Source organism: Arachis hypogaea, chromosome 4 (genome assembly GCF_003086295.3).
Source record: "Arachis hypogaea cultivar Tifrunner chromosome 4, arahy.Tifrunner.gnm2.J5K5, whole genome shotgun sequence".
In the NCBI taxonomy this organism is placed as follows: Eukaryota; Viridiplantae; Streptophyta; class Magnoliopsida; order Fabales; family Fabaceae; genus Arachis; species Arachis hypogaea.
Genome location: NC_092039.1, coordinates 105,765,265 through 105,837,353, shown reverse-complemented (window position 1 = coordinate 105,837,353; position 72,089 = coordinate 105,765,265). Strand labels below are relative to the sequence as shown.

At 36.9% G+C, this 72,089-nt stretch overlaps 3 protein-coding genes and 1 non-coding gene across 53 annotated transcripts; 3 read left to right on the top strand and 1 right to left on the bottom strand.

Annotated features, from left to right (window-relative positions):
• Nucleotides 1–8,453: 8,453 nt before the first annotated feature.
• LOC112799028 (small nucleolar RNA R71) lies at nt 8,454–8,561 on the bottom strand. The gene has a single exon (XR_003200617.1). It is a non-coding gene; the product is annotated as a small nucleolar RNA R71 (small nucleolar RNA).
• A 30,509-nt stretch (nt 8,562–39,070) lies between these two features.
• Nucleotides 39,071–44,785, top strand: LOC112797133 (uncharacterized). 50 transcript variants are annotated; one of them, XM_072235888.1, is made up of 15 exons: nt 39,071–39,310; nt 39,392–39,531; nt 39,770–39,859; nt 40,093–40,174; nt 40,367–40,470; nt 40,854–40,980; nt 41,151–41,245; nt 42,205–42,292; nt 42,439–42,503; nt 42,762–42,854; nt 42,985–43,082; nt 43,582–43,614; nt 43,691–43,816; nt 44,216–44,317; nt 44,438–44,785. In XM_072235888.1, exons 4-7 carry the CDS (start codon nt 40,136–40,138, stop codon nt 41,217–41,219), a joined length of 339 nt encoding a protein of 112 aa, XP_072091989.1. In that variant the 5' UTR covers nt 39,071–39,310; nt 39,392–39,531; nt 39,770–39,859; nt 40,093–40,135; the 3' UTR covers nt 41,220–41,245; nt 42,205–42,292; nt 42,439–42,503; nt 42,762–42,854; nt 42,985–43,082; nt 43,582–43,614; nt 43,691–43,816; nt 44,216–44,317; nt 44,438–44,785. The 50 variants fall into 50 exon arrangements, with proteins under 50 accessions (XP_072091989.1, XP_072091984.1, XP_072091970.1 ...); XM_072235883.1 differs by lacking the exon at nt 42,762–42,854 and adding exons at nt 41,615–41,751; nt 41,840–41,940 and having other exon boundaries at nt 39,770–40,174; XM_072235869.1 differs by adding exons at nt 41,615–41,751; nt 41,840–41,940 and having other exon boundaries at nt 39,770–40,174; nt 42,729–42,854; nt 44,216–44,785.
• A 4,797-nt stretch (nt 44,786–49,582) lies between these two features.
• LOC112794372 (protein LURP-one-related 15-like) lies at nt 49,583–51,637 on the top strand. The gene is made up of 3 exons (XM_025836418.3): nt 49,583–49,896; nt 50,453–50,674; nt 50,745–51,637. Exons 1-3 carry the CDS (start codon nt 49,648–49,650, stop codon nt 50,898–50,900), a joined length of 627 nt encoding a protein of 208 aa, XP_025692203.1. The 5' UTR covers nt 49,583–49,647; the 3' UTR covers nt 50,901–51,637.
• Nucleotides 51,638–56,365: 4,728 nt separating this feature from the next.
• Nucleotides 56,366–59,367, top strand: LOC112794371 (protein LURP-one-related 10-like). The gene is made up of 3 exons (XM_025836416.3): nt 56,366–56,690; nt 57,726–57,953; nt 59,233–59,367. The coding sequence occupies exons 1-3, from the start codon at nt 56,418–56,420 to the stop codon at nt 59,365–59,367; spliced, it is 636 nt and encodes a 211-aa protein (XP_025692201.3). The 5' UTR covers nt 56,366–56,417.
• Nucleotides 59,368–72,089: the final 12,722 nt, after the last annotated feature.

The window sequence follows — 72,089 nt, the reverse complement described above, 5'->3', positions numbered from 1 at the left end:
AGATGAATAAAAGAGGATAAAAAGAAATCAAGAAGCAATAATATCTCAGAGTTTTAAGTGAAGCTCAGATTCTAATTAGATGAGCGGGGCTAGTAGCTTTTTGCTTCCAAACAGTTTTGGCATCTCACTTTATCCTTTGAAATTCAGAATGATTGGCATCCATAGGAACTCAGAAGTCAGATAGTATTATTGATTTTCCTAGTTAAGTATGTTGATTCTTGAACACAGCTACTTTTATGAGTCTTGGCCGTGGCCCTAAGCACTTTGTTTTCCAGTATTACCACCGGATACACAAATGCCACAGACACATAACTGGGTGAACCTTTTCAGATTGTGACTCAGCTTTGCTAGAGTCCCCAGTTAGAGGTGTCCAGAGCTCTTAAGCACACTCTTTTTGCTTTGGATCACGACTTTAACCACTCAGTCTCAAGCTTTTCACTTGGACCTTCATGACACAAGCACATGGTTAGGGACAGCTTGATTTAGCCGCTTAGGCCTGGATTTTATTTCCTTGGGCCCTCCTATCCATTGATGCTCAAAGCCTTGGATCCTTTTTACCCTTGCCTTTTGGTTTTAAGGGCTATTGGCTTTTTCTGCTTGCTTTTTTCTTTTTCTTTCTATTTTTTTTCGCCACTTTTTTTTTCACAAGCTTTTGCTTTTTCACTGCTTTTTCTTGCTTCAAGAATCAATTTCATAATTTTTCAGATCATCAATAACATTTCTCTTTGTTCATCATTCTTTCAAGAACCAACAATTTTAACATTCATAAACAACAAGATCAAAAATATGCACTGTTCAAGCATTCATTCAGAAGACAAAAAGTATTGCCACCACATATAAATAATTAGAATTTTCCTTATTAAGAACTCGAAAAAAATTAAATTGCCTCTTTATTCTACAAATCTACTATTTTATTCATGTTTGATGATGATGGGAAAAATAAATTATAACTTAATTGGAAATAAAACCAAAATAGATATGCTAATTACTACTACTCCTATATAACTTCTAAGGTAAAATCCTATAATAATACTATCACAGAGTTAAAGCTAGAATTAGAACTTAACAACCTGTATTTTGGGAAGTGGGTGTTCCTTTAGTCTGTAGGGTGCCTTCAAGAGTTAATATCTGACGCTTCAGCTCCCTTAAGTTCACATCCTTGCTCTTCTTGTTCCCTTAGGTGCCATGATCTTGATGAGTTTTAGCTCAGTGATCATGGCAACTCACACCAAACTTAGAGGTTTGCTTGTCCTCAAGCAAAAGAAAGGACAGGAGAGGAATAGAGGGAGAGGCAATTTCGAAATCCAAAAGATATGATGAGTTGAAAAAGATTTGAAAAAGATTTGGATTGGAAAAAGATTTGGGTTTATGAATTAAGATATATTTGATATTTTTGAAAAAGGGATTTTAGAAATTAGTGTTTTTAGAAATTAGGATTAAAAATTTTGGAACATGTTTATGTGAGAAATCATGAATTGAAACATAAAAATTAAAAAATTTAGGATTAAAAACGAAATTGTACCTCCTCCCACCATCCTGGCGTTAAACGCCCACATGATGCATGTTTTGGGCGTTTAACGCCCAAATGTTGCTTCTCCTGGGCGTTCAACGCCCATCTGGTGCTTCTTTCTGGCGTTTAACGCCCAGAAGATGCTCCTTTCTGGCGTTTAACGCCCAGATGACTACCCTTACTGGCGTTAAACGCCCAGAGGGTGCTTCTTTTGGGCGTTCAACGCCCAAAGTATTTCTTACTGGCTTTTTCACGCTAGTAAGCTTCCAATTTTCCTTGTAACTTTGTGACTTCAACCAATTGCTATTTCACCTTTTGAAGATACTGTAGCATCTACCTGTAAAACTTGATCAATTAGAAAAAACAAATAAAATTAAATTTTGTGAATGGCTGGGTTGCCTCCCAGCAAGCGCTTCTTTAATGTCATTAGCTGGACTATTACTGAGCTTTTAATCAAGTCTCAGTTTTGAGCATTCTTGCTCAAGATTGCTTTCAAGATAATGTTTAACTCTCTGTCCATTAACAATGAACTTTTTGTTGGATTCATTATCCTGAAGCTCTACGTATCCATATGGTGATACACTTGTAATTACATATGGACCTCTCCACCGGGATTTTAATTTCCCGGGGAATAATTTGAGCCTAGAATTAAATAGCAGAACTTTCTGCCCCGGCTCAAAGACTCTGGATGACAATTTCCTATCATGCCATCTTTTTGCTTTCTCCTTGTAAATTTTTGCATTCTCGAAAGCATTGAGTCTAAATTCCTCTAGCTCATTTAACTGGAGCAATCGTTTTTCTCCAGCTAACTTGGCATCAAGGTTCAGGAATCTGGTTGCCCAGTAGGCCTTGTGTTCCAATTCTACTAGCAAGTGACATGCCTTTCCATACACAAGCTGGTATGGAGAGGTCCCTATAGGGGTCTTGAATGCTGTTCTGTATGCCCACAGAGCATCATCCAAGCTTCTTGCCCAATCCTTTCTACGGTTAATTACAGTCCGTTCCAGGATTCTTTTGAGTTCTCTATTTGAGACTTCAGCTTGCCCATTAGTTTATGGGTGATATGGAGTAGCTATCCTGTGGCTCACTCCATAACGTACCAGAGCAGAGTAAAGCTGTTTATTGCAGAAATGAGTGCCCTCATCACTGATTAACACTCTGGGGATACCAAATCTGCTGAAGATATGTTTCTGGAGGAATTTTAACACTGTTTTAGTGTCATTAGTGGGTGTTGCAATAGCCTCCACCCATTTGGATACGTAATCCACTGCCCCCAAAATATAAGTGTTTGAGTATGATGGTGGGAAAGGTCCCATGAAGTCAATGCCCCATACATCAAACAACTCAATCTCCAAGATTCCTTGTTGAGGCATGGCATAACTGTGAGGTAGGTTGCCTGATCTTTGGCAACTGTCACAATTAAGCACAAACGTTCGGGAATCTTTATAGAGAGTAGGCCAGTAGAAGCCACTTTGGAGGACTCTTGTGGCTGTTTGCTCACTTCCAAAATGTCCTCCATACTGTGATCCATGGCAATGCCAAAGGATCTTCTGTGCTTCCTCTTTAGGCACACATCTACGGATTAATCCGTCTGCACATCTCTTGAAGAGATATGGTTCATCCCAAAGATAGTATTTTGCATCTGTGATTAATTTCTTTGATTGCACCCTACTGTACTCTTTGGGTATGAATCTCACTGCCTTGTAGTTTGCAATGTCTGCAAACCATGGCACTTCCTGGACGGCAAACAGGTGCTCATCCGGAAAGGTTTCAGAGATCTCAGTGAGAGGGAGGAACGTCCCTTTTACTGGTTCTATTCGGGACAGGTGATCTGCCACTTGATTCTCTGTCCCTTTTCTGTCTCTTATTTCTATATCAAACTCTTGCAGAAGCAACACCCATCTGATGAGTCTGGGTTTTGAATCCTGCTTTGTGAGTAGATATTTAAGAGCAGCATGATCAGTGTACACAATCACTTTTGATCCTACTAAATAGGATCTGAATTTGTCAATGGCGTAAACCACGGCTAGTAGCTCTTTTTCTGTGGTTGTGTAATTCTTCTGTGCATCATTTAGAACATGGCTGGCATAGTAAATGACGTGCAGAAGCTTGTCATGCCTTTGTCCCAACACTGCACCAATTGCATGGTCACTGGCATCACACATCAATTCAAATGATAATGTCCAGTCTGGTGCAGAGATGATTGGTGCAGTAACCAATTTAGCTTTCAGAGTCTCAAATGCTTGCAGACACTCTTTATCAAAGATAAATGGCGTGTCAGCAGCTAGCAGGTTGCTCAGAGGTTTGGCGATTTTTGAAAAATCCTTTATGAACCTCCTATAGAATCCTGCATGCCCTAGAAAGCTTCTGATTGCCTTGACATTAGCAGGTGGTGGTAATTTTTCAATTACTTCTACCTTAGCTTGATCCACCTCTATTCCTTTGTTTGAAATTTTGTGCCCAAGGACAATTCCTTCGGTCACCATAAAGTGACATTTTTCCCAGTTTAAAACCAGGTTAGTCTCTTGGCATCTTTTCAGAACAAGTGCTAAATGGTTAAGGCAGGAGCTAAATGAGTCTCCAAATACTGAGAAGTCATCCATGAAGACTTCCAGGAATTTTTCCACCATATCAGAGAAAATTGAGAGCATGCACCTCTGAAAGGTTGCAGGTGCATTGCACAGGCCAAATGGCATCCTTCTGTATGCAAATACTCCAGATGGGCATGTGAATGCCATTTTCTCCTGATCCTGGGGATCTACTGCAATTTGATTATAACCTGAATATCCATCCAGGAAGCAGTAGTATTCATGACCTGCTAGTCTTTCTAGCATCTGGTCTATGAATGGTAAAGGAAAATGATCCTTTCTGGTGGCTGTATTGAGCCTTCTGTAATCAATGCACATACGCCACCCTGTAACTGTCCTTGTAGGAACCTGATGAGCGGATAATTTGTATACTTTTTGGCATTGTTTTTAGTATGTTTTTGGTATGATATAGTTAGTTTTTAGTATATTTTTATTAGTTTTTAGTTAAAATTCTCTTTTCTGGACTTTACTATGAGTTTGTGTGTTTTTCTGTGATTTCAGGTATTTTCTGGCTAAAATTGAGGGACCTGAGCAAAAATCTGATTTAGAGACCAAAAAGGACTGCAGATGCTGTTGGATTCTGACCTCCCTGCACTCGAAGTGGATTTTCTGGAGCTACAGAAGCCCAATTGGCGCGCTCTCAACGGCGTTGGAAAGTAGACATCCTGGGCTTTCCAGCAATATATGATAGTCCATACTTTGCCCAAGATTTGATGGCCCAAACCGGCGTTCAAAGTCACCTCAAGAAATCCCAGCGTTAAACGCTGGAACTGGCACCCAAATGGGAGTTAAACGCCCAAACTGGCACTAAAGCTGGCGTTTAACTCCAAGAAGAGTCTCTGCACGAAATTTGCTTCATTGCTCAGCCCAAGCACACACCAAGTGGGCCCGGAAGAGGATTTTTATGTCATTTACTCATTTCTGTACACCTTAGGCTACTAGTTCTTATAAGTAGGACCTTTTACTATTGTATTAGAAGACTTTGGTAGCTATCTTCATTTTGTATGCTATCTTAGATCCTTGGGAGGCTGGCCATTCGGCCATGCCTAGACCTTATGCTTATGTATTTTCAACAGTGGAGTTTCTACACACCATAGATTAAGGTGTGGAGCTCTGCTGTACCTCGAGTATTAATGCAATTACTATTGTTCTTCCATTCAATTCCGCTTGTTCTTTATCCAAGATATCACTTGTTCTTCAATCTGATGAAGGTGATGATTGACGCCCATCACCATTCTCACCCATGAACAAAGTGACTGACAACCACTCTTGTTCTACAAGCAACTAAGGCCATAGTGAATATCTCTTGGATTCCTGATTGCACGATGCATGGTTGATCGCCTGACAACCGAGTGCTCGCCTGACAACCGAGCCAACCATTCCGTGAGATCAGAGTCTTCGTGGTATAGGCGAGAACTGATGGCGGCATTCAAGAGAATCCGGAAGGTCTAACCTTGTCTGTGGTATTCTGAGTAGGATTCAATGACTGAATGACTGTGACGTGCTTCAAACTCCTGAGGGCGGGGCGTTAGTGACAGACGCAAAAGAATCACTGGATTCTATTCCGGCCTGATTGAGAACCGACAGATGAATTCCGCTATGCTATGACAGAGCATATGCAATCGCTTTCACTGAGAGAATGGGAGGTAGCCACTGACAACGGTGAAACCCTTGCTTAAGCTTGCCATGGAAAGGAGTAAGAAGGATTGGATGAAGGCAGTAGGAAAGCAGAGAGACGGAAGGGAAGGCATCTTCGTACGCTTATCTAAAGTTCCTACCAATGAATTACATAAGTATCTCTATCTTTATCCTTGTGTTATTTTCGTTCATCACCATTATCATTTGAGTTTGCCTGACTAAGATTTACAAGATGACCATAGCTTGCTTCAATACTAACAATCTCCGTGGGATCGACCCTTACTCACGTAAGGTTTATTACTTGGACGACCCAGTGCACTTGCTGGTTAGTTGTGCGAAGTTGTGTAATGCCATGGTACTGAGCTTCCACGTTCTTGGAGCCATTACCGGGGATTATGAGAGTTGTGAAAAAGTATTGTTCACAATTTCGCACACCAAGTTTTTGGCGCCGTTACCGGGGATTGTTCTAGTTTTGAGCAAGCCTTTGGTAACATCAGTGCCAAGATCCGGCAACAACATCAAGTTTTTGGTGTTATTGCCCGGGATTGTTCAGGCTGGACAACTGACGGTTCATCTTGTTGCTTAGATTAGGTGTTTATTTTTTTCGAAATTCTTGAAGATGAATTCTAGAGTTTCATGATGATTTGTTGAAATCTGGCTGGCTGAGAAGCCATGTCTAATTTCATTGGACCGAGGTTTCAGCTTATCACCACAAGAGCTTGTTGATTTCTTATCAATCTTGCTTTTGGAGCAGTGATCTGCTAAGGCTTGGCTGACCTTTGGTCATGTCTAGTGTTTTGGACCGAAGCTTTCTTTGAGAGCTTGGCTGGCTGTGAAGCCATGTCTAATTCCTGGACCGGAGTCTTAGACTAGCATTGCACTGATTCCTGGAATTCTCATTAAGAATTTTGATATCTTTTTTCACTTAATTTTCGAAAAACACAAAAAAAATTTACAAAATCATAAAATCCAAAAATATTTCTTGTTTGAGTCTAGTGTCTCATCTTAAGTTTGGTGTCAATTGCATGCATTCATTCATGTATCTTGGTGATCTTCAAGATGTTCTTGAGGATTTACTTGCTCTAATCTTTGAATTCTATTGACTTGATTATTTTGTGTGTCTCATATGCATTTTCATTTTGTTAGTGACAGTAGTATACAAACTGCTAAGTTTGGTGTCTTGCATGCATTGTTATTTGATTCTTGTTGCATTTTGATTTTTCCTTATTATTAAAAATCCAAAAAAAATTTTAATTTGTGTCTTTTCAAGTCAATAATACAGAGAATTGAAGATTCAGAACATACAGCAGAGGAATTGCACAGAAAAAGCTGGGCGTTCAAAACGCCCAGTGAAGAAGGACAGACTGGCGTTTAAACGCCAGCCAGGGTACCTGGTTGGGCGTTTAACGCCCAAAAGGGTAGCATTTTGGGCGTTAAACGCCAGAATGGATACCATTCTGGGCGTTTAACGCCAGGATGGCTAGAAGGGAAGATTTTGTTTTCAAATCAAATTTTTTTCTAAGTTTTCAAAGTTTTTCAAAATCAAATCTTTTTCAAATCATATCTTTTCAATCAAATGTTTTCAAAATCAATTTCTTTCCTTTTTCAAAGATACTTACTAACAATTAATGATTTGATTGAACATTTTTTGCCTTTTCTGTTGAGGAAGGTTTTATGTTTGAATCATATCTTTTCTTGTTAGGCAAGTCATTAATTTTTAAAATCATATCTTTTCAAATTATTTTCAAATCAAATCTTTTTAAAATGTTTTTCAAATCATATCTTCTCAATCACATTTTTTTAAAATCAATCATATCTTCTTAACCACATCTTTTTCAAAATAGTTTTCAATCAAATCCTTTTGATTTCTAATTTCAAAATCTTTTCCAAAAATCACTTGATTTCTTTTCCATTTTCATTTTCGAAAATTAAGTAATGTTTTTCAAAAATGTTTTCAAAATTTTTCACTTAATTTTCGAAAATTACTTCCCTCCTTCTCACATCCTTCTATTTATGGACTAACACTATTCCTTAATGCAAAATTCGAACTCCATCTTCTTTGATAAGTTCGAATTTTCTACCTCTGTCTTCCATTTTTCTTCCTCTGACACCTCAAGGAATCTCTATACTGTGACATAGAGGATTCCATATTTTCTTGTTCTCTTCTCTTTCTTATGAGCAGGAGCAAAGACAAAGGCATTCTTGTTGAGGCTGATCCTGAACCTGAAAGGACCTTAAAGAGAAAGCGAAGAGAAGCCAAGGCACAACTCTCTTTAGAGCACCTAACCAAATTCTTCAAAGAAGAAGGACAAATGGCAGCCGAAAACAACAACAATGCCAACAATGCAAGGAAGGTGCTGGGTGACTTTACTGCACCTACTCCCGACTTCTATGGGAGAAGCATCTCTATCCCTGCCATTGGAGCAAACAACTTTGAGCTTAAGCCTCAATTAGTTTCTCTAATGCAACAGAATTGCAAGTTCCATGGACTTCCATTGGAAGATCCTCATCAGTTTTTAGCTGAGTTCTTGCAAATCTGTGACACAGTCAAGACTAATGGGGTTGACCCTGAGGTCTACAGACTGATGCTATTCCCTTTTGCTGTAAGAGACAGAGCTAGAACATGGTTGGATTCTCAACCTAAAGAAAGCCTGGACTCTTGGGAAAAGCTAGTCAATGCCTTCTTGGCAAAGTTCTTTCTACCTCAAAAATTGAGTAAGCTTAGAGTGGAAGTCCAAACCTTCAGACAGAAGGAAGGAGAATCCCTCTATGAAGCTTGGGAAAGATACAAACAATTGATCAGAAAGTGTCCCACTGATATGCTTTCTGAATGGAGCATCATAGGTATTTTCTATGATGGTCTCTCTGAACTGTCCAAGATGTCTTTGGATAGCTCTTCTGGAGGATCTCTTCATCTGAAGAAGACGCCTACTGAAGCTCAAGAACTGATTGAAATGGTTGCAAATAACCAGTTCATGTACACTTCTGAAAGAAATCCTGTGAACAATGGGACTAGTCAGAAGAAAGGAGTTCTTGAGATTGACACTCTGAATGCCATATTGGCTCAGAACAAAATATTGACCCAACAAGTCAATATGATTTCTCAAAGTCTGTCTGGAATGCAAAATGCACCAAGCAGTACTAAGGAAGCTTCATCTGAGGAAGAAGCTTCTGATCCTGAGAACCCTTCAATGGAAGAGGTGAATTACATGGGAGAATCCCATGGAAACACCTACAATCCTTCATGGAGGAATCATCCAAATCTTTCATGGAAGGATTAACAGAGACCTCAACAAGGTTTCAATAACAATAATGGTGGAAGAAATAGGTTTAGCAATAGCAAGCCTTTTCCATCATCTTCTCAGCAACAGACAGAGAGTTCTAAGCAGAATAATTCTGACTTGGCAACCATGGTCTCTGATCTAATCAAAACCACTCAAAGTTTCATGACTGAAACTAGATCTTCCATTAGGAATTTGGAAGGACAAGTGGGTCAGCTGAGCAAGAAAATTACTGAACTTCCTCCAAGCACTCTCCCAAGCAATACTGAAGAAAATCCAAAATGAGAGTGCAAGGCCATCAATATGGCCGAATTCTGGGAGGAAGGAGAGGCAGTGAACGCCACTGAGGAAGGCCTCACTGGACGCCCACTGAACTCCAATGAGTTCCCCAATGAGGAACCATGGGAATCTGAGGCTCAAACTGAGACCATAGAGATTCCATTGGACTTACTTCTGCCATTCATGAGCTCTGATGAGTATTCTTCCTCTGAAGAGGATGAGTATGTCACTGAGAAGCAAGTTGCTAAATACCTTGGAGCAATCATGAAGCTAAATGACAAGTTATTTGGAAATGAGACTTGGGAGGATGAACCCCCTTTGCTCACCAAAGAACTGGATAACTTGTCTAGGCAGCATTTACCTCAAAAGAGGCAGGATCCTGGGAAGTTTTCTATACCTTGTACCATAGGCACCATGACCTTCAAGAAGGCCTTGTGTGACTTAGGGTCAAGTGTGAACCTCATGCCCCTCTCTGTAATGGAGAATTTAGGAATCTTTGAGGTGCAAGCTGCAAAAATCTCACTAGAGATGGCAGACAACTCAAGAAAACAAGCCTATGGACTTGTAGAGGATGTTCTGGTTAAAGTTGAAGACCATTACATCCCTACTGACTTCATAGTCCTAGAGACTGGGAAATGCATGGATGAATCCATCATCCTTGGCAGACCCTTCCTAGCCACAGCAAAGGCTGTGATTGATGTTGATAGAGGAGAGTTGATCATTCAAGTGAATGAAGAATCCTTGGTGTTTAAGGCCCAAGGATATCCCTCTGTCATCATGGAGAGGAAGCATGAAGAGCTTCTCTCAAAACAGAGCCAAACAGAGCCCCCACAGTCAAACTCTAAGTTTGGTGTTGGGAGGCCACAACCAAACTCTAAGTTTGGTGTTGAACCCCCACATTCAAACTCTAAGTTTGGTGTTGGGTGGTTCCAACACGGTTCTGAACATTTCTGAGGCTCCATGAGAGTCCTCTGTCAAGCTAATGACAATAAAGAAGCGCTTGTTGGGAGGCAACCCAATGTTTTATAATTAATTATTTTCTTTTGTTATTTTATCTTTTTTTGTAGGTTGATGATCATAAGAAGTCACAAAAACAATGAAAAAAGCAAAAACAAAATGAAAAACAGGAAGAAAAACAGCACACCCTGGAGGAAGATGCTGCTGGCGTTTAAACGCCAGTCAGCCTAGCAGTTGGGCGTTTAACGCCCAGTCTGGCACCATTCTGGGCGTTTAACGCCAGAAAGGGGCACCAGACTGGCGTTAAACGCCAGTAAAGGGCAAGAACCCGGCGTTAAACGCCAGGAATGGGCATCAGCCCGGCGTTTAACGCCAGAAATGGCTCAAAACGTGGATTTTGATGCCATTTGGTGCAAGGATGCCTTTTCCTTGACACCACAGGATCTGTGGACCCCACAGGACCCTACCATCACTCTCTCTCTTCTTCCCCCATTCACCAATCACCTCAACACCTCTTCCCCAAAAACCCTTCACCTATCAAATCCCATCTTTCTCTTCACCACTCACATCCATCCTTCATAAATCCCCACCAACCTCACCCTTCAAATGGCCGAACCTTTTACCCCCCTCGCCCCTATATATACCCTTCTTCAATCCCTTCATTTTCACACAACCTAAACACCACTTCTCCCCCTCTTTGGCCGAAAACACCACCATCTCCCTCTTCCTCATTTCTTCTTCTTCTACTCCCTTCTTTCTTCTTTTGCTCGAGGACGAGCAAACATTTTAAGTTTGGTGTGGTAAAAGCGTTGCTTTTTCGTTTTTCCATAACCATTATGGCATCCAAGGCCGGAGAAACCTCTAGAAAGAGGAAAGGGAAGGCAAAAGCTTCCACCTCCGAGTCATGGGAGATGGATAGATTCATCTCAAGGGTGCATCAAGACCACTTCTATGAAGTTGTGGCCTTGAAGAAGGTGATCCCCGAGGTCCCCTTTTCACTCAAAAAGGGTGAATACCCGGAAATCCGACATGAGATCCGAAGAAGAGGTTGGGAAGTTCTTGCCAACCCCATTCAACAAGTCAGAATCTTGATGGTTCAAGAGTTCTATGCCAATGCATGGATCACCAAGAACCATGACCAAAGTGTGAACCCGAATCCAAAGAATTATCTTACTATGGTTCGGGGGAAATACTTGGATTTTAGTCCGGAGAGTGTGAGGGTGGCGTTCAACTTGCCTATGATGCAAGGAGATGAGCATCCTTACACTAGAAGGGTCAACTTTGATCAAAGGTTGGACCAAGTCCTCACAGTCATATGTGAAGAGGGCGCACAATGGAAGCAAGATTCAAGAGGAAAGCCGGTTCAATTGAGAAGGCATGACCTCAAGCCCGTGGCTAGAGGATGATTAGAGTTCATACAACGCTCAATCATTCCCACTAGCAACCGGTCCGAAGTTACCATAGACCGGGCTATCATGATCCATAGCATCATGATTGGAGAAGAAATAGAGGTTCATGAGGTTATAGCCCAAGAACTCTATAAGGTGGCGGACAAGACCTCCACCTTGGCAAGGTTAGCCTTTCCTCATCTCATCTGTCACCTCTGTTATTCAGTTGGAGTTGACATAGAGGGAGACATCCCCATTGATGAGGACAAGCCCATCACCAAGAAAAGGATGGAGTACACAAGAGATCCCACTCATCATGAGATCCCTGAGATTCCTCAAGGGATGAATTTTCCTCCACAAAACTATTGGAAGCAACTAAACACCTCCCTAGGAGAGTTGAGTTCTAACATGGGACAATTAAGGGTGGAGCATCAAGAACACTCCATCATCCTTCATGAGATTAGAGAGGATCAAAGAATCATGAGGGAGGAGCAACAAAGACAAGGAAGAGACATTGAGGAGCTCAAGCATTCCATAGGATCTTCAAGAGCAAGAAAGAGCCGCCATCACTAAGGTGGACCCGTTCTTTGATTTCCTTGTTCTTTATTCTTCTGTTTTTCGAATTTTATGCTTATGTTTATCCATGTTTGTGTCTTGTGATCATTAGTGTCTTAGTGTCTATGCCTTAAAGTTATGAATGTCCTATGAATCCATCACCTTTCTTGAATAAAAATGTGTTTAATTGAAAAAGAAAAAGAAGTGCATGAATTTTGAATTTTATAACAGTTTAATTATTTTGATGTGGTGGCAATATTTTTGTTCTCTGAATGTATGCTTAAACAGTGCATATATATCTTGAATTTGTGGTTTATGAATGTTGGCTCTTGAAAGAATGATGAAAAAGGAGACATGTTACTGAGGATCTGAAAAATCATTAAAATGATTCTTGAAGCAAGAAAAAGCATTTATATTCGAAAAAAAAAACGAAAAAAAAATATATATATATAGAAATAAGAGTTGTGATCCAAGGCAAATAAGAGTGTGCTTAAGAACCCTGGACACCTCTAATTGGGGACTTTAGCAAAGCTGAGTCACAATCTGAAAAGGTTCACCCAATTATGTGTCTGTGGCATGTATGTATCCGGTGGTAATACTGGAAGACAGAGTGCTTTGGGCCACAGCCAAGACTCAATAAATAGCTATGTTCAAGAATCATCATACTTTACTAGGAGAATCATTAACACTATCTGGATTCTAAGTTCCTAAAGAAGCCAATCATTCTGAATTTCAAAGGATAGAGTGAGATGCCAAAACTATTCAGAGGCAAAAAGTTAAAAACCCCGCTCATCTAATTAATACTGATCTTCACAGATGTTTTTGAAATTCATTGCATATTCTCTTCTTTTTATCTTATTTGATTTTCAGTTGCTTGGGGACAAGCAACAATTTAAGTTTGGTGTTGTGATGAGCGGATAATTTGTATACTTTTTGGCATTGTTTTTAGTATGTTTTTGGTATGATATAGTTAGTTTTTAGTATATTTTTATTAGTTTTTAGTTAAAATTCTCTTTTCTGGACTTTACTATGAGTTTGTGTGTTTTTCTGTGATTTCAGGTATTTTCTGGCTGAAATTGAGGGACCTGAGCAAAAATCTGATTTAGAGACCAAAAAGGACTGCAGATGCTGTTGGATTCTGACCTCCCTGCACTCGAAGTGGATTTTCTGGAGCTACAGAAGCCCAATTGGCGCGCTCTCAACGGCGTTGGAAAGTAGACATCCTGGGCTTTCCAGCAATATATGATAGTCCATACTTTGCCCAAGATTTGATGGCCCAAACCGGCGTTCAAAGTCACCTCAAGAAATCCCAGCGTTAAACGCTGGAACTGGCACCCAAATGGGAGTTAAACGCCCAAACTGGCACTAAAGCTGGCGTTTAACTCCAAGAAGAGTCTCTGCACAAAATTTGCTTCATTGCTCAGCCCAAGCACACACCAAGTGGGTCCGGAAGAGGATTTTTATGTCATTTACTCATTTCTGTACACCTTAGGCTACTAGTTCTTATAAGTAGGACCTTTTACTATTGTATTAGAAGACTTTGGTAGCTATCTTCATTTTGTATGCTATCTTAGATCCTTGGGAGGCTGGCCATTCGGCCATGCCTAGACCTTATGCTTATGTATTTTCAACGGTGGAGTTTCTACACACCATAGATTAAGGTGTGGAGCTCTGCTGTACCTCGAGTATTAATGCAATTACTATTGTTCTTCCATTCAATTCCGCTTGTTCTTTATCCAAGATATCACTTGTTCTTCAATCTGATGAAGGTGATGATTGACGCCCATCACCATTCTCACCCATGAACAAAGTGACTGACAACCACTCTTGTTCTACAAGCAACTAAGGCCATAGTGAATATCTCTTGGATTCCTGATTGCACGATGCATGGTTGATCGCCTGACAACCGAGTGCTCGCCTGACAACCGAGCCAACCATTCCGTGAGATCAGAGTCTTCGTGGTATAGGTGAGAACTGATGGCGGCATTCAAGAGAATCCGGAAGGTCTAACCTTGTCTGTGGTATTCTGAGTAGGATTCAATGACTGAATGACTGTGACGTGCTTCAAACTCCTGAGGGCGGGGCGTTAGTGACAGACGCAAAAGAATCACTGGATTCTATTCCGGCCTGATTGAGAACCGACAGATGAATTCCGCTATGCTGTGACAGAGCATATGCAATCGCTTTCACTGAGAGGATGGGATGTAGCCACTGACAACGGTGAAACCCTTGCTTAAGCTTGCCATGGAAAGGAGTAAGAAGGATTGGATGAAGGCAGTAGGAAAGCAGAGAGACGGAAGGGAAGGCATCTTCGTACGCTTATCTGAAGTTCCTACCAATGAATTACATAAGTATCTCTATCTTTATCCTTGTGTTATTTTCGTTCATCACCATTATCATTTGAGTTTGCCTGACTAAGATTTACAAGATGACCATAGCTTGCTTCAATACTAACAATCTCCGTGGGATCGACCCTTACTCACGTAAGGTTTATTACTTGGACGACCCAGTGCACTTGCTGGTTAGTTGTGCGAAGTTGTGTAATGCCATGGTACTGAGCTTCCACGTTCTTGGAGCCATTATCGGGGATTATGAGAGTTGTGAAAAAGTATTGTTCACAATTTCGCGCACCAGAACCAGTTCATTTTTTTCATTATGAACCACTGTCATGCCACCTTTCTTAGGGACAACTTGGACAGGGCTCACCCAGGGGCCGTCAGAAATAGGATAAATGATCCCAGCCTCTAGTAATTTAGTGACCTCTTTCTGCACCACTTCTTTCATAGCTGGATTCAGCCGCCTTTGTGGTTGAACCACTGGCTTGGCGTCATCCTCCAGCAAGATTTTGTGCATGCATCTGGCTGGGCTAATGCCCTTAAGATCACTAATGGACCACCCAAGGGCTGTCTTGTGCGTCCTTAGCACTTGAATTAGTGCTTCCTCTTCCTGTGGCTCTAAGGTAGAGCTTATAATTACAGGAAAGGTTTCACCTTCTCCCATAAATGCATATTTCAGGGATGGTGGTAATGGTTTGAGTTCGGGTTTTGGAGGTTTCTCCTCTTCTTGAGGGATTTTCAGAGGTTCTATTATTCTCTCTGATTCCTCCAGATCAGGCTGAACATCTTTAAAGATGTCCTCTAGCTCTGATTCGAGACTCTCAGCCATATTGACCTCTCTTACCAGAGAGTCAATAATATCAACACTCATGCAGTCATTTGGGGTGTCTGGATGTTGCATGGCTTTAACAACATTCAACTTGAACTCCTCCTCATTGACTCTCAAGGTTACTTCCCCTTTTTGGACATCAATGAGGGTTCGGCCAGTTGCTAGGAAAGGTCTTCCTAGAATGAGAGTTGCACTCTTGTGCTCCTCCATTTCCAGCACTACAAAGTCAGTAGGAAAGGCAAATGGCCCAACCTTGACAATCATGTCTTCAATCACTCCTGATGGGTATTTAATTGAGCCATCAGCAAGTTGAAGGCATATCCTGGTTGGTTTGATTTCTTCAGCTAAACCAAGCTTTCGGATAGTAGATGCAGGTATTAGGTTGATACTTGCCCCAAGATCACATAAAGCTTGCTTGGTACAAACACCTTCTAATGTGCATGGTATCATAAAGCTCCCAGGATCTTTAAGCTTCTCAGGTAAGCTTTTCAGAATGACTGCACTGCATTCTTCAGTGAGGTAAACTTTTTCAGTTTCCCTCCAATCCTTCTTATGACTTAAGATCTCTTTCATGAACTTAGCATAAGAGGGTATTTGCTCAAGTGCTTCTGCAAACGGAATCTTTATTTCAAGAGTCCTGAGATAGTCTGCAAAGCGGGCAAATTGCTTATCCTGTTCCGCTTGGCGGAGTTTTTGAGGATAAGGCATTTTGGCTTTGTATTCCTCAACCTTAGTTGCTGCAGGTTTATTACCTACGGAAGTGGGTTGGGAAGCCTTTTTAGAAGGGTTGTTATCATCACTTGTATGTGACTGATCCCCCACTGGCATTTGAATACCAGGGGTGGAAGCTGGGGTGGCGTTAAACGCCACCTCCTTGCTTGTTACTGGCGTTTGAACGCCAGAACCATGTTCCCTTTGGGTGTTCAACGCCAGATCCATGCTTGTTTCTGGCGTTGAACGCCAGGAATGAGCATGGGCTGGGCGTTCAGCGCCAGCATTATTCCTCTCTGGGCTCTGATTGTCCTCAGAGGGATTTTGATTGGCCATCTGTTCATTTCTTAGCTTCCTGTTGCTTTGAAGTGAGGTATTTAATGTTTTCCCACTTCTTAATTGAACTGCTTGGCATTCTTCTGCTATTTGTTTTGACAGTTGCTTTTCTGTCTGCTTCAATTGCACTTCCATATTCCTGTTAGCTATTCTTGTTTCCTGTAATATTTCCTTGAATTCGGCTAGCTGCTGAGTTAGAAATTCCAATTGTTGATTAATTTCATTAGCTTGATCCACCGGACTGAGTTCTGCAGTCACTGTTTTAGCTTCTTCTTCCATGGAAGATTCACTGCTTAGGTACAGATGCTGATTTCTGGCAACTGTATCTATGAGCTCTTGAGCTTCTTCAATTGTTTTTCTCATATGTATAGATCCACCAGCTGAGTAGTCTAGAGAAATCTGAGCTTTTTCTGTAAGCCCATAGTAGAAGATGTCTAATTGCACCCATTCTGAAAACATTTCAGAGGGGCATTTTCTTAGCATCTCTCTGTATCTCTCCCAGGCATCATAGAGGGATTCATTATCTCCTTGTTTGAAGCCTTGGATGCTTAGCCTTAGCTGTGTCATCCGTTTTGGAGGGAAATAGTAATTCAGGAATTTTTCTGACAGCTGTTTCCATGTTTTTATGCTGTTCTTAGGCTGGTTATTTAACCACCTCTTAGCTTGATCTTTTACAGCAAATAGAAACAGTAATAATCTGTAGACATCCTGATCTACTTCCTTATCATGTACTGTATCAGCAATTTGCAGAAATTGTGCCAGAAACTCTGTAGGTTCTTCATGTGGAAGACCAGAATACTGGCAGTTTTGCTGCACCATGATAATGAGCTGAGGATTCAGCTCAAAGCTACTAACTCCAATGGAGGGTATACAAATACTACTTCCATATGAAGCAGTAGTGGGGTTAGCATATGACCCCAGAGTCCTCTTGGACTGTTCATTCCTACTTGCTTCCATATTGGATTACAAGAGATAATTTATATGTTGATTTAAAAAAAGGAATAAGTAAAAACAAAATATATAAAAAGAAGTTAAAAATAAATATATATATATATATTTTTTTTTTCAGAAAATTTTTCGAAAAAAATGAAATTAAATTCTAAAAATTAAAAAAAATTTCGAAAAAGTAGTTAGAAAATATAAAAAAAAAATTTTGAATTTTGAATTTTATGATGAAAGAGAAAAACACACAAAAGACACAAGACTTAAAATTTTTAGATCTAGTATTCCTTGTTTTCGAAAATTTTTGGAGGGAAAACACCAAGGAACACCAAACTTAAAAATTTTAAGATCAAGACACAAGAAAGACTCAAGAACACCTTGAAGATTCACAAGAACACCAAGAACAAAAGAAAGAACACCAAACTTAAATTTTTTAGAAAACCAAGACAAATTTTCGAAAATTATATCAAAATTAACAAGAAAACACCAAACTTAAAGTTTGGCACAGCTTAAATCAAGAAAAATTATTTTTGAAAAAGATTTTCAAAAGAACTGGTGCCCAATTGCCAAGAATATAAGCCAACGCTATAACCAACTGAGTTAAAAATGTAATGTATTTTAAAGATGTATTATTTTTGTGGATAAAAGTATAATTTTTGAAAGTTAATGTTTTGAAAAAGCACAAGAAAAACAAGAAAAGACACAAAACAAGAAAAACTCAAGATCAAAAAAGAAAAATAACCAAGAACAACTTGAAGATCAATGAAGAACAAAGAACACAAGTTCGAAAATTTAAAGAAAAATATCAAATATGCAATTAACACCAAACTTAGAATAAGACACTAAACTCACGAAAAATTAACAATTAATTAAGAAAAATAATTTTTGAAAAGAAATTTTTGAAAATAAACTATCCTATCAGAATTTGATGACTCTATAACCACAAAAAGGAACTATTCCTAATCTAAGAAATAAAATAAGCCTTCAATTGTTCAAACTCAATAATCCCCGGCAACGGCGCCAAAAACTTGGTGCACGAATTTGTGATTCGCACAACTAACCAGCAAGTGCACTGGGTCGTCCAAGTAATACCTTACGTGAGTAAGGGTCGATCCCACGGAGATTATTGGTATGAAGCAATCAATGTTTATTTTATTGATCTTAGTCAGGAAGTCAATAAGGTGATTTGGATTTAATTGTAAGAAGTCAAAGTATTTAAAATTGTAAGTTAAAATAATAGAGAATAATAGCGTTACTTGTTGTGCAGTAATGGGGAATATGTTGGAGTTTTGGAGATGCTTTGTCCTCTGAATTCTTGCAATGTAATATTTAACTCAATTGTTTGTAAAGCACGTCTACGGCAAGCTGCATGTAGGGCGTCACCATTGTCAGTGGCTACTTCCCATCCTCTCAGTGAAAACGTTCCTATGCTCTGTCACAGCACGGCTAATCATCTGTCGGTTCTCAATCAGGTTGGAATAGAATCCATTGATTCTTTTGCGTCTGTCACTAACGCCCAGCCTTCAGGAGTTTGAAGCTCGTCACAGTCATTCAATCCCAGAATCCTACTCGGAATACCACAGACAAGGTTTAGACTTTCCGGATTCTCATGAATGCCGCCATCAATCCGGCTTATACCGCGAAGATTCTGTTGGGGAATCTAAGAGAAGTTCATTCAGTCTGATGTAGAACGGAGGTGTTTGTCAGACACACGTTCATAGATTGAGAGAGATGATGAGTGTCACGAATCATCACCTCTTTCACAATTAAGCGCGAATAAACATCTTAGATCGGACCATACACACGTTTGAGTGAAATAGAAACAATTGCATTAATTCATCGAGACGCTGCAGAGCTCCTCACCCCCAACAATGGAGTTTAGAAACTCATGCCGTCACAAAGTATGTAATTCAGATCTGAAAATGTCATGAGGTACAAGATAAGTCTCTAAAAGTTGTTTAAATAGTAAACTAGTAACCTAGGTTTACAGAAAATGAATAAACTAAGATATTTGGTGCAGAAATCCACTTCTGGGGCCCACTTGGTGTGTGCTGGGGCTGAGACTAAAGCTATCCACGAGTAGAGGCCTTTCTTGGCGTTAAACTCCAGGTTATGACGTGTTTTGGGCGTTCAACTCCGGATCATGACGTTTTTCTGGCGTTTAACTCCAGACAGCAGCATGAACTTGGCGTTCAACGCCAAGTTTCGTCATCTATCTTCGCGCAAAGTATGGACTATTATATATTGCTGGAAAGCCCTGGATGTCTACTTTCCAACGCCGTTGAGAGCGCGCCAATTGGACTCCTGTAGCTCCAGAAAATCCATTTCGAGTGCAGGGAGGTCAGGATCCAACAGCATCAGCAGTCCTTTTTCAGCCTAACTCAGATTTTTGCTCAACTCCCTCAATTTCAGCCAGAAAATACCTGAAATCACAGAAAAATACACACACTCATAGTAAAGTCTAGAAATATAATTTTTGCCTAAAAACTAATAATATTCTACTAAAAACTAATTAAAACATACTAAAATCTACATGAAATTACCCCCAAAAAGCGTATAAAATATCCGCTCATCACAACACCAAACTTAAACTGTTGCTTGTCCTCAAGCAACTAGATGAATAAAAGAGGATAAAAAGAAATCAAGAAGCAATAATATCTCAGAGTTTTAAGTGAAGCTCAGATTCTAATTAGATGAGCGGGGCTAGTAGCTTTTTGCTTCCAAACAGTTTTGGCATCTCACTTTATCCTTTGAAATTCAGAATGATTGGCATCCATAGGAACTCAGAAGTCAGATAGTATTATTGATTTTCCTAGTTTAGTGTGTTGATTCTTGAACACAACGACTTTTATGAGTCTTGGCCGTGGCCCTAAGCACTTTGTTTTCCAGTATTACCACCGGATACACAAATGCCACAGACACATAACTGGGTGAACCTTTTCAGATTGTGACTCAGCTTTGCTAGAGTCCCCAGTTAGAGGTGTCCAAAGCTCTTAAGCACACTCTTTTTGCTTTGGATCACGACTTTAACCACTCAGTCGCAAGCTTTTCACTTGGACCTTCATGACACAAGCACATGGTTAGGGACAGCTTGATTTAGCCGCTTAGGCCTGGATTTTATTTCCTTGGGCCCTCCTATCCATTGATGCTCAAAGCCTTGGATCCTTTTTACCCTTGCCTTTTGGTTTTAAGGGCTATTGGCTTTTTCTGCTTGCTTTTTTCTTTTTCTTTCTATTTTTTTTTTCGCCACTTTTTTTTTCACAAGCTTTTGCTTTTTCACTGCTTTTTCTTGCTTCAAGAATCAATTTCATAATTTTTCAGATCATCAATAACATTTCTCTTTCTTCATCATTCTTTCAAGAACCAACAATTTTAACATTCATAAACAACAAGATCAAAAATATGCACTGTTCAAGCATTCATTCAGAAGACAAAAAGTATTGCCACCACATATAAATAATTAGAATTTTCCTTATTAAGAACTCGAAAAAAATTAAATTGCCTCTTTATTCTACAAATCTACTATTTTATTCATGTTTGATGATGATGGGAAAAATAAATTATAACTTAATTGGAAATAAAACCAAAATAGATATGCTAATTACTACTACTCCTATATAACTTCTAAGGTAAAATCCTATAATAATACTATCACAGAGTTAAAGCTAGAATTAGAACTTAACAACCTGTATTTTGGGAAGTGGGTGTTCCTTTAGTCTGTAGGGTGCCTTCAAGAGTTAATTTCTGACGCTTCAGCTCCCTTAAGTTCACATCCTTGCTCTTCTTGTTCCCTTAGGTGCCATGATCTTGATGAGTTTTAGCTCAGTGATCATGGCAACTCACACCAAACTTAGAGGTTTGCTTGTCCTCAAGCAAAAGAAAGGACAGGAGAGGAATAGAGGGAGAGGCAATTTCGAAATCCAAAAGATATGATGAGTTGAAAAAGATTTGAAAAAGATTTGGATTGGAAAAAGATTTGGGTTTATGAATTAAGATATATTTGATATTTTTGAAAAAGGGATTTTAGAAATTAGTGTTTTTAGAAATTAGGATTAAAAATTTTGGAACATGTTTATGTGAGAAATCATGAATTGAAACATAAAAATTAAAAAATTTAGGATTAAAAACGAAATTGTACCTCCTCCCACCATCCTGGCGTTAAACGCCCACATGATGCATGTTTTGGGCGTTTAACGCCCAAATGTTGCTTCTCCTGGGCGTTCAACGCCCATCTGGTGCTTCTTTCTGGCGTTTAATGCCCAGAAGATGCTCCTTTCTGGCGTTTAACGCCCAGATGGCTACCCTTACTGGCGTTAAACGCCCAGAGGGTGCTTCTTTTGGGCGTTCAACGCCCAAAGTATTTCTTACTGGCTTTTTCACGCTAGTAAGCTTCCAATTTTCCTTGTAACTTTGTGACTTCAACCAATTGCTATTTCACCTTTTGAAGATTGGTGCACGAAATTGCAATCACACTTTTGCAACTCCGCACAACTAACCAGCAAGTGCACTGGGTCGTCCAAGTAATACCTTGCGTGAGCAAGGGTCGATCCCACGGAGATTGTCGGCTTGAAGCAAGCTATGGTTATCTTGTAAATCTTAGTCGGGATATCAGGAATTATCAGGATTGATTGTGAAAAGCGAAAGAACATGAAATAGTTACTTGTTTTGCAGTAATGGAGAATAGGTTGAGGTTTGGAGATGCTCCATCTTCTGAATCTCTGCTTTCCTACTGTCTTCTTCTTCAAACACGCCAGTCTCCTTCCATGGCAAGCTGTGTGTAGGGTTTCACCGTTGTCAGTGGCTACCTCCCATCCTCTCAGTGAAAGCGATTGCATATGCTCTGTCACAGCATAGCGGAATTCATCTGTCGGTTCTCAATCAGGCCGGAATAGAATCCAGCGATTCTTTTGCGTCTGTCACTAACGCCCCGCCTTCAGGAGATTGAAGCACGTCACAGTCATTCAATCATTGAATCCTACTCAGAATACCACAGACAAGGTTTAGACCTTCCGGATTCTCTTGAATGCCGCCATCAGTCTAGCTTATACCACGAAGATTCCGGTTAAAGAACCCAAGAGATAACTACTTAATCTAAGGTAGAACGGAGGTGGTTGTCAGTCACACGTTCATAGTTGAGAATGATGATGATTGTCACGGATCATCACATTCATCCGGATTAAGAACAAGTATTATCTTAGAATGGAAGCAAGCATGATTGAATGAGAAACAGTAGTAATTGCATTAATCCATCAAGACACAGCAGAGCTCCTCACCCCCAACCATGGGGTTTAGAGACTCATGCTGTGGAAGAAAATGTGTAAAAATGTCATAAGGTCATCAAAAGGTACTGATACAATGTCAAAAGATCCTATTAATAGTAAACTAGTGTCCTAAGGTTTACAGAAATGAGTAAATGACAGAAAAATCCACTTCCGGGCCCACTTGGTGTGTGCTTGGGCTGAGCAATGAAGGAATTTCGTGTAGAGACCTTTTCTGGAGTTAAACGCCAGTTCTCATGCCAGTTTGGGCGTTTAACTCCAAATTTTATGCCAGTTCCGGCGTTTAACGCTGGAATTTCTGTAGGTGACTTTGAGCGCCGGTTTGGGCCATCAAATCTTGGGCAAAGTATGGACTATTATATATTGCTGGAAAGCCCAGGATGTCTACTTTCCAACGCCGTTGAGAGCGCGCCAATTGGGCTTCTGTAGCTCCAGAAAATCCGCTTCGAGTGCAGGGAGGTCAGAATCCAACAGCATCTGCAGTCCTTTTTGGTCTCGGAATCAGATTTTTGCTCAGGACCCTCAATTTCAGCCAGAAAATACCTGAAATCACAGAAAAACACACAAACCCATAGTAAAGTCCAGAAAAGTGAATTTTAGCTAAAAACTAATAAAAATATACTAAAAACATACTAAAAACAATGCCAAAAAGCATACAAATTATCCGCTCATCACAACACCAAACTTAAATTGTTGCTTGTCCCCAAGCAACTGAAAATCAAAATAGGATAAAAAGAAGAGAATATACTATAGACTCCAAAATATCAAGGAAACATAGCTCCAACTAGATGAGCGGGACTAGTAGCTTTTTGCCTCCGAACAGTTTTGGCATCTCACTCTATCCCTTGAAGTTCAGAATGATTGGCATCTATAAGAACTCAGAACTCAGATAGTGTTATTGATTCTCTTAGTTAAGCATAATGATTCTTGAACATAGCTAGTGTATGAGTCTTGGCTGTGGCCTAAAGCACTCTGTCTTCCAGTATTACCACCGGATACATACATGCCACAGACACATAATTGGGTGAACCTTTTCAGATTGTGACTCAGCTTTGCTAAAGTCCCCAATTAGAGGTGTCCAAGGTTCTTAAGCACACTCTTGTTGCCTTGGATCACAACTTTATTTCTTTCTTTTTCTTTTTTTTTTCGAAATTTTTTTTTTGTATCACTGCTTTTTCTTGCTTCAAGAATCATTCTAATAATTTTTAGATCCTCAATAACAGTTCTCTTTCTCCTCATTCTTTCAAGAGCCAACAATTTTTAACATTCTCAAAAACAACAAATTCAAGAGACATATGCACTATTCAAGCATTCATTCAGAAAGCAAAAAGTATTGTCACCACATCAAGCTAATTCAACTAGTTTCAATGATAAATTTTGAAATCCTGTACTTCTTGTTCTTTTGTGATTAAAGCATTTTTCATTTAAGAGAGGTGATGGATTCATAAGACATTCATAGCTTTAAGGCATAGACACTAAGATACTAATGATCATGTAATAAGACACAAACATAGATAAACATAAGCATAAAAATTCAAAAAATAGAAAATAAATAACAAGGAGATTAAAGAACGGGTCCACCTTAGTGATGGCGGCTTGTTCTTCCTCTTGAAGATCTTATAGAGTGCTTGAGCTCCTCAATGTCTCTTCCTTGCCTTTGTTGCTCCTCTCTATTGATTTTATGATCTTCTTTAATTTCATGGAGGAGGATGGAATGTTCTTGGTGCTCCATCCTTAGTTGTCCCATGTTGGAACTCAATTCTCCTAGGGAGGTGTTGATTTGCTCTCAATAGTTTTGTGGAGGAAAGTGCATCCCTTGAGATGAATCTCTCAATCTCCTAGGGATTTCTCCGGCCTTAGGTGCCATAAATGATTATGGAGAAACAAAAAGCAACGCTTTTACCACACCAAACTTAGAAGGTTTGCTCGTCCTCGGGCAAAAGAAGAAAGAAGAGAGAGAGTGGTGGGGTAGATGGGGATCCTGCGGGGTCCACAGATCCTGAGGTGTCAAGGAAAAGTCATCCCTGCACCAAGTGGCAAGCAAAAACACGTTTTTAGCCATTTCTGGCGTTAAACGCCGGGCTGGTGCCCATTTCTGGCGTTTAATGCCAGCTTCTTGCCCTTCTCTGGCGTTTAACGCCAGTCTGGTGCCCCTTTCTGGCGTTAAACGCCCAGAATGGTGCCAGACTGGGCGTTAAACGCCCATCTGCTAGCCTTACTGGCGTTTAAACGCCAGCAAGTTCTCCTCCAGGGTGTGCTGTTTTTCTTTCTATTTTTCTTTCTGTTTTTTTGCTTTTTCAATTGATTTTGTGACTTCTCATGATCATCAACCTATAAAAAACATAAAATAACAAAGGAAATTAGATAAAATATAACATTGGGTTGCCTCCCAACAAGCGCTTCTTTAATGTCAGTAGCTTGACAGTGGGCCCTCATGGAGCCTCACGGAGGCTCAAAGCCATGTTGGAACCTCCCAACACCAAACTTAGAGTTTGAATGTGGGGGTTCAACACCAAACTTAGAAGTTGGTGGTGGCCTCCCAACACCAAACTTAGAGTTTGACTGTGGGGGCTCTGTTTGACTCTGTTTTGAGAGAAGCTCTTCATGCTTCCTCTGCATGGTTACAGAAGGAGACCCTTGAGTCTTATAGTTTGCACTGTCTGCAAGCCACGGAACTTCCTGAATAGCAAACAATTGCTCATCCGGAAAGGTCTCAGAGATCTCAGTAGAAGGGAGGGACGCCCCAGCTACTGGTTCTATTCGGGACAGAGGATCAGCTACTTGGTTCTCTGTCCCTTTTCTGTCTCTTATTTCTATATCAAACTCTTGCAGAAGCAACACCCATCTTATGAGCCTGGGTTTTGAATCCTGCTTTGTGAGTAGATATTTAAGAGCAGTATGGTCAGTGTACACAATCACTTTTGATCCTACTAAATAAGATCTGAACTTGTCAATGGCATAAACCACTGCAAGTAACTCCTTTTCTGTGGTTGTGTAGTTCTTCTGTGCATCATTTAAGATACGGCTGCCATAATATATGACATGCAGAAGCTTACCATGCCTTTGTCCCAATACTGCACCAATGGCATGGTCACTGGCATCACACATTAGTTCAAATGGTAATGTCCAGTCTGGTGCAGAGATGACTGGTGCTGTGACCAGCTTAGCTTTCAAAGTCTCAAACGCCTGCAGACACTCATTATCAAAAATAAATGGAGTGTCAGCAGCTAGCAGATTACTCAGAGGTTTGGCAATTTTTGAAAAATCCCTTATAAACCTTCTGTAGAATCCTGCATGCCCCAGAAAGCTTCTGACTGCCTTAACATTGGCAGGTGGTGGTAATTTTTCAATTACCTCTACCTTTGCCTTATCCACCTCTATTCCCTTGTTTGAAATTTTATGCCCAAGGACAATCCCTTCAGTCACCATAAAGTAACATTTTTCCCAGTTTAAAACTAGGTTGGTCTCTTGGCATCTTTTCAGAACAAGTGCTAGATGGTTAAGGCAGGAGCTGAATGAATCTCCAAATACTGAAAAGTCATCCATAAAGACTTCCAGAAATTTCTCTACCATATCTGAGAAGATAGAGAGCATGCACCTCTGAAAGGTTGCAGGTGCATTGCACAGACCAAAAGGCATCCTTCTGTAGGCAAATACTCCAGAAGGACATGTAAATGCTGTTTTCTCTTGGTCCTGAGGATCTACTGCAATTTGGTTGTAACCTGAGTAGCCGTCCAAAAAGCAGTAGTATTCATGACCTGCTAGTCTCTCTAGCATCTGGTCTATGAATGGTAAAGGAAAATGATCCTTTCTGGTGACTGTATTGAGCCTTCTGTAGTCAATACACATGCGCCACCCTGTAACTGTTCTTGTAGGAACCAGTTCATTCTTTTCATTATGAACCACTGTTATGCCCCCCTTTTTGGGGACAACATGGACAGGGCTCACCCAGGGGCTGTCAGAAATAGGATAAATAATCCCAGCCTCTAGTAGCTTAGTGACCTCTTTCTGCACCACCTCCCTCATGGCTGGATTTAGCCGCCTTTGTGGTTGAACCACTGGCTTAGCATCATCCTCCAATAGGATCTTGTGCATGCATCTTGCTGGGCTAATGCCCTTAATATCACTTATGGACCACCCAAGAGCTGTCTTGTGTGTCCTTAGCACTTGAATTAGTGCTTCCTCTTCCTGTGGATTTAAAGCAGAGCTTATGATCACTGGAAAAGTGTCACCTTCTCCCAGAAATGCATATTTCAGGGATGGAGGTAGTGGCTTGAGCTCTGGTTTAGGAGGTTTATCTCCTTCTTGAGGAATTTTCAAAATTTCTTTTATTTCCTTTAGTTCCTCCAGACCAGGCTGAACATCTTCAAAGATGTCATCTAGCTCTGATTCAAGACTTTCAGTCATATTGACCTCCTCCACCAAAGAGTCAATAATATCAGTGCTCATGCAGTCATTTGATGTGTCTGGATGCTGCATAGCTTTGACAACATTCAACTTGAACTCATCCTCATTGACTCTCAGGGTTAATTCCCCTTTTTGTACATCAATGAGAGTTCGTCCAGTTGCTAGGAAATGTCTTCCTAGAATGAGAGTTGCACTCTTGTGCTCCTCCATTTCCAGCACCACAAAGTCAGTTGGAAAGGCAAATGGCCCAACCTTGACAATCATGTCCTCAATTATGCCTGATGGGTGTTTAATGGAGCCATCAGCAAGTTGGAGGCATATCCGGGTTGGTTTGACTTCTCCAGTCAACCCAAGCTTTCTGATAGTGGATGCAGGTATTAGATTGATGCTTGCTCCAAGATCACATAGAGCTGTCTTGGTGCAAGCACCTTCTAATGTGCATGGTATCATAAAGCTTCCTGGATCTTGAAGCTTTTCTGGTAAGCTCTTTAATATGACTGCACTGCATTCTTCAGTGAGAAACACTTTTTCAGTTTCTCTCCAATCCTTCTTATGACTTAAGATTTCTTTCATGAACTTAGCATAAGAAGGTATTTGCTCAAGTGCCTCTGCAAACGGAATCTTTATTTCAAGAGTCCTTAGATAGTCTGCAAAGCGGGCAAATTGCTTATCCTGCTCCGCTTGGCGGAGTTTTTGAGGATAAGGCATCTTGGCTTTATATTCTTCAACCTTAGTTGCTGCAGGCTTATTCCTTACAGAAGTGGTTGAAGAAGCCTTTCTAGAGGGATTACTATCAGCACTCTCAGGTGTCTGATTCCTCATTAAAGTTTGAACGCCAGGATTGGGTGGAAAATGGGCGTTCAACGCCAACTTTTCCCCCTTTTCTGGCGTTTGAACGCCAGAACTGGGCAGGGAATGGGCGTTTAACGCCAGCTTTCCTCCCCTTTCTGGCGTTTGAACGCCAACAGTATTCCTCTCTGTGCTCTTACTGTCCTCAGAGGGATTTTGGACAGTGGTTTGGTTGTCCTCAGTCAATTGTTCCTTGTTTGGCTTTTTGCTCTTTTGAGCAATGTTATTCAGTGTCTTCCCACTCCTCAGTTGAACTGCTTGACACTCTTCTGTTATCTGTTCAGATATCTGCTGTTTTGCTTGATTCAACTGCAGTTCTATGCTCTTGTTAGCAACTTTAGTTTCATGGAGCATCTCTTTAAGGTCTGCTAACTGTTCTGTCATCAGGAGCAATTGTTGATTAAGCTCATTTATCTGTTCTTGAGGACTAGGGTCATTGACTACTGCCATGACTTCCTCTTTTGGAGAGAACTCATTGCTAGAATACAAATATTGGTTTCTAGCAACAATGTCTATAAGCTCTTGAGCTTCTTCAATTGTCTTCCTCATGTGTATAGATCCACCAGCTGAGTGGTCTAAAGACATCTGAGCTTTTTCTGTAAGCCCATAATAGAAAATGTCTAACTGCACCCACTCTGAAAACATTTCAGAGGGACATTTTCTTAGTATACCTCTATACCTCTCCCAGGCATTATAAAGGGATTCATTATCCTCTTGTTTAAAGCCTTGGATGTCCAGCCTTAGCTGTGTCATCCTTTTAGGAGGGTAAAAATGATTCAGGAATTTGTCTGACAACTGTTTCCATGTCTTTATGCTTGCTGTAGGTTGGTTATTCAACCACCTTTTAGCTTGATCTTTTACAGCAAATGGAAACAGTAATAGTCTGTAGACATCCTGATCTACCTCTTTATCATGTACTGTGTCAGCAATTTGTAAAAACTGTGCCAGAAACTCAGTAGGCTCTTCCTGTGGAAGACCGGAATACTGGCAATTTTGCTGCACTATGATAATGAGTTGAGGATTTAGCTCAAAGCTGCTTGCTTTGATGGGAGGTGTACAGATGCTACTCCCATATGCAGCTGTAATGGGGTTAGCATATGACCCCAGAGTCCTTTTGGACTGATTAATCCCACTTAAGTCCATAATGGACAAGAGGGAAATGAGAATGATTGCAAAGAGATAAATTTTGTTTTTTTTTTTTTGAATTAACGAAAAAAAATGAAATAAAACAAAAGAAAATAAAAATAAAAATTCGAAAATCTAAAATAAAATAAGATCAAAGCAAATTGAAAACTGAATCAATTAGTTAATTAAAAAGATTTTTAAAACAGCAATTAAAAAGATATGATTGAAAAATTTTTATGAAAAAGATTTGATTTTTGAAAAGAGGAAAGAGAAAAACACAAAAAGAAACCAAACTTAAAATTTTAGAAAATCAAACACACAGTTTTCAAAAATTTTTAAGGGAAAAACACTAAGAGGACACCAAACTTAGAATTTGAAACTAGACTCAACTAAAAGACTCTAAACCAACAAAAATAAAAAAAATCCTAATCTAAGCAACAAGACAAGCCGTCAGTTGTCCAAACTCAACAATCCCCGGCAACGGCGCCAAAAACTTGGTGCACGAAATTGCAATCACACTTTTGCAACTCCGCACAACTAACCAGCAAGTGCACTGGGTCGTCCAAGTAATACCTTGCGTGAGCAAGGGTCGATCCCACGGAGATTGTCGGCTTGAAGCAAGCTATGGTTATCTTGTAAATCTTAGTCAGGATATCAGGAATTATCAGGATTGATTGTGAAAAGCGAAAGAACATGAAATAGTTACTTGTTTTGCAGTAATGGAGAATAGGTTGAGGTTTGGAGATGCTCCATCTTCTGAATCTCTGCTTTCCTGCTGTCTTCTTCTTCAAACACGCCAGTCTCCTTCCATGGCAAGCTGTGTGTAGGGTTTCACCGTTGTCAGTGGCTACCTCCCATCCTCTCAGTGAAAGCGATTGCATATGCTCTGTCACAGCATAGCGGAATTCATCTGTCGGTTCTCAATCAGGCCGGAATAGAATCCAGCGATTCTTTTGCGTCTGTCACTAACGCCCCGCCTTCAGGAGATTGAAGCACGTCACAGTCATTCAATCATTGAATCCTACTCAGAATACCATAGACAAGGTTTAGACCTTCCGGATTCTCTTGAATGCCGCCATCAGTCTAGCTTATACCACGAAGATTCCGGTTAAAGAACCCAAGAGATAACTACTTAATCTAAGGTAGAACGGAGGTGGTTGTCAGTCACATGTTCATAGTTGAGAATGATGATGATTGTCACGGATCATCACATTCATCCGGATTAAGAACAAGTATTATCTTAGAATGGAAGCAAGCATGATTGAATAAGAAACAGTAGTAATTGCATTAATCCATCAAGACACGGCAGAGCTCCTCACCCCCAACCATGGGGTTTAGAGACTCATGCTGTGGAAGAAAACGTGTAAAAATGTCATAAGGTCATCAAAAGGTACTGATACAATGTCAAAAGATCCTATTAATAGTAAACTAGTGTCCTAAGGTTTACAGAAATGAGTAAATGACAGAAAAATCCACTTCCGGGCCCACTTGGTGTGTGCTTGGGCTGAGCAATGAAGGAATTTCGTGTAGAGACCTTTTCTGGAGTTAAACACCAGTTCTCATGCCAGTTTGGGCGTTTAACTCCAAATTTTATGCCAGTTCCGGCGTTTAACGCTGGAATTTCTGTAGGTGACCTTGAGCGCCGGTTTGGGCCATCAAATCTTGGGCAAAGTATGGACTATTATATATTGCTGGAAAGCCCAGGATGTCTACTTTCCAACGCCGTTGAGAGCGCGCCAATTGGGCTTCTGTAGCTCCAGAAAATCCGCTTCGAGTGCAGGGAGGTCAGAATCCAACAGCATCTGCAGTCCTTTTTGGTCTCGGAATCAGATTTTTGCTCAGGACCCTCAATTTCAGCCAGAAAATACCTGAAATCACAGAAAAATACACAAACCCATAGTAAAGTCCAGAAAAGTGAATTTTAGCTAAAAACTAATAAAAATATACTAAAAACTAACTAGATTATACTAAAAACATACTAAAAACAATGCCAAAAAGCATACAAATTATCCGCTCATCAAAGATACTGTAGCATCTACCTGTAAAACTTGATCAATTAGAAAAAAACAAATAAAATTAAATTTTGTGAATGGCTGGGTTGCCTCCCAGCAAGCGCTTCTTTATTGTCATTAGCTGGACTATTACTGAGCTTTTAATCAAGTCTCAGTTTTGAGCATTCTTGCTCAAGATTGCTTTCAAGATAATGTTTAACTCTCTGTCCATTAACAATGAACTTTTTGTTGGATTCATTATCCTGAAGCTCTACATATCCATATGGTGATACACTTGTAATTACATATGGACCTCTCCACCGGGATTTTAATTTCCCGGGGAATAATTTGATCCTAGAATTAAATAGCAGAACTTTCTGCCCCGGCTCAAAGACTCTGGATGACAATTTCCTATCATGCCATCTTTTTGCTTTCTCCTTGTAAATTTTTGCATTCTCGAAAGCATTGAGTCTAAATTCCTCTAGCTCATTTAACTGGAGCAATCGTTTTCCTCCAGCTAACTTGGCATCAAGGTTCAGGAATCTGGTTGCCCAGTAGGCCTTGTGTTCCAATTCCACTAGCAAGTGACATGCCTTTCCATACACAAGCTGGTATGGAGAGGTCCCTATAGGGGTCTTGAATGCTGTTCTGTATGCCCACAGAGCATCATCCAAGCTTCTTGCCCAATCCTTTCTACGGTTAATTACAGTCCGTTCCAGGATTCTTTTGAGTTCTCTATTTGAGACTTCAGCTTGCCCATTAGTTTGTGGGTGATATGGAGTAGCTATCCTGTGGCTCACTCCATAACGTACCAGAGCAGAGTAAAGCTGTTTATTGCAGAAATGAGTGCCCCCATCACTGATTAACACTCTGGGGATACCAAATCTGCTGAAGATATGTTTCTGGAGGAATTTTAACACTGTTTTAGTGTCATTAGTGGGTGTTGCAATAGCCTCCACCCATTTGGATACGTAATCCACTGCCCCCAGAATATAAGTGTTTGAATATGATGGTGGGAAAGGTCCCATGAAGTCAATGCCCCATACATCAAACAACTCAATCTCCAAGATTCCTTGTTGAGGCATGGCATAACTGTGAGGTAGGTTGCCTGATCTTTGGCAACTGTCACAATTAAGCACAAACGTTCGGGAATCTTTATAGAGAGTAGGCCAGTAGAAGCCACTTTGGAGGACTCTTGTGGCTGTTCGCTCACTTCCAAAATGTCCTCCATACTGTGATCCATGGCAATGCCAAAGGATCTTCTGTGCTTCCTCTTTAGGCACACATCTACGGATTACTCCGTCTACACATCTCTTGAAGAGATATGGTTCATCCCAAAGATAGTATTTTGCATCTGTGATTAATTTCTTTGATTGCACCCTACTGTACTCTTTGGGTATGAATCTCACTGCCTTGTAGTTTGCAATGTCTGCAAACCATGGCACTTCCTGGACGGCAAACAGGTGCTCATCCGGAAAGGTTTCAGAGATCTCAGTGAGAGGGAGGGACGTCCCTTTTACTGGTTCTATTCGGGACAGGTGATCTGCCACTTGATTCTCTGTCCCTTTTCTGTCTCTTATTTCTATATCAAACTCTTGCAGAAGCAACACCCATCTGATGAGTCTGGGTTTTGAATCCTGCTTTGTGAGTAGATATTTAAGAGCAGCATGATCAGTGTACACAATCACTTTTGATCCTACTAAATAGGATCTGAATTTGTCAATGGCGTAAACCACGGCTAGTAGCTCTTTTTCTGTGGTTGTGTAATTCTTCTGTGCATCATTTAGAACACGGCTGGCATAGTAAATGACGTGCAGAAGCTTGTCATGCCTTTGTCCCAACACTGCACCAATTGCATGGTCACTGGCATCACACATCAATTCAAATGGTAATGTCCAGTCTGGTGCAGAGATGATTGGTGCAGTAACCAATTTAGCTTTCAGAGTCTCAAATGCTTGCAGACACTCTTTATCAAAGATAAATGGCGTGTCAGCAGCTAGCAGGTTGCTCAGAGGTTTGGCGATTTTTGAAAAATCCTTTATGAACCTCCTATAGAATCCTGCATGCCCCAGAAAGCTTCTGATTGCCTTGACATTAGCAGGTGGTGGTAATTTTTCAATTACTTCTACCTTAGCTTGATCCACCTCTATTCCCTTGTTTGAAATTTTGTGCCCAAGGACAATTCCTTCGGTCACCATAAAGTGACATTTTTCCCAGTTTAAAACCTGGTTAGTCTCTTGGCATCTTTTCAGAACAAGTGCTAAATGGTTAAGGCAGGAGCTAAATGAGTCTCCAAATACTGAGAAGTCATCCATGAAGACTTCCAGGAATTTTTCCACCATATCAGAGAAAATTGAGAGCATGCACCTCTGAAAGGTTGCAGGTGCATTGCACAGGCCAAATGGCATCCTTCTGTATGCAAATACTCCAGATGGGCATGTGAATGCCGTTTTCTCCTGATCCTGGGGATCTACTGCAATTTGATTATAACCTGAATATCCATCCAGGAAGCAGTAGTATTCATGACCTGCTAGTCTTTCTAGCATCTGGTCTATGAATGGTAAAGGAAAATGATCCTTTCTGGTGGCTGTATTGAGCCTTCTGTAATCAATGCACATACGCCACCCTGTAACTGTCCTTGTAGGAACCAGTTCATTTTTTTCATTATGAACCACTGTCATGCCACCTTTCTTAGGGACAACTTGGACAGGGCTCACCCAGGGGCTGTCAGAAATAGGATAAATGATCCCAGCCTCTAGTAATTTAGTGACCTCTTTCTGCACCACTTCTTTCATAGCTGGATTCAGCCGCCTTTGTGGTTGAACCACTGGCTTGGCGTCATCCTCCAGCAAGATTTTGTGCATGCATCTGGCTGGGCTAATGCCCTTAAGATCACTAATGGACCACCCAAGGGCTGTCTTGTGCGTCCTTAGCACTTGAATTAGTGCTTCCTCTTCCTGTGGCTCTAAGGTAGAGCTTATAATTACAGGAAAGGTTTCACCTTCTCCCAGAAATGCATATTTCAGGGATGGTGGTAATGGTTTGAGTTCGGGTTTTGGAGGTTTCTCCTCTTCTTGAGGGATTTTCAGAGGTTCTATTATTCTCTCTGATTCCTCCAGATCAGGCTGAACATCTTTAAAGATGTCCTCTAGCTCTGATTCGAGACTCTCAGCCATATTGACCTCTCTTACCAGAGAGTCAATAATATCAACACTCATGCAGTCATTTGGGGTGTCTGGATGTTGCATGGCTTTAACAACATTCAACTTGAACTCCTCCTCATTGACTCTCAAGGTTACTTCCCCTTTTTGGACATCAATGAGGGTTCGGCCAGTTGCTAGGAAAGGTCTTCCTAGAATGAGAGTTGCACTCTTGTGCTCCTCCATTTCCAGCACTACAAAGTCAGTAGGAAAGGCAAATGGCCCAACCTTGACAATCATGTCTTCAATCACTCCTGATGGGTATTTAATTGAGCCATCAGCAAGTTGAAGGCATATCCTGGTTGGTTTGATTTCTTCAGCTAAACCAAGCTTTCTGATAGTAGATGCAGGTATTAGGTTGATACTTGCCCCAAGATCACATAAAGCTTGCTTGGTACAAACACCTTCTAATGTGCATGGTATCATAAAGCTCCCAGGATCTTTAAGCTTCTCAGGTAAGCTTTTCAGAATGACTGCACTGCATTCTTCAGTGAGGTAAACTTTTTCAGTTTCCCTCCAATCCTTCTTATGACTTAAGATCTCTTTCATGAACTTAGCATAAGAGGGTATTTGCTCAAGTGCTTCTGCAAACGGAATCTTTATTTCAAGAGTCCTGAGATAGTCTGCAAAGCGGGCAAATTGCTTATCCTGTTCCGCTTGGCGGAGTTTTTGAGGATAAGGCATTTTGGCTTTGTATTCCTCAACCTTAGTTGCTGCAGGTTTATTACCTACGGAAGTGGGTTGGGAAGCCTTTTTAGAAGGGTTGTTATCATCACTTGTATGTGACTGATCCCCCACTGGCATTTGAATACCAGGGGTGGAAGCTGGGGTGGCGTTAAACGCCACCTCCTTGCTTGTTACTGGCGTTTGAACGCCAGAACCATGTTCCCTTTGGGCGTTCAACGCCAGATCCATGCTTGTTTCTGGCGTTGAACGCCAGGAATGAGCATGGGCTGGGCGTTCAGCGCCAGCATTATTCCTCTCTGGGCTCTGATTGTCCTCAGAGGGATTTTGATTGGCCATCTGTTCATTTCTTAGCTTCCTGTTGCTTTGAAGTGAGGTATTTAATGTTTTCCCACTTCTTAATTGAACTGCTTGGCATTCTTCTGCTATTTGTTTTGACAGTTGCTTTTCTGTCTGCTTCAATTGCACTTCCATATTCCTGTTAGCTATTCTTGTTTCCTGTAATATTTCCTTGAATTCGGCTAGCTGCTGAGTTAGAAAGTCCAATTGTTGATTAATTTCATTAGCTTGATCCACCGGACTGAGTTCTGCAGTCACTGTTTTAGCTTCTTCTTCCATGGAAGATTCACTGCTTAGGTACAGATGCTGATTTCTGGCAACTGTATCTATGAGCTCTTGAGCTTCTTCAATTGTTTTTCTCATATGTATAGATCCACCAGCTGAGTAGTCTAGAGAAATCTGAGCTTTTTCTGTAAGCCCATAGTAGAAGATGTCTAATTGCACCCATTCTGAAAACATTTCAGAGGGGCATTTTCTTAGCATCTCTCTGTATCTCTCCCAGGCATCATAAAGGGATTCATTATCTCCTTGTTTGAAGCCTTGGATGCTTAGCCTTAGCTGTGTCATCCGTTTTGGAGGGAAATAGTAATTCAGGAATTTTTCTGACAGCTGTTTCCATGTTTTTATGCTGTTCTTAGGCTGGTTATTTAACCACCTCTTAGCTTGATCTTTTACAGCAAATGGAAACAGTAATAATCTGTAGACATCCTGATCTACTTCCTTATCATGTACTGTATCAGCAATTTGCAGAAATTGTGCCAGAAACTCTGTAGGTTCTTCATGTGGAAGACCAGAATACTGGCAGTTTTGCTGCACCATGATAATGAGCTGAGGATTCAGCTCAAAGCTACTAACTCCAATGGAGGGTATACAAATACTACTTCCATATGAAGCAGTAGTGGGGTTAGCATATGACCCCAGAGTCCTCTTGGACTGTTCATTCCTACTTGCTTCCATATTGGATTACAAGAGATAATTTATATGTTGATTTAAAAAAAGGAATAAGTAAAAACAAAATATATAAAAAGAAGTTAAAAATAAATATATATATATATATATATATATATTTTTCAGAAAATTTTTCGAAAAAAATGAAATTAAATTCTAAAAATTAAAAAAAATTTCGAAAAAGTAGTTAGAAAATATAAAAAAAATTTTTGAATTTTGAATTTTATGATGAAAGAGAAAAACACACAAAAGACACAAGACTTAAAATTTTTAGATCTAGTATTCCTTGTTTTCGAAAATTTTTGGAGGGAAAACACCAAGGAACACCAAACTTAAAAATTTTAAGATCAAGACACAAGAAAGACTCAAGAACACCTTGAAGATTCACAAGAACACCAAGAACAAAAGAAAGAACACCAAACTTCAATTTTTTAGAAAACCAAGACAAATTTTCGAAAATTATATCAAAATTAACAAGAAAACACCAAACTTAAAGTTTGGCACAGCTTAAATCAAGAAAAATTATTTTTGAAAAAGATTTTCAAAAGAACTGGTGCCCAATTGCCAAGAATATAAGCCAACGCTATAACCAACTGAGTTAAAAATGTAATGTATTTTAAAGATGTATTATTTTTGTGGATAAAAGTATAATTTTTGAAAGTTAATGTTTTGAAAAAGCACAAGAAAAACAAGAAAAGACACAAAACAAGAAAAACTCAAGATCAAAAAAGAAAAATAACCAAGAACAACTTGAAGATCAATGAAGAACAAAGAACACAAGTTCGAAAATTTAAAGAAAAATATCAAATATGCAATTAACACCAAACTTAGAATAAGACACTAAACTCACGAAAAATTAACAATTAATTAAGAAAAATAATTTTTGAAAAGAAATTTTTGAAAATAAACTATCCTATCAGAATTTGATGACTCTATAACCACAAAAAGGAACTATTCCTAATCTAAGAAATAAAATAAGCCTTCAATTGTTCAAACTCAATAATCCCCGGCAACGGCGCCAAAAACTTGGTGCACGAATTTGTGATTCGCACAACTAACCAGCAAGTGCACTGGGTCGTCCAAGTAATACCTTACGTGAGTAAGGGTCGATCCCACGGAGATTATTGGTATGAAGCAATCAATGTTTATTTTATTGATCTTAGTCAGGAAGTCAATAAGGTGATTTGGATTTAATTGTAAGAAGTCAAAGTATTTAAAATTGTAAGTTAAAATAATAGAGAATAATAGCGTTACTTGTTGTGCAGTAATGGGGAATATGTTGGAGTTTTGGAGATGCTTTGTCCTCTGAATTCCTGCAATGTAATATTTAACTCAATTGTTTGTAAAGCACGTCTACGGCAAGCTGCATGTAGGGCGTCACCATTGTCAGTGGCTACTTCCCATCCTCTCAGTGAAAACGTTCCTATGCTCTGTCACAGCACGGCTAATCATCTGTCGGTTCTCAATCAGGTTGGAATAGAATCCATTGATTCTTTTGCGTCTGTCACTAACGCCCAGCCTTCAGGAGTTTGAAGCTCGTCACAGTCATTCAATCCCAGAATCCTACTCGGAATACCACAGACAAGGTTTAGACTTTCCGGATTCTCATGAATGCTGCCATCAATCCGGCTTATACCGCGAAGATTCTGTTGGGGAATCTAAGAGAAGTTCATTCAGTCTGATGTAGAACGGAGGTGTTTGTCAGACACACGTTCATAGATTGAGAGAGATGATGAGTGTCACGAATCATCACATCTTTCACAATTAAGCGCGAATAAACATCTTAGATCGGACCATACACACGTTTGAGTGAAATAGAAACAATTGCATTAATTCATCGAGACGCTGCAGAGCTCCTCACCCCCAACAATGGAGTTTAGAGACTCATGCCGTCACAAAGTATGTAATTCAGATCTGAAAATGTCATGAGGTACAAGATAAGTCTCTAAAAGTTGTTTAAATAGTAAACTAGTAACCTAGGTTTACAGAAAATGAATAAACTAAGATATTTGGTGCAGAAATCCACTTCTGGGGCCCACTTGGTGTGTGCTAGGGCTGAGACTAAAGCTATCCACGAGTAGAGGCCTTTCTTGGCGTTAAACTCCAGGTTATGACGTGTTTTGGGCGTTCAACTCCGGATCATGACGTTTTTCTGGCGTTTAACTCCAGACAGCAGCATGAACTTGGCGTTCAACGCCAAGTTATGTCGTCTATCTTCGCGCAAAGTATGGACTATTATATATTGCTGGAAAGCCCTGGATGTCTACTTTCCAACGCCGTTGAGAGCGCGCCAATTGGACTTCTGTAGCTCCAGAAAATCCATTTCGAGTGCAGGGAGGTCAGGATCCAACAGCATCAGCAGTCCTTTTTCAGCCTAACTCAGATTTTTGCTCAACTCCCTCAATTTCAGCCAGAAAATACCTGAAATCACAGAAAAATACACACACTCATAGTAAAGTCTAGAAATATAATTTTTGCCTAAAAACTAATAATATTCTACTAAAAACTAATTAAAACATACTAAAATCTACATGAAATTACCCCCAAAAAGCGTATAAAATATCCGCTCATCAAGAAGATAATAAATTCAATTTCTATGTTTATAATACTATATCACAAATTACAGAACATATCATTACTAGAAAAATAGTTATTACAGACGGATATTTTCGACGGATTTTATCCTACGAAAATACAGACGAAATTTCAGAGGGATTTTTTTTGTCGGAAAACAAAAAAAATGAATTAGTATAAATCATAGACGGAAAACAAAATTCGTCGATAATTTTGTCGGTAAAATTATTTTTTTGTGGAAAATAGTTACAGACGAAAAATTCGTCTGTAATTAAATAAACAAAACGCTGCATTTTATTAAATTATTACAGATAGAAAATCTGTCTGTAATTTAAAATTTTTCGTCGGAAATTTTTAATTTAGACCTACTTCATCTCCACCCTATCGACCTCCTTTCACATACACAAAATCACAGATCAAATAGTTGTTCCTCTCTCCTTCAACGAGTTTCTCCGTCGCGCACGAGCTTCTTCTTCTCCTTTCCTGACTCACAACGCCACCGCCGCCACCCTAACCACCGCAGCTACCTTCTCTATCTTCTCCTCTCTTTTAAACACTGAACCAGTACAACATAGTCCTTGTCTCTCTCTTTCTTTCTTGTTCGCAGAAAAAATCAATCTCAAGCTCATGTTCTCTTCGTCTCAGGTGAGCTCCAGCATGCCGGCGCCACCTGTAGCAGTGTCTATCCCCACCGCGCCTCTCTCTCTCCTTTTATCCCCACTCAATTATGGCTCACATATCTTCTCATAGCCGCAACCATCATCTCCTCCAGTCAATGCTTCCAGGTTTTGGTTTCAAAATTCTTTTAATTTCTGTTAAGTTTAATTAATTTTGTTTAGTTAGTTTAATTTTAGTAATTAATTTAGTTAGATTTGTTTTCTGATTAGTGGATTTTTAGGTTTTGATTAGATTAGGTTTAGTTAGATTTGTTTTTTTTTCTAATTTTAGCAATTAGTTTGATTTAAAATTTGTTGTTGAAACTTATTTTCTCGTGGTTTTTCAATTTTTGGTGTTGAGGCGTAGATCGAAAGAAAGCAAAAAGGAATGAAGGTGGTGAAGGTGTATGCGGAGGAAAGTGCTTAGTTCATGGAGCATCGTTATTATAATCTGATGGTCTTCCATTCATATATAGATTTTTTTATTTTATTTACCTCCTTCCTCAAATCTAGCTGTGTATCTAATATCCCACTTACATTGAACAAATTCATTCTAAGTCAAATATTCACTATTTTCAAAGTCAAAGTACATGTCCTTAGAGAAATGAAACCTTTTTTTATATAGATAAAAAATAGTTTATGCAAAGGAAAGTTGTTTCATGCAGAGCTGAATGTGTTATTGGCATGCAGAGCTGAATATGACCTGAAAACTGATTTACTGGAGCAAGAGTTCATGCTGAAAGGGAAGTTGTTTCAATGGAAAGATGTGGAGGTAAGGTTAAGTAATAGAGTTCATGCATTGGATTTATCAGAATCCTTATCACAATATAGTACTATCAGTTTGTATGATGTTCTCATGTTGTACAATTTAAAAGGGAAATGTTTTTCTTGTTGATTACATCATGTTTTAGTATAATTGATATCCTTATTATGAACTTACAATTCAATGTTTGTCATTCTTCAGATAAAAAACAGTCGTGGCGACGTGCTTCAATACAGTCATTACATGCCTATAGTCAGTCCTAGAGGAAAGCCTCTACCGTGTGTGATATATTGCCATGGCAACAGGTAACTCTGGGAATTCTCTTTTTTAGCATGCAAATTAATGGACAAACGAGTTTTACTTAACCTGTATAGTTTCCTTTTATACTTATTTTAATTTAGTATTTTAGTCTAAACCAATTATTTCCTTTTCTAACTAAATTATGCAAATTTAGGTGTTCTTAAGTTTCAATATCTTTTATGAGATTCTTAGTTGGTGGTTGTTTGTTTGGGGACATGCTGATTTAATATATTGAATGTTATATGGTGAAAACTCAGGTGCAATTGATATATTGAATGTTATATGGTGATAACTCAGGTGCAGTTGTTATATGGTGATTTAATATAAATGTTATATTTTGAATGTTATATAGTCTTGCTCGCTGTTTATACTGTAATCTTTGTTGCAGTGGATGCAGGGCTGATGCCGGTGAAGCTGCTATAATTTTACTTCCATCAAATATTACAGTTTTTGCTTTGGATTTCTCAGGATCTGGAATTTCTAGAGGGGATCATGTCACACTAGGTTGGAATGAAGTATGTATTTGCTCAATAAACAATTTGAAAAATATCACATCTAGCTATATTGCTTTATGCAAAGTAATTATCCATTAATGTGTTACCATAATTACTTTCTTGATGGGATCATTCTAGATCCTGTACCTCAATTACTAAGATGATTAGTTAACAATCTTGATTGTTTTCAGAAAGATGATCTGAGAGCTGTGGTTAACTATTTGCGGGCAGATGAAAACGTCTCTTTGATTGGATTATAGGGCCGCTCAATGGGTGCTGTGACTAGGTATATTATTTTATGTGTCACTTATTCATTTGATTTTGCATTTTGAATGTGATCAAAGAAAGCTTGTACAACATTACTTTCCATGTTTTTATATGTCTATCTGCAATGAATAGTTCATACTTTTGTAAATCAATCACATTCTTGTGCAGCACACTGTCCATGTGCTTTGGCAATCTTAAAAGACAATCTATGAATTTCCTTACTATAGCAGTTCATTTTTACCAGTACACATGGTTTTTCTTCTTAGCATCTAAGGGCTGCAGCATCTATTTATTTTTTAATCTGAGAAGACTCGAAGTGAGTTGGAGCATAGTCCAATCTTCTCATTCAGTTTATGAGAATTGACAATCATGTATTTTTCATTTGTAGTAGGAAACTGTTATAGAGAAACAAAGCCTTAAACTAGTGTTTTTGAGAGCTAGTAGTAGTTATGAAAGCCCAGGCCCATGAATGGCCATAATCAAATCCTTGCATAGCTTCTGGTCATCTTGTATGCAGTTTACATGGTAAATTTCCCTTGCTGCTCTTCCCTCTGTTACTGTATTAGTAAGCAAAGATAAGATGCAAAATTAAAGCTTCTATTATTGGCTGCAGGTGAGGAAAGGGCATTCAAAAATTTCCCAGCATTAGTTTGTGCCTAACCCTTCTTTTTCCTTTCATTCTTTCGAATCTTGTTATTGACAGCCTTCAGAACTGTAAGGATACACTTGCAACGTGCCAAGCACGTTTTCTTCCATTATTGGAATTTGCCCCTTCTGCTACCATTATCTTTCTTGTGCACACGTTATTGTCTAAATATTTATTATTCTATTTTTTACTATTTTATTTATTTACTATCTGTCATCATGTTAAAAGTGGACTTTAGTTACATTTCATGTAATTTAAGAGATGAATTCATGATTGGTTATCAATGACAAGGCTTCATTTATAACTATTGACTTGATCAGTGAATTTTCCAGAATGAACTTGAGGATGCTAAATCTGAGATTCAAAGTTGGCATTCTTCAATTCAAAATGAGCCTTGTGTACCTGCTGGTGCCACTCCTGGTTAGTTTGTTCCTTGTCTTTGGCATGTTAATTGTGATATACATCTGCATTTTAATTGTTCAAGTTTTAGTTCTTTGTACACAATTGCTTTATTTTTTTGTTATAAATTTATCTGTGAACTATTAGTTAACCTTTGTTCTTTCCAGAGCCCAAAATGTTGCTTGATTATCTTTAGGCCCTGAAATCCTCAGAAGAGTCTTTAAGAGAGCAGGTTTAGAATCTAATCTGCCTTTTTTTCTGTTGATGTAGTTCACTATCCATTGATTAATTATTAACAGTGCGGTTTCCAAATATATAATGTTATTAACAGTATATTTTTACTTGTTAGTTGTTACTATTAATGTGATAGTATTTCTGTTGGTCTTAAAATTGTTTAATCCCAAGGTGTTTAGGTAACTTACACTTTTCGAAAATTGTGGGCTGGGAATCCCTGCAGCCAAAGATCTGAATATCGGAGTTACTTGAACAGGGGAACCAAACTCCACTCTTGATGAGGCAGAAATAGCGCTATCAGTATTTATTTGTTCTTCCGAATTGGGCAGCATATCTACTACGGAAATATGTATATCTTATTAGCATTTTGGTTCATTAAAATGATAAGGGTATTAATACATGAAGGAGAAAAAGTAATATACTTTAGAAAAATGATAGAATTTTCATTCTTAATAATGAATTATGTTACCTTGATCCAGGGTTGCAGTAACTAGAACACCTCTTTCAGCCTATGATGCCACCTTATGCAGCACTTTATTCACCTGAAAGGGTTTATACTCATCCTGCCATTCCTATTGTAAGTCTAGCTACTTTCATGCAATTTATTTCATGGTTTATGAAAAATTGGAGCTTGTCTTGTTCATTGCCCATGAATGTTTGGCTTCTACTGTAATGATATCAATCAATAGTTCACAATAGGATAAGAGAAACTAATATACTGAAATGTCAAATGTGTTTCCTTTGATCCTGTTTGTGTACCTAGATAATTCAAATATTTATATTTATTTATTTTATTATCATAAAAGCTTTTCAGTCCTTAATTATATATGCTTTTTTTTGTGTTGTAATTATTTCTTCTTTATTGGTTGGAATTATGTCTTATGTTCTTGTGAATTATATATTTCTAAAACATAGGGGCCACATCCACACGGACAAGGAGTTCCATCTTCACCTGCTATAAGCTATGATGTTTTCTGAGATCAGTTCCTAATTTAGGCATAGTAAACATATCTTTGTTCTGTTATAGATAATTTATCTGCAATCATCTAGAACCTGCTACTCTTGTTTCTTTTCAGCTTTTAAAGTCAAGTGGAACCAAATACATAATGGTAAGTGTACTTAAAAAGGCTTTTGAACTTCTGCTATAAGGTAAGAGGTTATACTGACATTTGCAAATTATCTAAGGTTGGTGACCCAAAGCAACTTCCTGCAACTGTCCTCTCAAATGTTGCGAGTAAATATCTTTACGACTGTAGCATGTTTGAACATTTAAAAAGGGCAGGGCATCCTGTTATCATGCTTACTGAGCAGGTACATAGTTTGCTACTGGATCTGATCTGAAGTCTCATTGTATGACATATATTTTGGTGGAGCAATCAGTGCAGGCTTGAGGTTCCTTGGGTATTGGGGTTAGACTGTTAGCAACTTAGAATATGGTCTAAAAGAATTTCTTTTTGTTTTTAAGGTTTAGGGTTTATCCGTTTAGTTTGCCTTGTTTGACTGAATAATCAATTCAGCACAATTCTTATTTACTGTTGAGAAGGATTGAGTAGAATATGCGTGGTGCATTGCTATATTATGAAATTGATGCTGATTATTTCTACACTGACTGTAAAAGTGGAATCCATCCCATATGGAATATGCATTTTGTCTATTTGGTGAATCTTGGAGTGTACTGAATATGGATTTTCAACTGTTTCTTTTGATTAGTTGCAAAAGCTTTGAAGAAAGTAAAGGTTGTTTTTCTTTTGGTGATCTTGGAGTGTATCTATTCAAGTTGAAGGCTTGCCATGGTGCAGATTTCCTTTCCTGGTACCGATGAGAGATCTTGTGTGGTTTTCTCTTCATGGGAAGCCCAAATTTTTCAATATTCCTCAGTTAATGATAGGTTCTATGTTCTCACTCTGGGCATTTTTATTGAGGTACAAAAAGGCAAAGTTTTTTTGTGAGAAAAGCAGTGATGAATAAGAAGAAACAGCAGCAAAAAGAGCAAGTGAAGTGAATTATTTTGCAGATGAGATAAGTGGAATTAACACAGGACCTCCTTCACCAACTTCATCTATTAATTATTAGAGCAGTGAAAATTGTTCAAATAAGTTAAGAAATTGAATAGGAGTTGCTTGTAATATAGGTCTTTTAATTTACTAATATGAGGAAAATCATTTAGAGCCCTTTGGATACTCATTAACAACTTTTAATTTACTCAATAGACTTTGTTGATGTATGTTTGTTACTTATTATTATAGTTGATGTATCAATACACTTTGTTTATATTTTGAATTATATTGACTTGCTTGTTTATAGTACTTCTTTTTAGTTTGATAATACGATGAATTTGTTTATTTTTTGAAATATTATTATAAATATTTGAATACAAATTAGATAAAAATTTGTATTAAATTTATATTTATTTTGTATGAAAACAAGTTTACTTTGTAATTGGAAAAATAAAAAAAAATATGTTTTACCTTACAGACGGATTTTCTATCTGTAATCAGAGTGTGAGATGATTTTCCAAAGTTCAAATTACAGACGAAAAATTTTTCTGAAAATCCGTCTGTAATTACAGATGGAAAATCTGTCTGAAAATCCGTTTGTAATTACAGACAAAAAATCCGTTTGAAAATTCGTCTGTAATTACAGACGAAAAATCCGTCAAAAAATCCGTCTGTAATTACAGACGGAAAATTCATCGGAAAGTTCGTCGCCTTCGTGAAATGGATGGAGAATTTACAGAGGGAAAATCCGTCGGTAACTGGTAAAAATCCCTCTGTAACTTTCCGATGGGAAAAAAATTCGTCGGTAAATAATTTCCGACGGAACTTTTACATAGGGACAAAATCCGTCGGTAACCCAAAATCCGTCTGTAATAAAAACTAAATCTGTCTGTAAATCTGTCTATATTAATCCATTTTCTAGTTGTGATACAAACAAATAATTACTTTGAACAATAAATTCCTGCACAATAAACTTATCCTCACACTAATTCGTACTCAATCTCCTATTACAATTTTGAACAGATGTTTTCTTCACATGATTCTCATCTTCAACATTAGAATTTTCATAAAAAATGTCAGAGAATTAAGTGTATCATGTATTGTCAAAACTCTTCATAAAAGCGTTCGCTCAAACTGATTGGATCTTCGCCTAATTTGTTTGCTCTGGCAATGATCTACAGAATTGACAATGATCTATAAAATTTGAAAATTGCAGACTCAGATCTTATTATACCAATTAAAAGCAATGGCTACTTTGCATAACAAAAGAATATAATCAAAATTCAATCACCACTAAATATTATTGAAGTCTAAATGATGAAAATAAGGTACCACTTGAATGGCCAACATTACAAACAAGTAAAGTCATCGAAATTTATTATAAATTAGAATATTAAACCATAAAATATTATAGGAACAATAAAGTTGTTCACATAGGTAGAACTTACAGTACATATTTTCTAGAACCTCATTTCTCTCCTCTACTTATTTTAAAGTGACACCAAAAACCTAATTCAAAAAACAAAATCTTAAAAATAATTTTATTTGGGAGAAAAAGACAGCATTTTTAGAAAAAAACACCAATAAAAAAAATTCAAAAGAATTGAATAAAGTATTGTAAGATAGCAAACCCAACCAAATGAGTTTTTTTATCTATTGTTGTGTTCCTTTCTTAATATCTACTATCTAATCGCAACCAAATAAAACTATTATATATACCACACATCATTATCCAAAACTTACACAACCAAACTATGAAAATTCAAATAAAAAGGAAAAAGGAACTAATTTTTCTTACCTTGTCATCCACGTCAGTAAAATTATGAACATAAGACACTTCATACCTCCAAATACTTAAGGTACCTGTCTAATTGCGAAAACAACCACACAAATTTAAACCAATTATTATCAACAAGGATTATTAATTTAGGGATTTAATGATTGAAGGAGAGAAAGAGAGAATCTGAAAAGAAGGTTAAAGTTGACTAGACGCGAGCATGGCCAATATGGCTGAGATCATAAGCGGTTACACCGCATACGTACATTCCAACCCTGGATTCCACTTTAGGTCTTAAAAGCTCTCTCTTGCTCGTCATGTTGTGCAAGAACACCTCAGGAGATGGAGCCTTCGGATTCTGGCCCTCCGTTTTTTATGCAAGATTCCTATTCGCCTTCAACGACTCCATAGAGCTGCTAAAGCAGGAGAAAGAAGACGAGGAAGGAAGCTTCTTCTTCTTGTTGTTACTGCTACGGAAGAGAATGGGGTGAGTTGAGTGTGGAATCGAAGAGAAGAAGAAGGGGGTTTGAAGAATTTGAGAAGAGATAGTTTCTTGTTGTTGTTATTGCTGCAGCGGAAGAGAATGGGGCAAGTGAAATGTGAAATCGAAGAGAATAATAAGGGTTTGTAAAATTTGAAAGAAGTGAAAGTAATAATAATTATAATTAGGACCATTGATTTAATTAAGGATTGAGATTAAATATTGGAGAGGGTCAATTTTTTTTTCATTGGAAAGGATCCGTTTTTTTAGAATAGGTTAGAGAGATTAGAATTAGATAAAAAAAAGATAAAATTAAAAAAATTTTGACTAATCGTTGACTTAAAAAATTTGGCTATAAATGTAAAATTGAAACTATTTTAAACGTTAAAAATTAAATTAAATTAAATTAAATATTAAGTATAATTTTAAAAAATTTCAAAAACGTCAAAAAAATATATATATCTTATCCAAATAAAAGATTATCTCTGAAAGTGTTTAATTTAATCACCAGTTTGAAATTAAAAAGGAATTTCAGTCACATTTTTCGTGATGATATTAGCCAAATGTTTGGTGAAGTTGTCATCAAGAATATAATGTGACCGGGCTGGATTTCTTGTTAAGCTAGATACAACCGGGTGCGATACTACTCTTGCATTTGTATCTAGAGAAGTAGAAGAAGAAGAGATGTATAAATTGTTATAGTTAATTTTCTTATTGAGAGTCAAGTCAAATTATTAGGTAAATAGTATATAATTAAATAATAATAATATAAAACACATTTAAGAATTTGGTCATAAAATAGTCAAACATGTTATGGTTTTCATAGGAGAGCACTACTATAATAAATTCTGAAAATTGGTCATAAATTGAGAAAGGTAAAGGTGTAAGTAGGAATTTGAAAAGGAATAGGTCAGGCTTATCTAGGAAATCAAAATAATAAAAAAGGAATAGACCATGTTTATTTTTAAAATATGATCTAAACCTGAAAGAATTGGCTAAACCTTAAAAACATATCAATTGCTTTTGGCTGTCACGTTTTTTAAGATATTTACATGTGTTATAATATTATTGGATATCTTTATTAAATTGATTAATAATTTATTTTTAATAAATCAGAACAAAATCAGTTTATTATAGCAATAATAATAAATCTAATTGTCCGCACAATAATTATTATATCTGATTTGATTCGATCAATTTACACAATTTAAACCGAATTATGTTTAATTTTTTTTATAAAAAAACAAATATATCTCTGATTTTTATTTAAAAAAACAAAAAAATCATGATCCAATGAGTTATGTAAGTTGATCGGTTCGATCGGATCAAATAACAATTAAATTCATTGTTATTATTATAAAAAAATCAGTTTTATTCTAATTTATTAAAAAATTAAAAAATTATGTCCAATAATAATACAACACATAAGTGTTTTTACAAAAAAATGTTTTACCCATCTTTACAAAAACATCCTCCTAACATAAAAAGCGTACGTACCAAAATCTTGAACAAATGCTATCTTCGCATGTAGTTGATGGTCTTAGAAGACCACATTTTTAAAGCATGACTAAAGAAAAGGTAGCAATAGAACATATTTCTTTTAGTGTTTGCAATTTTCACGAAACAATTATCTGATAAATAATTCCTAAAAATTCGCATCGTAAAAAAATATGAAAAATTATATTCATTCTTTAAATATTATTTTTTATTCGATCTTTAAATTTAATATTTTATTATTTTAATTTTTTAATTAATCATATTTTTTATTTTTAAAGAATTACTATCATATATTTTTATTTAATTTATTATTTTACTTATCACCGTAAAATTTATAATCACTTGTAATGCTCTCACTTTTCATAAACCACATCATAAAATTTATAACTACTTTTCTTGCATTGATTTTTCAAAAATCACATAAGTTTTTAAAATAAATTATAAAAAAGCACGCTAAGTATTTTAACAACACATTTAAAATTTATGTCAAAAAATTTATATACAAACTTAAAAACATAATGAACAATATAAACACATTTAAAATTAAATGAACAAAATAAATATATCTAAAATTATAAGAATACATGCTAAATATTTTATCAACACATTTAAAATTTATGTCAAAAAATTTATATACGAACCTGAAATATAATGAACAACATAAATACGTCTAAAATTAAATAAATAACATAAAAATATTTTAAATTAAATATTAATACATCTAAATTACATTAACATTATAAATCTCAAATCAAATAGATAAATATAAAAAAAAATTATCATCACAAACACATTAAAAAAACCAAAGATACTAACAAATTTCATTAACCAAAATTTACGTGAGCTGGTTGACCCTTTCGTTAGCTTTTGTTTTTTGAATATTTAAAATTAAATTTTTGAATTTTAATTTGATTTAAACTGTTTTTCAAATTTATATTTTAAATAAAAAAACTAAATTTATTTAAATATGTTTGTTTTATTTTTTTAATTAATAGAATAAAAGACTGACTAAAAAAATAATTTAAAGGATAAATAATTGAATTAAAAAATCATTTCTATCGGAAATTTTCTTGGACACCTAGCGAAGTTGATACTTACTTACCCGCAAAGTAAGATTCCTCCGACAAGGGTGACCACTTCATTGGCACATTTGGCTTTTAGGTTTTAGCTCTGAAATCATCAAAATCAAACTATATACTTCCACCAAATTAAAAAAGTTAACCATCATTATCATTATTGATTTTCTTTGAAGTCACTAACGAACGTTCAAAACAAAACCTTCAATGCCGAACCCTATATATACATACACGAATGAATTAAATTTTACAACATTATTACTTATCGATATACATATATATATCTTCATTTGAAGCATTGAATTATATATGATATGATGGCAAATCCAACACCAAATTTTGCGAGCGCTATAATCAACGGTGAGTATTGTGTTCCACATTCAGTTGATCTTGTAATGACGAAGAAGAGAACTCTCGGTGGTCGCCACTTCACCGTGACAGGCGTCAACAACGACGTCGTTTTCTGTGTTAAGGGTCCTCTTGTACCCATCGTCACACCTCGTGGCCACCGCTTTCTGCATGACGCCAATGGCAACACCATCCTCCATCTTCGCAAATCATCGGTACGTACCTCTTAGCTTTAATTTCAGCTCCTCCATCTCCGTTTTCTTTGATTTCTTTACATATATATTCAGCTTTTGCATAGAATACAGAGTAGTGTATTCATTGCCGAAAAAAAAAAGGAAAAAAAAAAAGGAAGAAGGAAGACCCACACATGTTGATTTATGATAGCTAAAAATAATAAATTATGATAGTTGTTATCATTTCTCTTATTTTATATATGATTAGAACTTTCGCACGGTAGAATACTTTGAGTAAATTAGATGGACCTAAAAAATTATACTTTTTTTTTTGTAAAAGAATATTTTTTACCCATCTATTATTATTATTATTATTATTATTATTATTATTATTATTATTATTATTATTATTATTATTATTATTATTATTATTATTATTATTATTATTATTAAAAAAAGTCACATTTATAATAAGTACATGATTAGATGGTAGTTGTAAAAATGATATGATAATTAATCGTCTCATATTTTTATACATTTCTTGAAAGGAATCAACTCCAAAGTGATTGTGTATTTAATTTGTTCGATATTAATGCAGGTATTAAGAAGTGGGTGGGAAGCATTCAGAGGTGAAAGTAGAGAAGAAAGGGATCTAACCTTTATTCGGGAGCCAGCAAAGCTATTTCAGCGAGAGACGAAAATGAAAGTGTTCTTAGCACATAATAGCACGCAAGTGTGTGACTTCAAACTCGTCAAAGCAAGTTCCTTTGGACGATCTTGGGTTGTTACCATTGCTGAATCCGACACTGTTGTTGCCCAGGTACGTCTGTGTTTATATATATGTACTTTTTTATAGCTAATCCATGAGTGATGAATTCATGATTATATAGATAACGCGCAAGCCTGGAAGGATAATTAGCAGTGAGAAGTTCATGATCACAGTATCTGCGAATATAGATTATGCATTCATAGTGGCTCTAACTGTCACTCTTGAGGACCACCTCAGGACTAAGAGGAGAAGGTCAGCGGTTGGCATGATTGCATGAGGACGTAGCCACAACACTTCACAAGGAAAAATAAGGGTTTTTTATTCTTCAAAAACGATAAACTACTAAAATAGTATTCAAAAATTTATATTGTTGACAAAAATAATTCTTAAAATTAAAAACAACAATAATTTTTAAACTGATGATTTAAAAATGTGAGGAAACAACCTAAAAAATATTTTTTTTAAATAGCAAAAGAATTTTAAATTTAGCAAATGACTTGTGTATTTTATTCAAATTTTTTTATATGACTGCATTTGAATATTTATTTAGAATGTGCATATAAAAAATTGGACCAAAATTTAATTTTTAGATTTTTTTATTTTCAAATAAATTTGTTATTCACAATAAAAAAAAGTTATAATATAGAATTTACTTAATAGAAAATTTTTAAATTTTAAAGATAAAAATATCTTTTTTTTAATAATATACGTAAAAATTTGCATAAAAATATGATATTTAAAATCTTTTTAGAATATATATTTAGTATTTAGTTATTTTCATCACGTTTTTAACTCTTTTAAAAATTTATTATCATTTGAATTTTTTAAAGTTATTTTTGTCAATGCTACTATCTTTGAATACCATATATTTTGGTAGTGTACCCTAATTTAAATAATACTTGCTGATTCAACATATACATTCTTTGTTTCTTGATATACTTGCTGATTCAACATATACATTCTCTGTTTCTCTTGATCAGATGTTATACTGATAAGATTGTGATATTCTTGTTTGATTCTTTTGTTAATTCTTCTATTCTTTGAGGGTTTATTTTGGATTAAAATGATGTTTTAATTTCCACTTGGTATAGATAAAAGATAGTTGGACTTAATTTGAATATCAATGTCAATATAAAAAATTGAACTTAAAATTAAATGAAATGGAATTGGCACTTAAAATTACTGGATAGAATATCGAAAATTTTTCAAACACACATGATACAAATAAATATTAAAACGGTAATATTAAGTAATTAACATTTTTTGTTTACATTTAAACTAAAATTAGCTAACAAATTTTTTTAACTAAAAATATTGACTCCTAGAATTTTTTCCCCGAAAACTATATCCCCAGAAAATTTGGAATTTTTTAAATAAATAAAATAAATATTTTATTTGTTAAAATACATGATTTATAGCATTTTTACTAATTTACGTAATCTAATAAAATTGTGCACATCTTGTCTACTGTAAATGAGATAAGACACGTTTATCGTTGTACGTATCACATTTATAAACGTGTTGTGCAACGTGCCTTAGCTTATTTCGTTTATAGTGTAAATAAGATAGGTACAATCTTATTTCGTTTACAGTATAAATGAGATAAGACTTTGATGTGTCTATGTAAGGAACTTGTTCACAGCGCTCCTTTTGTCACTTTTCTCCTTCATTACCTTCATTTTTCCCTTTTTCGAACGTTACTCTTGATATTTGTGAGATACTCGAATTTTATGGTGTGCGCCGATTCACAGGACAGAGACATTCACTGTCTGAATGCAACTTGGCACATTGTGGGAGTGACTGAGTTCGAAGTTTATTTTTTTATCCTTTTCCTCTTTTAAGTGATTGAGTACGTAATTATATAGTTAAGGTACTTTTATAAATTTAGTATTGTTATATATGTAGATTAGATTGTCATGTTAATAGAATTTGTTAGGTTGTGTGAAATGTAAAAATTAGTAAATGTTAATTAATTAATTTAATATAATTATTAGTTTTAATTTATTTATTAAATGTTTATTCTGTTTTTCTATGTATTTAAAGTAAATTTTATATTATCAATTTTAATTTTGAAAATATGTTGCATTGATGTTTGATAAATTATTTAATAATTAGATTATTATAGTTAATTATTTTGAATATGAAATAATCATTTATTATTAATTTTTAGCTTTTTATATTGAAAAAAAATTCTTGACAATTAAAATAGATTTATTAATGAAATACATTTATCTTTTAACAGAGGTCATGGCCACTACTTCTTAGGCAAGTGAGCCACACTTTTGTACTCCCGAATACCATTATCTCTTACTTGAGGGAGGCTGGCTTCGATGATACGGTGCAATTCAGGGACTTTGTTTTTGATAACTCTCTAATTACTGCATTCGTTGAGTGGTGGCATCTTGAGATCCACACTTTCTACCTGCCTTGGGGTAGGTGCACGATTATCCTATAGAACGTTGCATATACCACTTAGGTTACGCACGCACGGAGAACGTGTGGGTGGAAGCCTGCGTGACTTTCTAACGTGATACTAGCACTCGACTTGGAAGTGGGTAGAAGAGCTCCTAGGTGTCAGGCCTTCTCATACTTAGCAACAAGGTGAGCAGAGGAAGGAATTTTTTTCCTTCAAAATGACATGGCTTCGAGACCGGGTCCGACATATGCTAGCTATTGCCAATGCAGCCACCCTCAACAATAAACGAGGTGTTATATCATGTTTTTTATTGGTGGTTACCTGATGCCCGATAAGCATGGATGGATCTAAAAATATTATCATAGGGCCAATAACATATATAATATTAAAAAAATATGCAAAAGAATTATATAATGTAAAATGTATTACAAAAATATACCGATAGAGAATATATTTTAAAGTATAAAAAATATGTGTGTACTTTTACTAAGGAAGTGGTCGATTCTTTGTATCATAAAATTCATCGATAATAGAAATTGTTTCAAATCTTTCAGCAATTTTTTTCTCAATGTAATTAAAAGACAATTAACAAAAAATTCATCTTCCATTTTGTTTCTAAGTTATTCTTCACAATATTTATAGTTAAAAAGATCTCTCAATTGTAGCATTTGAAATAGAGAGAGTTAATACTAAACGAATCAAGAAAGACGGTCATAAAGAAGAAAAAGAATCCATTTTATGGGATTTAAATAATTTTATTTAACTAAAAAATATTAGTAATAATAAATTTTTCAGATTTTTTTAATATTGTTATTTATTTTTTAGATATTAAAGATCATTAATATTTAGTTGGACTGAACTTTTATTTACACTAAAATAAATATTAAATATATTTTTTAAAAAATTAAATTGTATTTAATACCTTAATACTATTTTTTTAAAAACTGGAGGTCGAGGCCTCCATTCACCCCTTTGTATGTCTGTCTCTGTCGACAAGTCAAACAATGAGGTGTGTATCAAATGACTGCCACTATTGGCGGACTTCCAAAAATGTTGTGGTATGTCTTGGAAATTCACTGTGCTTGAATGGACATACCACTTTTTATGCCATGCAGCATATCGAGATACCACGGACATTGCTGGATGCACTCTGCTCCTCGTTTCATGGATATGCCATAAGCTTTCTCACTTGTGTCCAGCTGATAGATAGGTTCGGACATTTTCTCTAGCCATGAGGTAATTATTTTTAATTACGGTTTTTATGCTTTCTATTTATGCAATTCATCCTTTTATTGCATAAAGTGAGAGAATGTGATTGTTGCATATGTGAACAGGTTGATAGGTATGGCCCAATAGAGTAGGGACCAATACGAACAGAGGGTCCTCTGATGGCGTGATATGTTAGATCGCTTGCAATTGCATGAGGTACGCAATTTAGTTTTATTTAGTTGTCTCTAAATGGTTAAATATCCTCTGTAATGCACTAAACTTGACAGTTATATTACAATTTACTGATATAGTTTCTATGGATGTTATACAACGACCTAGCCTTGTAAACCCTGTGCCCAGACTGGTTAAGAGATAAGGCTGAGTGGAAGACATGGATGACTGTTGTTCCCTTCATCTGTTTTAACATGTGGAGTTTTAATTACCACATTGATTGGGTGAAACGCTAGTTCGGTGGGGAGTAGCCAATGCTTAGAGACTCAATGAATGTCGATGGATTCCTGACGACCATAGGATAGGAAAAAGACAGGAGGACTATGATGACATACCAGTCGGAGCGGAGAACTCACCACCACCACCACCACCACCCCACCTCCGGACTCACAGACGCATCAGGTTCAGGATAATTCTTTTACCTCCCCATTTGGCTCAGTGGATCTGAGCGCATCGACGAGTGGTCATGAGAGAACCATGATGATGGAGACACTCAACCTCTGGAGGAACTCAACCTCGTACACCTTAAACATGGCCTCCTGTGTGTACACTGAATCCACATATGTACCCTACTCGACACCTGCGATGGCACAAGAAGCAAATGCATGATGACAAGGGAAATAAAGTGACTGCAAAAGACTACAGCCACATGTCCTCCCACTCAACCACACACGGAATGACCCTTGACTCCAACCCTCAAAAGGCTCTAACTCCTCCACCACAAAGACTGAGGTCCTCCTGTTGCAGTATGTAACATGCATCTTTGGGATTTTCTTCTTGTTCTTCTCAACAGCTGCCAGTAGCCACTGTGAAAACTGATTATCGACTGCCATTTAGGCCTGTGCCTCTCGGTTCTTTTTGACAAACAATTGTTGCAGTTTCACATAAATTCTTGGGCACCTCCAGACTAACACAGTGCAGGGGTGGTGTAAGAGGTGGGTAATCTTAGACAAAATTTGAGTTGCTAGAACTACCACCGTCGATATTGCTGACCTCTACAAAAATTTCCATCACTTTTTTTGCAATGATTCTCCCGTGGACATCAAACATGAGCCGCACATGCTCATCGCTATCGAGTCAAAACAAATGAAACTGAAATATTCTATTTTCCATCGGTGTTAGCATCCAATAACCAACTCTTCCAACCTATTTTCTCTCACTACCACCAACGTGCGTCAATATCAGACCTTTTAACTCATACAAAGAACATGCTCTTTGAGTGCATAGCAGAATAGAATTTTTACACTCAAATACAATTCCAATGTCATTATTTTTCATGTGACAGTTGGGATACATCGTCACAACAAAATAACTACCAACAATAGACATTTCTACTAAATTTATCGAAGAAACGGATAAGAAGAATGATTAAGATGTTTGTGGAGAATATGATAGTTTGTAGATTCTTTTATAGCTGATTAATTTTGTTTGTACCATATCTCGTTTACACTGTAAATAAGATACGCGGATCCCATTCTATTCCACGTATTACGTATGCAAATGTGATACATGTAACCTGTGATATGTCTTATCTTGTTTATATTGCAAATGAGATATACTAAAAATCAAATCATTTACCGTATAAACGATATAAGTAAAATAATGAATTTTGGTAATAAAACTACATATTACGTATTTCAATAAATAAAATATTTATATTATTCTATTTATTTAAAAAAAATCCAGCAATTTTGGCTAGCATTTGATAGAAAAGGAAAACGAAACAAAACATATATTACAAAAGAAAAAAGACCAACCATAAATCAATTCCATCACTCAACTTTCGCCGGAAAAATAGTAAACTCGAAATCTATAGCGATAGAAACTAACCTGAAAATAGTTTTCACTTTTCCCATTCTTGTTCATCATCGATTAGGCCACGAAGAAATAAAACCTTAGCAGCTTGATGTCATATTATATTTGATACACAGTTTTTTTATGGCTATGTATCTGGATAACCCTAATATGCCACCATCCGTTAGCTCTACCGGCGCCACCGTCTACGCCGTTATTGGACCCCAATTTTGTGCTCCACATGCAGTGGATCTAACCCTGGTGAAGAATGTAGTGACATTAAGCGACACTTGCTTTGATGTCACCGATGTCAATAACAACCTCGTTTTCAAAGTCAAGTCCAATGTTGTGTCCCTTCATGACCGCATTGTCATCAAAGATCCTCAGGGTAACACCATCATCACACTCCGACACAAGGTTTGTTTTTATTTCCTATTAATCTCCTTCTCCTTAATTGTTTAATTTTTACACGATTGATGTTCCCTTATCCAAAAAAATCGAGCTAATTATTAGGTATAATAATGTAGCCAAGTTATTTTTAAATTATTGTTTAGTAATTTGACTAATTTCTATAAAACAAGATTTTTATTTGAGTTTAAATCTATTTTTAAAAAATAGATTTATTTTATTTAAATATGATATGATCTCCTTTTTAGTCTTTATTATATTTTGTCTCTTTATGCGTTAACACAGCAACTCCCAAATTCCGGTGACCATTTTCTATCAGTTGTCGGAACACCATTTAGTATATATGATAAAAGATTAATTTACTTTTAACTAAGCTAACATTAATTATGTTCTATAGTATCTTATTTGTGTTTTTTTCCATAGTATTAGGTGAATAAATCTTTTTAATTACTAAATCCAATTAAATGAGTCCAATAATTTATTAGTTTAGGAAAACTACTCGCACAATATAATGTACATGTGACAACAGCTATAGCCAAGAATAAAAGGCTTGTAAGTTGTAATTGATCATCTTCAATTTCTCTTGCAATTCATTTTCTTCTCTCCTGTCTCTCTCTCTTATATGAGAGAGAAAACAAATGTAAAATTAACTTTTAAAAATGAGTGAGAAGAATTATTTATCTATGTTCTAATAATAATTATTTGAATTTAATTTTAATGTATTATTATAAACAAAATTTTACACTCGTATAATTATATTCATTTTTTTAGATGATTATTTACGCGATCAATTTAAAAAATAATTATTTTTATTGATATAACGTTACGTAATTAGATATATTTATAAAACTATTTTATATTTGTAGTGCATCAGAATTAAATTTTAATTATTTACGACTAAAATTGTTTTAACTAGTTTATTTAATTTATAATAAAACAAATGATTATTATAGAAAAGATGAATGAAAAGTTATTCAGCTAACTGAAAAGATCCTAATTAATCTATATATTATATGCATATAATAACTCCCTTGGCGCATGCAGACGATGACTCTACATGATCGATGGCAATGTTTTAGGGGTGACAGCGTGAAAGACAAAGATCTGATATTCAACGTAAGACGAACCTTCTTTGTCCAACATGTTGCCAAATTGGATGTGTTCTTAGCCAATAACACAGACGAAAAAGTTTGTGATTACAAGGTTAAAGGTAGCTTTCTTGAACGATCAGCCACAATTTATGTTGGTGAGACCGACATTATTACCGCCGCGGTAAGTGACTAATTAATTTATCACCGCCACATTTAATTATCTGAAAAATATAAAAAAAAATAATTTTAAATAGTCAATATTAATTATTATTATTTTTAATGTTAAAAAATTTTATTTTTTATATAAATTTAAGAATTAAGATTTATAATTTATAATTTAAAATTCAATTAAGATTAAAAATTTATAATTTAATATTTAAAATTTAAGATAAATACAGTAATTTTAAAAAATTTGGTTGATGTTATTGTTAACTAAAAAGAGTTAGCTTCCTCACTTTAATTATCTAGCTAATTTATTGAATTATTACTTGTAATTTTGTATTTGTTTGAGCGCCATTAAATGGATAAAAACTATTTTTTTAATAATTTTTTTAATGTGTTTGACAAATTTCTAATAGTAAAAATAAAAATACTAGAAAAATAAAAAATATCTTTTTTGAGAAGTTACAATTTACATATTTTTTAAAAAAATTTAAAAAAAGATGTTTTCACATAATAAATAAACAAAAAAAATACTTTTATCTGTTTTTACCCAAACATAATTGATCAATAAAAAAATCTTTTTATACGAAATATTTAAACATAAAATTACTTTTATTTTTGAAAAAATCTTTAAAAAAACTATCATTTAAAAAAATCTTTTTCCAAAATAGTGCCCAAACAAACCCTTCAAATAGATTCTAAATAATTGTTTGCTTTAGATAAATTGATTCTTAAAAAAGAAATTGGAAAATTAATTATTTTTTAAATATTATATCAACTAATTTTAAATAAAATAAAACACAATTTTTTTATTTTTTAATTTTTAAAAATTTAATCCCAACCATATTATTATTTTAAAATAAATTAAAGACTAACATTTTATTTTTAAAAATTATTAAAAAAATAATTTGTTTGATATTCTGAAAGATTGAAATCTATTTTATTAGTCGATATATTTTTTGTTGTTAAAAATTAATCTTACCAAAACAAAATTATTAATGACCAATTTGAAGTTTCACTGTTTTTTTTTTGTTTATTTTAGTTAGTATAATATGAGTTTAGTTAATATGTATTTTAAAGACATATGTTAAAATTACTAATAAAAAAATTATTATAGAAAATTGTATAAAATTTAATTTCTAATAAAATTAATGTGTATCTGTTAAAATAAAATATTTAAAATTTTTTATTAATAGTACCTTAATTTATAATACTCTAACGATATATGTGACTCTTATAATATTACATAGTCGTTAAATGAACTCATAGGAATATTATGATGTTAATTGCACATGCAGATGAAAAAACATCACACTGCTGGGAGTATTCTCATTGGAAAAGACAATTTCACAATCTCTGTGAGCCCAAACTTTGATTATGGGTTTGCTGTGGCGATAGTTATGATTCTTTATGAGCTCAACCATGATGATTAGAGACAATTTTTTAATAGTTCACAAATTATAATATTTCTTTTTTTAAGTTAGGAACATATATATAATACTTTAATGATTTTATTAAAAAGACAAAATTTTAATATTTTTAATAATAAAATAAAATATATATGCATTTACTTTTGTATTTTAACAATATTGATCTTTAAAAATTTAAGTGATAATATTTAAACTTTTATAGGAAGGTATTTAAGACTACCTGTTATCTAAACATTTTTTAAAAAAAGTTAAACTGTAAATTAAACTGAGAAATGTTTGAAAACTAACATATTTTATTAATATTAAATAACACTTTGACCAATATTTTATTTTTATTTAATAATTTAGAATTTAAAACTTAAAATTTAGTACATAAAATTATAGTTAGTCAAGTATTTACTATAAATGATAAATTTTATTAGTTATATAACAGAAAATAATAATATCACTTTTTTTATAATATTACTTTTTTTTACAAATTTATACAAAATACAATATAAAAAATTCATATAAAGAGTGATATTATCAAAAATAAAAGTGATATTATCATTTTCCTTATATAACATTGTTCAACTAAACTTATTAAACTTTTAAGGATCTAACCGATACATCATATATAATTCTCCTATAGTGTGAACGCTGTTAGCTAGGAGAAGGAATTGATTAGAATTGCAAATTGTGGTCTGGGTCAGATTTTAGTGAAGAAAAGAATAATAAGATTGAAGAGAAAGATTAAGAGAAAAGGAATTACTTATATAAATAAATACAAAACTTAAAAATTGAAATAGAACGATACATTACCTATTGTTGCTATCACTACTTATAGCTATAGAAAATTAATTTTATTAAAATCTAACTCAATGAGGTAAATAAATTAACTATCGTTAAGAGATAATTATTATTGTTAGCTGTGATTTTTAACTAAAATAAAATTTTCTATCATTCTAACTAAAATTATAAAAATGAGCACTTTTTGAAAATCATTTAACTATAATCAGTTACACAGCTTATTTTTGTGGGCCATTGAATGTTAGCTTAACATCATTTCTAATATCTTCTCTCAAGTTAAAACTAATTGAATTAACTGCAAGTTCCGAAATATTATTATCATCTTTTCTTGAATTAAAACTTGTTGAGACTTAAAAACTTTTTATCATCCACATAATATTCTTTTTCAAGTAGAGTGTATAAGTCAAACATACCCAACTTAAAAAGTAAAAATTCACAACAAAAATTATTGTTATAGACGAAGTAGATATAAATAAGAATTTGAATATAATAGGCGATAAAAAAATATGTTTACAAAAATAAAAATAAAAAAATAATCTAAATATATATTTGTCTTTTTATAACAAAGATTTGGTCCTTCTCTCTAAATAGTATAAAAAATAATTTTTTTTAATAATTTTTGTATTAAAGATCTTTAATAATTAAATCTCTCACTTACAGTCCTTCATAATAATTTTTTCTAAAAAGATTAAGGCACAAAATTCAAAAGGTCTCAAACTTGCATCGTATTCAAGTTGAATTATTTTATCAAGTAATTAATAGACAATTTCAAAAGCTTAACAACTATTTTACAGAAGTAAATACTGAGTTTTTTTCTCGCACCTCCAACGTAACCTTAACCCCAGAGCTTCGTCGCACCTCCAACCCGAACCCCAGAACTTCATCGCGCTTCTAACCCCTGCTTTGGCGCTCCTTCCGTCTGCGCTCTCTCCGTCTCAAAACCTCCGTCGTGCTCACTCTCTCGCAAACCCTCAAATGTCACTCCTTTCTCCATGGCTAAAACTCGTAACGCTCTGTTTCTCCTCCTGTGTTGTCGGTCTCTGTCTCCTCCTGCGTGTGGCTATGCTGAATGTAAAATCTGCAGAATTAGTAAATAATTAACTAATAAATTAATTATTATTTAAAGAAATTAAAAAATATTAATTTTATAGCTTAATAAGATAGAGTTAATTAAAATAAAAATTTTGACACTAATTTTAAAAAAAATTTGACTCGAAATTGGGCTAAACGAGCTTAATCGGGCAAACTGGGCCCATATTAAGCCCAAGACCCAACCCAATTAATGACACAAAAGAGCTTCAGCTCTCTTTCTCTCTCCCATTTCACACACACACACACTAGAAACTAGAGGAGGAGGAGAAGAAGAACATACAAATCCTTGGCTTGATTTCAATCTCAAATAACTTTTGATTCGGAGCTCCGATCGCCGCACCATTTGCTGCCACGCGTTCACCGCGACAAGCTCTACAAGACCCATCCAACAATTTCATATGTAAGCCTCATTCTCACTCCATGAAGCTCAGCCCTTAATTTCAAAAATTAATTGGGTTTAGTGTTGAGAAATTGTGTAATTTCAGTATTTAGGACATAATTAGCTTCGTGGACTTGCCAAGTCATGTTTCAATTTTGCGTTGGTAAGGTGAGACAACCCTTATCCTTGTCAAATTACTGAATTTGTGAACCATAAGGTAATTCTAGCATTGTTGTATGAAAATTTAGATTCAATTGTGTACTTGAAAACAATTTGGTGATATTGGAAGCAAATTGGCAAAGTTGGGAGCTTGAGCTTGATTTTTGGGAGTGTGGATATTTGTTAACGGTGGATACTTGAGGCATACCGAGCTTAGGGAGGAATCAGCCACGTATGGTTTCAATTTTCCGTAACTAAAATGTAATGTGCCATAAAAACTTAGGTTAGCTGACTGTAGTGCAGGATTGGACTATTTATATTGTTGATGATTGGATTTGGTGGACATGTATGAGGGTTGAAATTGTGGTCGAGACTTTGATGTTATGATATGTGATATTGTATGTGAATATTTGCAATGAAAATGTTGATGTTGTTTATGATGTTGATATAAAGTTGTTTGAGAATTTGGATTATTGATTGAAATGGTAATATAATGGTAAGTTGGTGTGTGTGAGGAAGCATTGGGATGAACAGAGAAGATTGAAATATGAAGTGGAAGGGTTCATTGCTGTGTTGGTAAGCTTTGGTTTTGATTTTAAAAGGTTTGACATTTATTGCTTTGAAAGTTGAGTTTTTGGAAGTTTTGAAAAAAATCTTGATTTTTGGCCAACTTTTGTGGAGCATAACTTAGCCTCCGGACCTTCAAATTTTATCAAACTTTCCTTGAAAGAAAATTTGATCTGAGAGGTTTACACCGTTCGAACAACGGAAGAAAATATTTTAAAACGAGAAAATTATGTGCGATCAAAGATTGGTGTGCAAAATAGAAATTCTGGACTTAGCAGCTTTTTTGAGATTTTTGCTAAGCATGCGTACGCGAGGAACACACGCGACATGAGTAGTCCATTCGGGTTGGAGCACTCGCATACGCGAGCAAGGGGGTCGCGTGCGCGACCACCCATTTTTAGCCGTGTGCATACGCACGGCAAGGGTGTGTGATGAGCGGATAATTCATACGCTTTTTGGCATTGTTTTTAGTATGTTTTTAGTATGATCTAGTTAGTTTTTAGTATATTTTTATTAGTTTTTAGTTAAAATTCACTTTTCTGGACTTTACTATGAGTTTGTGTGTTTTTCTGTGATTTCAGGTATTTTTTGGCTGAAATTGAGGGTCCTGAGCAAAAATCTGATTCAGAGGCTGAAAAGGACTGCAGATGCTGTTGGATTCTGACCTCCCTGCACTCGAAGTGGATTTTCTGGAGCTACAGAAGCCCAATTGGCGCGCTCTCAACGGCGTTGGAAAGTAGACATCCTGGGCTTTCCAGCCATGTATAATAGTCCATACTTTGCCCGAGATTTGATGGCCCAAACCGGCGTTGCAAATCAGCCTCAGAATTTCCAGCGTTTAACGCTGGAACTGGCATGGAAATTGGAGTTAAACGCCCAAACTGGCATGAAAGCTGGCGTTTAACTCCAGAAAAGGTCTCTACACATGAAAGCTTTAATGCTCAGCCCAAGCACACACTAAGTGGACCCAGAAGTGGATTTTTACGTCCTTTTACTCATTTCTGTATACCCTAGGTTACTAGTTCACTATTAATAGGATCTTTTGACATTGTATCGGTACCTCATGACACTTTACACGTTTCCTTGTGTACTTTCCACGGCATGAGTCTCTAAACCCCATGGTTGGGGGTGAGGAGCTCTGCTGTGTCTTGATGGATTAATGCAATTACTACTATTTTTCATTCAATCATGCTTGCTTCCATTCCAAGATATTACTTGTTCTTAAACCGGATGAATGTGATGATCCGTGACACTCATCATCATTCTCAACTATGAACGTGTGCCTGACAACCACCTCCGTTCTACCTTAGATTAAGTAGATATCTCTTGGATCCTTTAACCGGAATCTTCGTGGTATAAGCTAGAACTGATGGCGGCATTCAAGAGAATCCAGAAGGTCTAAACCTTGTCTGTGGTATTCTGAGTAGGATTCAATGATTGAATGACTGTGACGAGCTTCAAACTCCTGAAGGCGGGGCGTTAGTGACAGACGCAAAAGAATCACTGGATTCTATTCCGGCCTGATTGAGAACCGACAGATGGATAGCCGTGCCGTGACAGGGTGCGTTGAACATTTCCACTGAGAGGATGGGAGGTAGCCACTGACAACGGTGAAACCCTTGCATACAGCTTGCCATGGAAGGAGCCTTGCGTGCTTGAAGAAGAAGACAGTAGGAAAGCAGAGATTCAGAAGATGGAGCATCTCCAAAACCTCAACCTATTTTCCATTACTGCAAAACAAGTACTTATTTCATGTTCTTTTGCTTTTCACAATCAATCCTGATAATTTCTGATATCCTGACTAAGAGTTACAAGATAACCATAGCTTGCTTCAAGCCGACAATCTCTGTGGGATCGACCCTTACTCACGTAAGGTATTACTTGGACGACCCAGTGCACTTGCTGGTTAGTTGTGCGGGATTGCAAAGTGTGATTGCAATTTCGTGCACCAAGTTTTTGGCGCCGTTGCCGGGGATTGTTCGAGTTTGGACAACTGACGGCTTATCTTGTTGCTTAGATTAGGACTGTTTTATTTTTGTTGGTTTAGAGTCTTTTAGTTGAGTCTAGTTTCATATTTTAAGTTTGGTGTCAATTGCATGCTTTTGTTTTTCTTTTAATTTTCGATTTTGCATGTCTTCAGTCCCTTTTTGATCCGTAAAAATTCTAAGTTTGGTGTCCTCTTTGTGTTTTTCCCTTAAAATTTTCGAAAATTAGTGTTTGATTTCCTAAAAATTTTAAGTTTGGTGTCATTTTGTTGTTTTTCTCTTTCCTCATTTCAAAAATCAAATCTTTTTCATAAAAATTTTTCAATCATATCTTTCTAATTGCTACTTTCAAAATCTTTTTAATTAACTAATTGATTCAGTTCTCAATTTGCTTGGATCTTATTTTCTTTTTAATTTTCGAATTTTTATTTTAATTTCCTTTTGTTTTATTTTATTTTTTTCGGTTAATTCAAAAAAAAAAAAAAACAAAATTTATCTATTTGCAATCCATATCATTTCCCTTTATCCATTATGGACCTAAGTGGGATTGATCAGTCCAAAATGACTCTGGGGTCATATGCTAACCCCATTACAGCTGCATATGGGAGTAGCATATGTACACCTCCCATCAAAGCAAGCAGCTTTGAGCTAAATCCTCAACTCATTATCATAGTGCAGCAAAATTGCCAGTATTTCGGTCTTCCACAGGAAGAGCCTACTGAGTTTCTGGCACAGTTCTTACAAATTGCTGACACAGTACATGATAAAGAGGTGGATCAGGATGTCTACAGACTATTACTGTTTCCATTTGCTGTAAAAGATCAAGCTAAAAGGTGGTTGAATAACCAACCTACAGCAAGCATAAAGACATGGAAACAGTTATCAGACAAATTCCTGAATCACTTTTACCCTCCAAAGAGGATGACACAGCTAAGGCTGGACATCCAAGGCTTTAAACAAGAGGATAATGAATCCCTTTATAATGCCTGGGAGAGGTATAGAGGTATGCTAAGAAAATGCCCCTCTGAAATATTTTCAGAGTGGGTACAGTTAGACATCTTCTACTATGGGCTTACAGAAAAAGCTCAGATGTCTTTAGACCACTCATCTGGTGGATCTATACACATGAGAAAGACAATTGAAGAGGCTCAAGAGCTTATAGACACTGTTGCTAGAAACCAATATTTGTACTCTAGCAATGAGTTCTCTCCAAAAGAGGAAGTCATGACAATAGTCACTGACCCTAATCCTCAAGAACAGATGATTGAGCTTAATCAACAATTGCTCCTGATGACAGAACAGTTAGCAGAATTCAAAGAAATGCTCCATGAAACTAAAGTTGCTAACAAGAACATAGAAATGCAGTTGAATCAAGCAAAACAGCAGATATCTAAGCAGATAACAGAAGAGTGTCAAGCAGTTCAACTGAGGAGTGGGAAGACACTGAACAACACCACTCAAAAGAGCAAAAAGTCAAATAAGGAACAATTGACAGAGGATAACCAAGCCACTGCCCAAAATCCCTCTGAGGACAATAAGAGCCCAGAGAGGAATACTTTTGGCGTTCAAACGCCAGAGAGGGAAGGAAAGCTGGCGTTAAACGCCCATTCCTTGCCCAGTTCTGGCGTTCAAACGCCAGAAAAGGGGAAAAAGTTGGCGTTAAACGCCCATTTTCCACCCAATCCTGGCGTTCAAACGCAAAAGGAGAACCAGACACCTGAGAGTGCTGACAGTAATCCCTCTAAAAAGGCTTCTTCAACCACTTCATTAGGGAATAATCCTGCAGCAACTAAGGTTGAAGAATATAAAGCCAAGATGCCTTATCCTCAGAAACTCTGCCAAGCGGAGCAGGATAAGCAATTTGTCCGCTTTGCAGACTATCTAAGGACTCTTGAAATAAAGATTCCGTTTGCAGAGGCACTTGAGCAAATACCTTCTTATGCTAGGTTCATGAAAGAGATCTTAAGTCATAAGAAGGATTGGAGAGAAACTGAAAAAGTATTTCTCACTGAAGAATGCAGTGCAGTCATTTTGAAAAGCTTACCAGAAAAGCTTCAAGATCCAGGAAGCTTTATGATACCATGCACATTAGAAGGTGCTTGCACCAAGACAGCCCTATGTGATCTTGGAGCAAGCATCAATCTAATACCTGCATCCACTATCAAAAAGCTTGGGTTGACTGAAGAAGTCAAACCAACCCGGATATGCCTCCAACTTGCTGATGGCTCCATTAAATATCCATCAGGCATAATAGAGGACATGATTGTCAAGGTTGGGCCATTCGCCTTTCCAACTGACTTTGTGGTGCTGGAAATGGAGGAGCACAAGAGTGCAACTCTCATTCTAGGAAGACCTTTCCTAGCAACTGGACAAACTCTCATTGATGTACAAAAAGGGGAAGTAACCCTGAGAGTCAATGAGGATGAGTTCAAGTTGAATGCTGTAAAAGCTATGCAGTATCCAGACACACCAAATGACTGCATGGGCGCTGACATTATTGACTCTCTGGTAGAAGAGATCAATATGACTGAAAGCCTAGAATCAGAGCTTGAGGACATCTTCAAGGATGCTCAACCTGATCAAGAAGAAACAGAGGAAACAAAGGAATTTTCGAAAATTCCTCAGGAGGAGGATAAGCCTCCCAAACCTGAACTCAAACCACTACCACCATCCCTGAAGTATGCATTTCTGGGAGAGGGTGACACTTTTCCAGTGATTATAAGCTCTGCTTTAAATCCACAGGAAGAGGAAGCACTGATTCAAGTGCTAAGGACACACAAGACAGCTCTTGGGTGGTCCATAAGTGATCTCAAGGGCATTAGCCCAGCTAGATGCATGTACAAGATCCTATTGGAGGATAATGCCAAACCGGTGGTCCAACCACAAAGGAGGCTAAATCCAGCCATGAAGGAGGTGGTGCAAAAAGAGGTCACTAAATTACTAGAGGCTGGGATTATTTATCCTATTTCTGATAGCCCCTGGGTGAGCCCTGTCCAAGTTGTCCCCAAAAAGGGAGGCATGACAGTGGTTCATAATGAAAAAAATGAACTGGTTCCTACAAGAACAGTCACAGGGTGGCGTATGTGTATTGACTACAGAAGGCTCAATACAGCCACCAGAAAGGATCATTTTCCTTTACCATTCATAGACCAAATGCTAGACTAGCTGGTCATGATTATTACTGCTTTTTGGATGGCTATTCAGGTTACAACCAAATTGCAGTAGACCCTCAGGACCAAGAGAAAACAACATTTACTTGCCCTTCTGGCGTGTTTGCCTACAGAAGGATGCCTTTTGGTCTGTGTAATGCTCCTGCAACCTTTCAGAGATGCATGCTATCCATCTTCTCTGACATGGTGGAGAAATTCCTGGAAGTCTTCATGGATGACTTCTCAGTATATGGAGACTCATTCAGCTCCTGTCTTAACCACCTAGCACTTGTCCTGAAAAGGTGCCAAGAGACTAACCTGGTTTTAAACTGGGAGAAATGTCACTTCATGGTGACTGAAGGAATTGTCCTTGGGCACAAAATTTCAAGCAGGGGAATAGAGGTGGATAAGGCAAAGGTAGAGGTAATTGAAAAATTACCACCACCTGTCAATGTTAAGGCAATCAGAAGCTTTTTGGGGCATGCAGGATTTTATAGAAGGTTTATAAAGGATTTTTCAAAAATTACAAAACCTTTGAGCAACCTGCTAGCTGCTGACACACCATTTGTGTTTGATGCACAGTGTCTGCAGGCATTTGAGACCCTGAAAGCCAAGCTGGTTACAGTACCAGTCATCTCTGCACCAGACTGGACATTGTCATTTGAACTAATGTGTGATGCCAGTGACCATGCCATTGGTGCAGTGTTGGGACAGAGGCATAACAAGCTTCTGCATGTCATTTATTATGCCAGCCGTGTTCTAAATGATGCACAGAAGAATTACACAACCACAGAAAAAGAATTACTTGCAGTGGTCTATGCCATTGACAAGTTTAGATCCTATCTAGTGGGATCCAAAGTGATTGTGTACACTGACCATGCTGCTCTTAAATACTTACTCTCAAAGCAGGATTCAAAACCCAGGCTAATAAGATGGGTGTTGCTTCTGCAAGAGTTTGATATAGAAATAAGAGACAGAAAAGGGACAGAGAACCAGGTAGCTGATCATCTGTCCCGAATAGAACCAGTAGCTGGGGCGTCCCTCCCTTCTACTGAGATTTCTGAGACTTTCCCAGATGAGCAACTCTTTGCCATTCAGGAAGCTCCATGGTTTGCAGATATTTCAAATTATAAAGCCGTAAGGTTCATACCCCAGGAGTACAGCAGAGTACAAAGAAAGAAATTAATTTCAGATGCCAAGTACTACCTATGGGATGAGCCATATCTCTTTAAGAGATGTGCAGATGGAATGATCCGCAGATGTGTACCCAGAGAAGAAGCACAAAGGATCCTATGGCACTGCCATGGATCACAGTATGGAGGACATTTTGGAAGTGAGCGAACAGCCACTAAAGTCCTCCAATGTGGCTTCTACTGGCCTACTCTCTATAAAGATGCCCTAGAGTTTGTGCGTAACTGTGACAGTTGCCAAAGAGCTGGTAACTTGCCTCACGGATATGCCATGCCTCAACAAGGGATATTAGAGATAGAATTGTTTGATGTATGGGGAATTGACTTCATGGGTCCATTCCCACCATCATACTCAAACACTTACATTCTGGTGGCAGTGGACTACGTATCTAAGTGGGTAGAAGCAATTGCTACACCCACTAATGATACCAAGACCGTGCTGAAATTCCTCCAGAAACACATCTTCAGCAGGTTTGGTGTTCCCAGAGTACTAATCAGTGATGGGGGCACTCATTTCTGCAATAAACAGTTATACTCTGCTATGGTAAGATATGGAATTAGCCACAAAGTGGCAACTCCGTATCATCCACAGACAAATGGGCAAGCTGAAGTCTCTAACAGAGAGCTAAAAAGAATCCTAGAACGGACTGTGATAGCCCGAAGAAAGGATTGGGCAAAGAGCTTGGATGATGCTCTTTGGGCATACAGAACAGCATTCAAGACTCCTATAGGAACCTCTCCATACCAACTGGTGTATGGGAAGGCCTGTCATCTGCCCGTGAAACTGGAACATAAAGCCTACTGGGCAACCAGATTCCTAAACATAGATGCTCAGTTAGCTGGTGAAAAAAGATTGCTCCAGCTAAATGAGCTAGAGGAGTTCAGACTCAATGCCTTTGAAAATGCAAAAATTTATAAGGAAAAGGCAAAGAAGTGGCATGACAAGAAGTTGTCATCTAGAGTCTTTGAGCCAGGACAAAAAGTTCTGCTCTTCAACTCTAGGCTCAGATTGTTTCCAGGAAAACTTAAATCCCGGTGGAGGGGTCCATATGTGATTACAGGAGTGTCACCATATGGATATGTTGAGCTTCAGGATATTGATTCTGACAAAAAGTTCATTGTTAATGGACAGAGAATCAAGCATTATCTTGAAGGCAATTTTGAGCAGGAATGCTCAAAACTGAGACTTGAGTGATTCTCAATAAAGGTCCAGCTAAAGACAGTAAAGAAGCGCTTGCTGGGAGGCAACCCAGTCATTAGCAGGTTATGTGTTTTGTTTGTACAACGGCAAGTATCAAAAATGAAGGAATTCACAGAGTTACAGAAGGATTCAGTGCAAAAAGCAGAGAAAAAGAGCTTACTGGCGAAAAAACGCCAGTAAGGGGCATTTTGGGCGTTAAACGCCAGAATGGGCACCATTCTGGGCGTTTAACGCCAGTAAGGGTGCCATTTTGGGCGTTAAACGCCAGAATGGGCACCATTCTGGGCGTTTAACGCCAGGTGTGCAGCATCCTGGGCGTTTAGCAAAATGCCCAGTGATAAAGGGAATTCTGGCGTTTAACGCCAGCCAGGGCACCTGGCTGGGCATTAAACGCCCACAATGGGCAACAAATGGGCGTTAAACGCCAGAATGAATGCCATTCTGGGCGTTTAACGCCAGAAAGGTGGGGGATCAAGATTTTTCTTTCCAATCAAATTTTTTTCAAACTTTCCTTTTCTTACCCATACATTTCCACATAAACACATTTCAACCTTTCATCATTCATTTTCAAATCTTCAAAAATCAAAATCATTCTTCAAATCTCTCTCAAATCAATCCCAAATCTTGTTCAAAAACTCACCCTTCTCTCAAATTCTCTCCATATCTTCTCAATTCTCCTTTCAATTTTTTTCGAAATCTCCTTTCCCCCCCCCTTATAAAAACATGTTCGGCCTCCTCATTCCCCCACACCATTCGAATTTGCTCTTCTCCTCTCTCTCTTCTTTCCTTTCTTTTGCTTGAGGACAAGCAAACCTCTAAGTTTGGTGTGCTTTTCCGTGATCACTAAGCTAAGATTCATCAAGATCATGGCTCCTAAGGGAAAACAAACCAATTTAAGAGGAAAGAAAGAGAATAATCCAAAGAATCTTTGGAATCAAGAGAAGTTCTTAACCAAAGAACATGATGACCATTATCACAAAATAATGGGTCTGAGGTCAGTGATCCTGGAAGTTAAATTTGATCTGAAAGAAGATGAATATCCGGGGATCCAAGAGCAAATTCGAAACAGAGGATGGGAAGTTCTAACCAATCCTGAGATAAAGGTTGGAAGAAATATGGTTCAGGAATTCTACTCAAATCTGTGGCTGACAGATAAGCAGAGAATGACTGGAACCGCTTACCATACTTACAGAACCATGGTCAGAGGGAAAGTTATGTACTTCCATCTGGACAAAATAAGAGAAATCTTCAAATTGCCTCAATTGCAGGATGATCCTGAATCCTTTAATAGGAGAATGGTGAGAGCAGATAAAGGGTTGGATCAAGTTCTAGAGGACATATGCCTCCCTGGAACTAAGTGGATAACCAATTCAAAGGGTGTCCCAAACCAACTCAAGAGGGGAGACCTCAAACCAATTGCAAGAGGTTGGCTAGACTTTATTGGGCGTTCCATACTGCCCACTAGCAACCGTTCTGAGGTCACTATCAAGAGAGCAGTGATGATTCATTGCATTATGCTTGGAAAAGAAGTGGAGGTTCATCATGTGATTGCTTGTGAGATCTACACAATTGCAAATAAGAATTCCACTGAAGCCAAGTTGGCTTACCCAAGCTTGATCTCCTTGCTCTGTAAAGAGGCTGGGGTAAAGATGGGAATAGATGAATTCATACCCATTGAACATCCAATCACCAAGAAGTCAATGGAAGGACAAATGCAAGACAACTCTATCAAAAGGAGGGTGCAGGAGTTCCTCCCTGAATTTCCTGAAATTGGCTACTGGGCCAGCCTAGAAGCATCTATCACCAAGTTGCAAGAGACTATGGAGCAACTTAAGGAAGAACAGCAGAATCAGAACTGCATGCTCTGCAAATTGCTGAAGGAACAAGAGAAGCAGGGGCGTGAACTCCAAGAGCTGAAACACCAGAAATTCTCCCCTCAATTTGAGGGAGCATCCACTTCTCAAAATCAAGGTTGTTGAGTCCTAACTCTGTGAAAACCTCTATCATTAGGAGCCTATTTAAATTTTTTGTTTTCTATTTTTAGTCTCATCTTATATCTATTTTTGAGTCTTGTTCTTAATTCATAACTAATAAAATTTAAAATTCATGTCTTAAAGCTATGAATGTCCTATGAATTCATCACCTCTCTTAAATGAAAAATGCTTTAATCACAAAAGAACAAGAAGTACAGGATTTCGAAATTTATCCTTGAAA

Bases quoted from the DNA above. Each gene is read 5' to 3' on its own strand.
- LOC112797133 (XM_072235889.1), top strand. From the start codon at position 40,136: ATGCTGAAAGGGAAGTTGTTTCAATGGAAAGATGTGGAG. The intron at 40,175-40,366 runs GTAAGGTTAAGT...GTCATTCTTCAG, and splicing joins TTCAATGGAAAGATGTGGAG to ATAAAAAACAGTCGTGGCGA. The intron at 40,471-40,853 runs GTAACTCTGGGA...TCTTTGTTGCAG, and splicing joins ATATATTGCCATGGCAACAG to TGGATGCAGGGCTGATGCCG.
- LOC112794372 (XM_025836418.3), top strand. From the start codon at position 49,648: ATGATGGCAAATCCAACACCAAATTTTGCGAGCGCTATAATCAACGGT. The intron at 49,897-50,452 runs GTACGTACCTCT...ATATTAATGCAG, and splicing joins TCCATCTTCGCAAATCATCG to GTATTAAGAAGTGGGTGGGA. The intron at 50,675-50,744 runs GTACGTCTGTGT...ATGATTATATAG, and splicing joins CCGACACTGTTGTTGCCCAG to ATAACGCGCAAGCCTGGAAG.
- LOC112794371 (XM_025836416.3), top strand. From the start codon at position 56,418: ATGGCTATGTATCTGGATAACCCTAATATGCCACCATCCGTTAGCTCT. The intron at 56,691-57,725 runs GTTTGTTTTTAT...TGGCGCATGCAG, and splicing joins TCATCACACTCCGACACAAG to ACGATGACTCTACATGATCG. The intron at 57,954-59,232 runs GTAAGTGACTAA...TTGCACATGCAG, and splicing joins CCGACATTATTACCGCCGCG to ATGAAAAAACATCACACTGC.